This window comes from Drosophila elegans, unplaced genomic scaffold, assembly GCF_018152505.1.
Source record: "Drosophila elegans isolate 14027-0461.03 unplaced genomic scaffold, ASM1815250v1 contig_520, whole genome shotgun sequence".
NCBI classification, from domain to species: Eukaryota; Metazoa; Arthropoda; class Insecta; order Diptera; family Drosophilidae; genus Drosophila; species Drosophila elegans.
This window is the reverse complement of record NW_024545903.1, coordinates 644,577-715,263: the sequence shown is the minus strand read 5'-3', so window position 1 is coordinate 715,263 and position 70,687 is coordinate 644,577. Positions and strand designations below refer to the sequence as shown.

Genomic DNA, 70,687 nt, shown 5'->3' with positions numbered 1-70,687 from the left:
TGTTTACGTTGTATCGCCTCGAGATCAGGTTGTGCAATTTGTAAGTTTATATTATGCTGCTTCCTTTTAAGCAGGTTTATTATAGGGTTTGGTACTTAAGTGAGGACGATTTAATCTGAGGACACAGTTTTAAGATAAGTTACTAAATTGTGAGGCATGTTATATTTTCATTCTCACGAATTCTCGCACCCTAAAAGACATCTCACCTTTCCCAGACCCTTGGCAAATTGATTTCCAAAAGCCTGATTAAACTCTCATCACATTCCTTTTCTCTTTTTATGCCAGTTCATTTATTTTCAAGTTGTACAAACATTTAGCTATCGCTTCAATATTTTTTAACCAAAAAGAAATCCCTAAATTGCATAACATATCGCTTTGCAACGAGCGCCATTTATCAAATTCAAACGAAAGAGTTGGCCACCAACTGGGATGTGGGATTGCTGAGGTGGGGGATGGGGTTTGGGGTTTGGGGCATGCCACCTCCTATCGGCAGAAAAAATAAAAACAAAAAAGTGCAAGGCAAAGTGAATTCCCGGGGAGCGTTTAATCAAAATTTACCGGCGAACGCGTTCGCTGACAATGAGAAATTGCAACAAATTCGCGCTACAGCGAATCCTTCTTTCTATCTCCGTCTCTTTCTGCCTCGCTGCAGCTGTCTCTCTCTGCTTTTATGCAGCTGTCTCTTTTGCTCGCCACTGCCAAGAGCAAACAAGGCCCAAAATGGGGGACGAGAGGTGGAGAGGCGGAGTGTCGATGGCAGCGCAAACAAAGCGCCGCAGAAAGACCAAAGAAATGCAGCGATCACGTATACGCACCCCTGCCCACCGAAACTTAACTCTCCTCCATCCATCATACTCTTTTACCCTTACAGAGTGTATTATTGTATTTATAAGCAGTTTAAAAATACGTATCCAATAGGATACAAATTGCAATCTGAAAAGAAAAATATTTAATATAATTTTCTTTTTTTTATTCAGCTTAAAAATGCCCGTTTTGCAAGCCCACAAAATGTTTAAAAATTCAATTTTCTGGTAGATTGTTTAGACTAAAGCTGGTTGGACTTGTTAAACTTTTATCTTCCACATAATAAACGTAACATACTTTAAAAAATCATACCACAAAAAATTGACAAAGACCACTGAAAAACTAAACAATTTCATCTAAGAAATAAATTGTCGATCGGATCCTGCCAATGTTGCTGGATATCAAATACTAATACTAATAACAAGGAATTCGAAATGTCGGCTACCAAAGACAGTGTTCACCTTTTGGTTTCCCATCAGTATATGAAGCTCCTGCTGTTAGGATGCAACTCGATTTGCATGCCGCCGACTGGATATTGTTTTCTGGCTTTTTTCTTGGATTTGTTTCGGTTGCGGATATGAAAAATGATGCCGAAACAATTTTTACAGCCAAAAGCGCTCACAGGCCTAGCCTCGCCGCCACGTCCTCCTCGCGGATTGGGATATTCGGAGGCAGGTAGAGGCAAGTGGAGTGCCTCCCGCTCACTGCGAGCACTCGAAATTGATTGATGGGCCCGGCGATGGGAAAACTGCACCGGTGGGCGTGACGCCTCCTTTTCCCCCACCGAAAACAGGGGAGTGATCGGCGGAGTCGTGCGGCTTCTGGCCCGAAATCAATCTGGCTAAACGGTAGCAAATGGGCGGATGGAAAGCGGAAAATGGGTATGGCAGAGCGGAGGCGTTTTCGGCCTGGGATTTTGCCTTGTTATGGATGGCGATGGCAATGGACGTCCAGGGATATTGATCACTCTGACATCAGGTGGGCAGTGATCGTAGGAGGGTTTTAAGAGACAGAAGAAGGCTGCAAGCCAAGTTAAAAGGCGGTACATGTTTTTTAAAATGATCTAATTTATGCCTGGAATTTTAAGCAATTAAAATTATTTATGATGTATAAATAAAAAACAAATGTAAAAATAAATATTATGAATTAATTAATTAATACAGCTTATTAATTGCGACAATTGACGATTTTTTAAATCATTTAAATTCTTTGCCATTAATTTTCAGCGTTTTCTTTGAACTGATAAATTATAGAATATTAAAAAAAAAAATAATATTCGCAATATATATTTATTTATTCAGTAACATAAATTTTAAATCCATTTCCTACCCAGGAAATCAAATCTAAAGTGGTGATTTATTGGGAGCAATGCGAAGGGCCAACAATTTGTGTATAAAATATCAAGAAAACCAGTCATCGCCATTTAAATCGATATTCCCCAGCTCTTAACACCTTTTTTCTATTGCCATAAATTTGCAAGCTTAGCCAAATTGATCAGGCTAATGAAATGCAAGCCGCCAATTGAGATAGAAAATGCAAATCCCTGGCTCAGCAGACAAAGAGTTGCCAATCGCATGGCCACAATATACGGCCATATAGTGCTCTAGTTGGCCAAAAACAAAAAACTATTATAGACTGACTCACAGAGGAGACCAGGCCAAAATTGGAAATGTGCCAACTAAAATAAACAGTTATTGAGTTGACTGTTTGACACTTCCCGCTGCGATAGGCCAGAGAAAATGAAATGGGAAATGGATACAACACCTGGAGGCTGGCTCCACTCCACACACCCAAAACCAACTGCAGCTCTGTCTCCAGTCGCTCTATTAATTAAATTAAATTTCAATATAAATTCAAATGGGCAAAGCGTGCCCGCTTACGAGTTCTAATTGGGCGAGTGCGAGTCTATTAGGCGGGGGAAAACACGAAAAGTGGGAGAGCGGGCAGTCGGGAAAGCGGAAAAGCCCGCCCATTGTGAGCCAGTAAGTCAGGATTGGATTGTAGTCGGAGCCCGAGAATGCGAAGTTGGTTGCGGGTGGCGAGACCTAATTGTTTATTTATGGAAAGGCCCCAGTCGCTTGCCTTTCGAACTCCTTACCCACATAACTTTCGGCGGCCAGGGACCGGGACTCACATTTCATTAATCACGCAAATGCTTATCGCCTGGCCGGCAGTAGGAGCTCCTTTTTCCTCGAAGAGTCAAATCGTGGTCATAATTTGTCTGACTTGCTGGAAAAGCAACGGTGAGCAGTGTGAATGTGAAAATGCGCCTTGCATGACCAGGCCCAACCCAACTTCAAATCCGAACCGAAACCCAAGCCCAAACCCCTCATCATCATCATTCTGGATCCGCGTGCTGACCACTTCCGTGCCCCACCCCCTGCATTTTTGTGCCCACCTCTGATTATGTGATGCTTTAATTCTGGACCTGGACGGGAAAAGTGCAGCAGTACGGAAAACTAGAAGGGGAGAAGTAAGTCCACGAACGCTCTGGTGTGTGAAAATTCTGTGGGAGGCTCTGGAGTGACGAGCAAATCGTCCACAGGCTGAAAACATTCCATTTAGCTGGTTGCATGAAGGTGTCAAGAGTACACTAAAAACTAGATTTCTATTTAAATTATTTTTCGTTTCTTTATTCGGTATCCTATCATGTATGGTATTATTTATTTCATTATACTTATACTATGTCAAGAGTACACTAAAAACTAGATTTCTATTTAAATTATTTTTCGATTCTTTATTCGGTATCCTATCATGTTTGGTATTATTTATTTCATATATCCTTATACTAACAGTTAAAGTAAATCATTTCTTCTAAAGATTATTATTATATTGAAAAGAAACAAAAATAAACGAAGAAAATTTTTATTAGTGTCCTGTGTTTTTCCATTTGCACTAGAAAGTTGTCTGCTTTTTTAGAGCGAGCCCTTCGATCCTGTTTACAGTTCTTCCTGTTTTGTGTGGGCCATTACAATCACTTAACTTGATAGTGGCCCCCAGCCACACTGAACTTTGATCTCGCCCACTCTCTAAATTAAGATATTATCAGATCTGACAGTCGTAACTTATGTCATTTATGTCCGCGATATCTGCGGACCCACCCGCACTCTGCCCGTTCGCCGTTTGAATAGATGGAGATTGCCCCAGGAGCTGGAACTGGCCAATGAAAAAAGAGAGCATCCGCCAGACAACCTGGCAGACACTGGGCTCCTTTTCGGCCATATTAGCAAGGCAAATTTCCCAAAAGGCGCAGGAAAAGCTCTCGAAGGAGTGGGAACACAAGTGGGGGAGATGCGCCAACAAGTATGCAATACAATCTTGAAACTCGAATAACGGAAATAAAAATTATGAGCCTCGAATATTTTAGCGTTGGCAATTTGCATAAGAAAACCGTTACGAGAGAAAAGGAACTCCGGCTGAAGAAGTGGCCACAAGATTGGACCCGACTCGACAAAAAATTTTCCTTTTTTTCCGGGTGGTGGGAGGTGGGAGGTGGTAGGTAGGGGGTTCGGAACTTAGAGCACGTGCCTAGTAGGCCGCACCCTCGAATGGCCGTGCAGTTTATTGTTGTTTGGGCGTTGTAATTGATAAGTTAATTTACATTTTTATTGAATGGCCCAGGCAATTGTTGTGACTTGTCGTTGTGCTCTTTGTCACGAAGGTCAGGCCGCTTTGCATATTTCCACCCACACGCCCCATGTTCCCCATTTTCATGCATACCGAAATAAAAATGTTTTTTATTTCTGCCTTGGTCGTTGCTGGCTCGAGTGAGTTAATAAACGAATTTGTGGTTTATGTTCCTAGCAAGTCGGCCGTGTTTAATGCTCAATTGGGTGGAAAGTCTGGGCCAAATCCAAGAGGACCAATTGATAAATTTGCACAAACGAATAAATGTGTTGTGGTTAGTCATAAATCGAACACATCTGTTGCGAAAATCTAGAAATAAAATGAGTTAAATTAAGCGATCAACAAAACAAGGACAAGAAATGAAAAATATGTTATTCCATTTTCTTTTAATTGAGTGTTCGAGTAACCACACCATTTAGAGGTATAAAACACCTGTTTTTATCATTCCCAAAAATCAAACAAAACTCAGTCGGACATGGTTAAATTTTTAAAAGAAAGTAGGTATATAGTTTCAAATGTAAAGTGCAGAGTGCTTAAGATTGAATACTCCATAGCAGTCAAGATAACAAACTACATATCGCCGCATTTGTCAATACAATGAACTTTATCAAATGTTGTTGTCTTTTCCAATCTCTATAATGCAATATTTATATTTCAGATTTTTTCCAATTTCAATTGTTTTTAATTTAAACATACACTCTTTTACGTTCAAAAATGTTATTTCTGTTTGCAATGCTTTTCCCGTTTGATGTTTGATTGTTTCTGCGCATTTATTTTTCGGCTGGCTCGAGTGGCTCTGCAAAGAATGGAGAATGCATATCCATTTCATGTTCCATCGCCCAGTCGTGCATGAAAAGTTAACGAGAATTGATGTTCCATGTATCGCCAAGGCAAAACAAAGCATAAATTTCTCATTCGCTCGCCGACTGAAGTTGCCAGTTGCCAGTTTTACATGCAGTTGCAGCCGCAGTTGCTGCTGCTGTTGCTTTTGCTGTTGCTCCTGCGATGCTGCTACTGCCACATTGCGACGAATGCAGCTCTGTCGATATCGGACTGGAGCCAAGTACATTGTCCAAATACACACACTCGCATTCGGCGAAGGTCCCCGAAATGCCCCCCTATATGTGCCCCCCATTTGTAGTTGCTGTTTTCCCTTGGCCGACGCGACGTTGCATAAATTTCCAGCCAACGAATTCAATTTGCGTAACGCATGCGGATGGGTCCCGAAATGGAAACGGGTTGAGAATGGATGGAGATTGCTATTTGGATGGAGGGGAGTGGAAAGAAATGGTCCCCGGGCTGCTTGACCGAATTTACGCATATAAGTTTTTCTCTTTATTTCAGTTATTCTGAAGTCCGCACGGATAACTTTACACATGTAGCTGACCTTAGCTTAATTTACCTTTAGTTAGTTGCGATATGAAAAAAACTTAAGTATACAATTTCATAAAACGATGATATTTAATATATATGTATTGTCATTAACTAATTATTTTCAGAACTTATGATTAAGGCAGTGCAATACAAAATTAATAATTGTAAAAACTAACACAACAGTGATGCAAAGTTAACATTCAATTTAAAATATTAAATCTTGAAACGAAATCATTGGCGTAACTAATGAGTTAAGGGATTAGTTGATGTAAAATGTAGTTTGCCAGCTGCTTACCATCAAAATTACTTACACTAAAACTTAAGTTAATAAAGTCATAATTGAAAAATAAAATTGTTTGCCTTCACTTTAAATCTTCTTTGACTGACAATCAACTAAAATACTAAGAAGACTAATTTTTTTTTGTTAAAAAGACAGCATCTGAAGAATAAAATTAATTTGAGATTTTGATTTTTGTACTTCATTTTAATTAAGCGTAATTTCCCCCAGTGCAGGGTTACCGTATGGGACCTTGCCTTATCCTAAGCTCGTGCCTCTCGTCTCGTGCACACGTCACGCTGACAACTCTGGTCACGGGCCCAATCAGTGTCGCGTCTAATCCGGCTCCCTCCTCTGGCGAATCCCCGGCCCAAACCGAAACCCATGGCTGAATGCAAATCACCTCGTTGACTTGTGGCCACTGTGGGTGGGCAAACTGCCGCCTGGAGACTTAGACGTGTGGATCACGGGGGCCCCTGTCTCCTCTGATTTGAGTTGATGAATTGCAGTTTCGCTTGGCGACTGAAACTGCGACTGAAACTGCGACTGCAAAATGCGAAATGCGAAAAGCGAACTGCAGCCCCTTCTATTGGCAGACAAACAGAGTTTCGGCTTTAAGGAGGTGGGGATATTCGCTCAGCTGAAGATACAGGCCGCTCAGAGATAATCGCTCTTGAGCTGATTACGTGGACAATGGACAAACAGGCAAAAGCGAAAGGAGAGCTCTCCAGTCCGGCTGAGTGGGCTTGAGCCCAGACGAAAGATTCGCCGTAGGATGTGGTCACTTGCATGTGGAATTGCTGGATGGGGTGACACCGAAATGTAGTTCAAAGTGGGCTAAGCAACTTTATTCAGTGCCTCCCAAATTTAAATTGGGGTTATATACAGTTAGAATTCTTAAAACATATAATTTTTTTGTTTTGTATTTTGAAAGTGTACATATATTTAAGAATACATACATCGCTCCGATAAATATTTTCGAAGTTACACCCAAATTTAAAGAGCTTGCAAGTACAAGTACACAGTTTGTAAACTTTAAACGCGTTTTACTCAAAATGGTGTTTTCAAAGACTGTGATTAACATTACTCGAAAACGGCTAAACCAATTAAACCAATTTTAACACAAGATTCTTAAATACAAATTTTAGTAATTTATCAAAGATTTTTTTTCCAATAAATAAATTTTTTTTATAAGCAATTTAAGACCGAAATTTTGATAAAAAAAAATGTTTTGTTTAAAAAACCTCTACTTTGTTAAAAAACTTTTTTTTTTCTTATTCCTTCGATTAAAATTTTGAATGATCCAGTCCAAAGATATAGTGGTCACAAAACAATAAATTCCAGATAAATATTTTTTCCAATACAGTTAATAAAATAATGTTAAAATATAACATAAAATGTGTACAAAATATCAGATAACAAAATAAAAATTTTCGAAAATTCGCTTTTTTTCCTCCTTTTAACTGTATATATTTCTTCAATAGGGAATTTTTGTAAATATTAACATTAGACTGATTAACTATTTCTAAAGTCTTGTAATGCATTAATATTTCTAGAAACCTATAAAAAAACGGACGATATTTGACTTTGGTGATTATTTAGCTTAATTCATTATTTTTTACGAAAAAAGAAAAGAAAAACATTGTGGCCATAAGAGAGAAAGGCACTAAAGGACTTAAACTGTTGCATATGTAATGCAATTGTGTCAGTCGTACATGACCGTACATAAACCTCTAATTTCATCAGAACAAAGCCTCATTTTATGGAAAAGGACATTGCAACCTATCCCATGCATATGTGGCAAAAGCCGCCATCAATTTTTATCAAGCCGATTATATTTCTAGCCCTTCATCAATTTACACCCAATTGAACGCGATGTTTGTCCAACTCATTTGCATAATATCGCATCAACAATTTACACCGTACCATTTCGAAGCCAAAATGCAACTGTGCGGCCAAACAAAAGCTGCAAAACCCAATTAAATTCCAATCAGCTGCCTCAATTAGTTGCTATGCCCCAAATGTCAGTAGCTAACAGATCCAGAAGCGGAATGAGAATCAGTATCTGTATCTGTATATGTATCTGTGGCAGCGGCTGCGTCAATTGAGCGCTAACAAAGATAAATGGCTGAAGCCACAAAATTGATTTGGTTGACAGTTGAATTGTGGACTCCGCTATTATCCCTTCTCCTTCTCCGCGACTTTCCCCGCTTTCCCCCGCCATTTCCCCGTGGATGTCAAAGCTGGAACTGCAACAATAAGTGCAACACGATCTGCAACTGTTGCCGGTCAATGCGAATATAATCAAAAGCATATTTCCCAATCATTCATTCAACGGCGGAAAATATTTCGAAATAAAAATGGCAAATGCAAAGGGGCGGTAGTTGGGCCAAGGGCGTGGCTGCATCATTGGAATATCGAATGAAGCACTTAAATGCGTTTGAGGCCGACTGCCAGGCTTCAGTTCTGACCGGTTGCACTGTCAAATGCAATTACGCATACGCCATGGATGCCCGCTACCATCCATGAGAACAAAGAGGAAAGAGGGCGTAAAACTGGGGGAAAATCGGGGACCAAACAGGGGAAAATGGATGGAGAGGGGGAGGCGATGCTGCTACTGCCAATTGACACTTTGACGCATAAATCAACTTTATTGTTTATTGATTTTTATGTTTGCTCGGCGTGTTTTTGTGTCAGTTTATTAAATCTTTGTCTCCACAATCTGGAAACCCGTCTCCATTTATCTCCCCCTCCTCCTCCTCCTCCTCCCCCTCCTCCTCCTCCCCCTCCTCCACTCTCCATTTCAGTTTGCCGGTTATTTATTTGAATTTATGCGATTTAAATGAAATTGGTTCATTGTTTGCCCGTGTTGGGCATCAGTCAATGCAGACAATGCATCAATATATTGAGGTTCTGGACATGTTCAACAATTCATAAATCGATTAAAGATGTTTTATTATTCTGTTTTCTGCGTAGTGGAAAATAACAGCGAGAAATGTGTGCCAGGCAATAAATATGAATGGTTTTGCTCGTTATCCTAATGAAATCTCGCCCTCGGTTTTGGTTTCTGGATTAGTGGACCATTCTTCTTTGGATACCATATTCGATTTATGGCATTGACGACTGTGAAAATGATGTAGTTAAAATAATGGAAATGCAATTTTCAATGGACAGATTACTAAAGGACGATCGTAAAAGGTAAGATAGGAAAAGAAGTATTTTATTATATGAGTTAACACCCAAAATAATACAATTTCTCAGACAGAGGAACTGAGTAAGCATTGATTGCACAACAAACAGCAAAGCAATGCCCTCAATAATAGAATTTCCCAAACCGAAGAAGAGAGCATTAATTGCACAACTAACAGCAAAGCAATGCTCTCAATAAAGTTCCAACGAACTTAGCTTGCACCTTTTGGTCAGCGATCGTGGGAATGCAGAATAGCCAATTTCCAAAGTTGATCGAACTCAACTTAGTGCATACAACAAAAACTATAATTAAAATGCACTGGCCAATTACAATTAAGTTTAGCCAACGGCGACGGCGACCAAGAGCAGCAACCAATAATATGAAAGAACGTCAGCAGAAACATCAACAGCGGCAGAGACGGCGGCAGCGATGGAGCGACGCGTAGCTATAAAAACAATTGTTCAATCTAAGTAAGTTAGTTCTTAATCCAACTCAATAAAGGAAAGTTTGATTTTTTTATATAAAAATCAAAACCAATCTTTTAACTGGCGCCCGAACAGGGACCTGATTAAAACCGCGAAAGGATAACAAGTTCCGCGTCTCGCGAAGTTCAGAAAGTAAAAAATTCTGACGTTTCGTTTCAAACCTCCGCCTAATCAGTGAGAAGTAAAAAAACAAAAATCCCGAGATTCGGAAGTGCAAAAGTGCCGTTTAAAAAACGCCGCAAATTGTCACTCCTGAAAAAAACAGGACTTGTACCCGGTGGAATAATCAGGCCAAATTTTATCGCCGTGATCCCTTTAGTATCCGTTCGAAGGGAACGTGAATTAAGGTACAGAGAAGGCCCCTTAGTAAACTCACACTCAGGAGAGATCGTTGCAGAGTGAGATAAAACGGAATCTGCCGAGCCTGTCATCACGAGAGCACGCCGAGATATGTTACTACTGTAAGAATAGTTTTAAGCAATTTATTAACAAAAACAAAAAAATATTTAATCGAAAAATATTCAAAGAAGAAAAAGTTTTACCCAAATATAAAGTGTAGAAGACATATTTTAGTAAGTTAAAAAGAAAAAATCCAAAATATAGGGAAAATAAAAATTCCCACACAATAATTACAGAGGTAATAAAAAATCGCACACCCTAATTCTTAGAAGACAACTTCCGAATTCTGAATAACTAAAATTAAAAAAATTAAATTAAACTTTTCGCTGCTCATATATCCATACCCAAAATGACCGAACAAGATTTGGCAGACAGACTCGCGAATCTTACCGGACCCTCATCAGCCAGTTCCACACAAATAAACACACGAATCATGACCGAGAGGGACATTGAGGAGAAAATAAAAACAATCTTAGAGACAAATCTCAGTAGACTAGTAAAGGAAATACTTAATCCAAATAAAGATTTTTCCAAATATACAGACCAAACGATTAAAAGAGAATTAACGCACAATCTTAGTGAGTTAGATAAATTACCAGACATTGTTCGGACACTTAGAGACTTTTCAGGAAACAAAAGTGAATATTCATCATGGAGGAAAAGTGTCGAGAGGGTGTTAAAAATCTATGAAAACAGAATAGGTTCACCAAAATATTATGGAATTCTTTTAGCAATCCGTAACAAAATTACTGGTCAAGCGGACGCAGTATTAGAATCATATAATACCCCCTTAGATTGGACAGCTATTTCAAAATGCCTAACAGCGCATTTCGCCGACAAGCGCGACTTAAAGACCTTAGAATATCAACTATATGCTCTTAACCAAGGTAACAATACTATAGATGAATATTATCAGGCAGTCTATCAACAATTATCACTAATTCTGAACCAAATTGGCAGCTTAGATGCCTCACAAGAAACTATACAATCTCTGACAGCCATGTATAGGGAAAAAGCCTTAGACACTTTTGTCAGAGGACTTAATGGAAACCTGGCACAATTGCTGGCCATTAAAGAACCACATGACTTAGGACACGCTCTACATTTATGCAGTCTGCTAGAGAATCAAAATGCTAGGAATAACCAGACACCAAAAACTCCGTATTTAGGGAGGGCACCCATGCTACCACCTAAACCTCAACAACCATATCGGGTGGTAGCCGTCAAACAAAATTTCCATCCGCATCTCTACCATAACCCAAACCAATCCGGAAAACCCCTAATTACTCAAACTAACCAATTCAAATCTTATAGTCAACCTTATACAAACCAATCCGGTGTAGTAGCGTCCTATAACATACCAAAACCTCCGCCACGACCACAACCGAAACCGGTACCTATGGACGTAGATCAGTCAGTTCGATCACGTCATATAAATTATATGAACAAACCAGCAAATAATGATTATGCAGGGAAAAGACCTCTCAGCACCGCTAATGCCCCAAATAATAATAAGATGCCAAGACAGTTCCATATTCAACCAGAGACAGGAAGTAACGCGCAGCAAAATTCAGATGAAGCTTCATCAAGTTCAGAACAAGAGTATTATCAGTTGGCAGAAGAAAATAACTCTAACGAACTTCAGGAGGAATATGTATGGCAAAGCGATAACGAACAACAAGAATACATAGATATGTCAGAACTTTATTTTTATACCCTTGCAGAGGGTATTATAATTTCAGTCAGAAGTTTGCAACGCAGTGAAGGAGACGTTTCCGACCCTATAAAGTATATATATTCTTGATCAGCATCACTAGTAGAGTCGATCTAGCCATGTCCGTCTGTCCGTCTGTCCGTCCGTCTGTCCGTCTGTCCGTCCGTTTATATGCAAACTAGTCTCTCAGTTTTAAAGCTATCTGCATGAAACTTTCCCAAAAGATGTCTTTCTATTGCAGGTAGTATATAAGTCGGAACGAGCCGGATCGGACGACTATAGCATATAGCTCCCATAGGAACAATCGGAAAAATAAATGAAAAATAATTATAACTTTGCTGTTTTTTAATTTTTTGTTTAGTTCTTCGACATATAGTAATGGTTAAATATTTCCGATTTACGGTTTAAATTTCATCAAAATCGGTCGACTATAGCATATAGCTCCCATAGGAACAATCGGAAAAATAAATGAACAAAAATTATAACTTTGCTGTTTTATAATTTTTTGTTTAGTTCTTCGAGATATAGTAATGGTTAAATATTTCAGAATTATGTTTTAAATTTCATCAAAATCGGACGACTATAGTATAGAGCTCCCATAGGAACAATCGGAAAAATAAATGAAAAAAAATTATAACTTTTCTGTTTTTTAATTTTTTGTTTAGTTCTTCGACATATAGCAATGTTTAATTATTTCAGAATTAGGGTTTAAATTTGATCAAAATCGGACGTCTATAGCATTTAGCTCCCATAGAAATAATAAAAATATATAAAATAACTATCTAATAATTGAGCTGCAAATCATCATAGTTTCAATGTTTTTCAGCATATACTCAAGTAAATCATAATTTAAATGTTTTCAAAAGTGTTTAATTCATGCAATAGCAGCAAGGGTATATGAACTTCGGCTTGCCGAAGTTTGCTTTCTTTCTTGTTTAGAATAAATCGTTCCTCACTACCTTACTTTAAAGTAACCACGGGGAACGGAAAAATTCTAAAATTCTTAATCGACACGGGCTCTAATCAAAATTATATTCAAAATCAATTAGTACCAAATCCAAAGCCAAATGAGAACACTTTTTCAGTTAGTTCAGTCGGTGGTAACAATAAAATAACACAACACGCAATACTTAAGCTCGCTAATATTTCGGATACACCCATGAAATTCTTTTTACTAGACACCCTGAAAACCTTTCATGGTATCTTGGGCAATGACACAATGAAAAGACTAGGAGCAATTATAGATGTAAAAAATGATATATTAATTCTCGGAAATAAACGCAAAATTAAAATTCATCAACTAGCGACACAAGCAGTAAATACAATTGGACCGCAAGTCAGCCATATGACCGAGTCACAAAAATCAATAATAAAACTCCTCGTACAAAGCCACAAAATCCTCTTCGCAGATCCCGATTCAAAGTTAGCATACACAACTAAAGTAGTAGGTGAGATCAGAACTTCATCAGATTCTCCAGTTTACGGAAAACATTACCCATACCCAATATCACTCAATCAAGAGGTAGAAAAACAAATAACTGAGATGCTAAGAGATGGAATTATAAGACCTTCAAGATCACCATATAACGCACCAGTCTGGGTAGTTCCGAAAAAGTCCGGCCAGTCCGAAGAAAAAAGTACAGATTAGTAATTGATTATAGGAAACTTAATGAAATTACTATCTCAGATCGGTATCCCATACCCGAAATTGGAGAAATTATTGCGCAACTCGGGGACAACAAATATTTTTCGGTATTAGATCTTAAGAGCGGTTTTCATCAAATACCACTGAAAGATACAGACATAGAAAAAACAGCATTCGCGGTAAATGGCGGAAAATATGAATTTACGAGACTCCCATTCGGTTTGAAAAATTCCCCTTCCATTTTTCAAAGAGCGTTAGACGACATATTGAGAGAATACATAGGGAAAATTTGCTATGTATACGTTGATGATATTATAGTCTTTAGCAAAAACGAAGTGGAGCACGGCAAAAACTTGGAAAGAGTATTTTCAACGCTACAAAACGCAAATATGAGGGTTCAAATAGAGAAATGCCATTTTTTTAAAAACGAAGTAGACTTCTTGGGGTACACAATATCAGAAAATGGAGTAAAAACCAACATAGATAAAATAAAAGCGATTACAAAATTTCCAGTCCCAAAAACATTAAAAGATCTCCGTTCCTTTTTGGGCATGACAGGTTATTATAGGCGGTTCATAAAAGATTACGCCAAAATAGCAAAACCCCTAACCATTCTTCTAAGAGGCGAAGAAGGCCGGATATCTAAGACCAAGTCAAGCAGAACTGCTATCAACTTGAGCAAAGATGCGATTATAGCATTCGAGAAACTTAAAAATACTCTCGTCTCCAGGGAGGTTACCCTTGCCTATCCAGATTTCGGAAAAGAATTTCAATTGACTACGGACGCTTCAAGTTACGCAATAGGCGCAGTATTGGAACAAAATCATAGGCCAATAACGTTCATTTCACGCACCCTGTCAAAGACTGAAGAGAACTACGCAACTAACGAAAGAGAGATGCTCGCGATCGTTTGGGCGCTCCAAAGTTTAAGACATTATCTTTACGGGTATTCAAAAGTGGTAATATACACGGATCACCAACCCTTGAGTTTTTCGAATAGCGTAAATAACCATAACGCTAAGCTTAAACGCTGGAGAGACCTCATTGGCGAGTATAACCACGAGATCAGGTACAAGCCCGGAGTAGCTAATGTGGTAGCAGACGCGTTGTCCCGGGCCCCCGCAGAAATTAATTCAATCAGCTCCTCAGCATCAGCCAATAGCGACGAAAGCTCGTCACACAACCTCATATTTTCAGTAGAAGCTCCAATTAACGTATTTAAAAACCAATTATTATTACTGACTGCCGATACAGATTCCTATAGCTTCGAAATGCCATTCCCAACATACCACAGACACATAATTAAACAAAAATCTTACACGGAAGAAAAACTTATTGCAATTTTAACTAGTAAACTTGATCCTAAACTTATAAACGGAATCATTACATCCGAAGAGGTAATGGGAAAAATTCAAAACATTTACCCTACCTATTTTAAATCATACAAGGTAAGGTTTACTCAAAACGAAATAGACGACGTAACTTCGGAGTCCCAACAAAACGAAATAATTACCCTCGAACATAAACGAGCCCATAGAGATGCAAAAGAGAACAAATTACAAATTTTGAAGAATTATTTCTTTCCACAACTTACCAAGAAAATCCAAGCAATAGTTCAAGCCTGTCAAACTTGTAAAGAATCAAAATACGATAGACACCCCCCAAAAGGAGAAATCCAACCGACCCCTATTCCTAATTACCCAGGAGAAATAGTTCACATAGATATTTATATTACCGAAAAACATAGAGTCTTAACGGGAATTGACAAGTTTTCAAAATATGTTCAAGTAAAAATTTTAGAGTCAAGAGCATCTGAAGATATTAAAAATCCGTTGAGGGAAATGTTAATTGCTTTCGGTATGCCGAAATGGATAATAATGGACAACGAACGATCATTTGGCTCAGCAGCAATAAAGTTTATGTTAGAAGATGAACTCAAAATATCATTACACACCACCGCACCGTACGCATCGACAAGTAACGGACAAATAGAAAGGTTTCATTCAACCCTATCTGAAATCATGCGGTGTCTCAAAAAAGACAACGGGAGCATATCATTTGAAGATTTAATCTTTAAAGCAGTTCAAGAATACAATAAATCGATACATTCTGTTACAAAAGAAAGACCCATAGACATATTTTTCAGAAGCACAATCTCTAGTTCAATAGAAGACATAGAAAAGAAACGAGAAGAAATAAAAAAGAAAATTAAAAATAAACAAACAGCCGACCTCGAATACCATAATCAAGGAAAAATATTACCAAAACTTTTTAAGCCAGGCGAAACTGTACATGTAAAAATAGATAAAAGATTAGGAACTAAACTTACACCTAGATACAAAACCGAGAAAGTAGCGGAAAATAGAACGACCACCATTAAAACACAAACCGGAAAAATCATACATAAAAATAATATAAGAACATAATTTTTCAGATTATTTTTACCAACATGCTTGGGAATAACTACAGTCCTCGACTATTCCAATTCACAAATCATCTCACTCGAAACCGGATTAGCGGCTAAACAAGACGGAACATTTAAAATCATCCACATCTTTAACCTACAAAGCTATGAAGAAACTCTGGCGAAGTTAGAAGAATCATTTCATTCACTCACCCCATCTCATCCATTACACCCATATCTTTCCTATGAACTAAAACAAATCCAAACGGATTTACGCATACTCCAAACTCAAAAAAGACAAAAAAGGGCAATAGAAGCAATAGGTACTGCATGGAAATGGCTGGCGGGATCGCCAGATCACCACGACTATCAGATCTTAGAAGACAAGATAAATGAGCAGCTAGAAAACAACAATAGACAAGTAGTAATTAACAGATTAATTAATCAAAAAATAAACCAACTTACTAACGCTACTAATGCAATGTTGAAAATTACCCAGAGCTCGGAAGAAATCATAAATCAGAAAGCAAATATTTTAAAGTATAAAATTCAATTAATAAAAGAAGAAATAATTAACATAATATACGCAATTACATGGGCCAAATCTAATACAATAAATTCATTTGTACTTACAAACACAGAAACCAAAATAGTGGAAGAAATTTTTAAAAAAGAAAATAACTTATTTTTTAACATAGAAGAATTATTGGAATTTGCTCGAATCAAGTTAGCCACAAATGGCAACGACCTTATTTACATTATTAGCTTACCAACCATTGAATCAGATAATTGTAGAACTTTAAAAATTAAGGAATAAAAAAAGCCCAAATAATCAATGATATAAAATATGAAAATTTTTTAGAATGTAAGAGACAATTATTGGCAATAATTAAACCTTGTGAATCCTATAATGATAAGACAATTTGTAATTCAGAAAATTTGTTAGATTTAAGCAATGATACTTGCGTAAACGCTCTACTAAACCTTCGAGAACCAGAATGTAAGATGATCAACAATCAACATATACCGGATTTCGAAGAAATACTACCAGGCACCATCCTGCTAAACAACTTCAATGGACCAGTCTCACTAGATGAAAAACTTCTACAACTGCAAGGCTCTTTCATAATACAATATCGTAATTCGACGGTAACAATTGGTGAAACCATCTTCAAGTCAAAGGAAATCAACGTAGTCGAACCAGAACCTCCGTTATTCCAACTATTGGGCGAAAAGACTAAGTTAGAGGAAGTGCTCTCACTACAAATGGTCAAAGAACTCAACATTAACAACACAAAAGCGCTGGAAAAATTAAGAAGCAAGGCAACCATAGAATCTTCCGTTAGCTACGGATCCGCCATCATCCTACTACTACTTATAATAGGATCAATCACGGAACTCCTACGAAGACGTAGGTCAACGGAAAGGACACCAGTTTCCGTGCCAGAAACGCAAGAAAAGCCCACGCATTCCGGACCTGTACTCTACTACGTTGCGACCGAGGACAGTCGCGTTTAAGGAGGGAAGAGTTAACACCCAAAATAATACAATTTCTCAGACAGAGGAAATGAGTAAGCATTGATTGCACAACAAACAGCAAAGCAATGCCCTCAATAATAGAATTTCCCAAACCGAAGAAGAGAGCATTAATTGCACAACTAACAGCAAAGCAATGCTCTCAATAAAGTTCCAACGAACTTAGCTTGCACCTTTTGGTCAGCGATCGTGGGAATGCAGAATAGCCAATTTCCAAAGTTGATCGAACTCAACTTAGTGCATACAACAAAAACTATAATTAAAATGCACTGGCCAATTACAATTAAGTTTAGCCAACGGCGACGGCGACCAAGAGCAGCAACCAATAATATGAAAGAACGTCAGCAGAAACATCAACAGCGGCAGAGACGGCGGCAGCGATGGAGCGACGCGTAGCTATAAAAACAATTGTTCAATCTAAGTAAGTTAGTTCTTAATCCAACTCAATAAAGGAAAGTTTGATTTTTATACCCTTGCAGAGGGTATTATAATTTCAGTCAGAAGTTTGCAACGCAGTGAAGGAGACGTTTCCGACCCTATAAAGTATATATATTCTTGATCAGCATCACTAGTAGAGTCGATCTAGCCATGTCCGTCTGTCCGTCTGTCCGTCCGTCTGTCCGTCTGTCCGTCCGTTTATATGCAAACTAGTCTCTCAGTTTTAAAGCTATCTGCATGAAACTTTCCCAAAAGATGTCTTTCTATTGCAGGTAGTATATAAGTCGGAACGAGCCGGATCGGACGACTATAGCATATAGCTCCCATAGGAACAATCGGAAAAATAAATGAAAAATAATTATAACTTTGCTGTTTTTTAATTTTTTGTTTAGTTCTTCGACATATAGTAATGGTTAAATATTTCCGATTTACGGTTTAAATTTCATCAAAATCGGTCGACTATAGCATATAGCTCCCATAGGAACAATCGGAAAAATAAATGAACAAAAATTATAACTTTGCTGTTTTATAATTTTTTGTTTAGTTCTTCGAGATATAGTAATGGTTAAATATTTCAGAATTATGTTTTAAATTTCATCAAAATCGGACGACTATAGTATAGAGCTCCCATAGGAACAATCGGAAAAATAAATGAAAAACAAGAAAGAAAGCAAACTTCGGCAAGCCGAAGTTTATATACCCTTGCAGCTATTGCAAGAATTAAACATTTTTGAAAACATTAAAATTATAATTTACTTGCGTATAAGTTTAAAAACATTGAAGCTATGATGATTTGCAGCTCAATTATTTGATAGTTATTTTATATATTTTTATTGTTCCTATGGGAGCTATATGATATAGTCGTCCGACTTTGATGAAACTTAAACCGTAAATTGGAAATATTTAACCATTACTCAATGTCGAAGAACTAAACATAAAATTAAAAAACAGAAAAGTTATAATTTTTTTCATTTATTTCTCCGATTGTTCCTATGGGAGCTATATGATATAGTCGTCCGACTTTGATGAAATTTAAACCGTAAATCGAAAATATTTAACCATTACTAAATGTCGAAGAACTAAACAAAAAATTAAAAAACAGAAAAGTTATAATTTTTTTCAATTATTTTTCCGATTGTTCCTATGGGAGCTATATGCTATAGTCGTCCGATTTTGATGAAATTTAAACCGTAATTCTGAAATATTTAACCATTGCTATATGTCGAAGAACTAAACAAAAAATTAAAAAACAGCAAAGCTATAATTTTTTTTCATTTATTTTTCGGATTGTTCCTATGGGAGCTATATGCTATAGTCGTCCGATTTTGATGAAATTTAAACCGTAATTCTGAAATATTTAACCATTGCTTTATGTCGAAGAACTAAACAAAAAATTAAAAAACAACAAAGCTATAATTTTTTTTCATTTATTTTTCCGATTGTTCCTATGGGAGCTATATGCTATAGTCGTCCGATCCGGCCCGTTCCGACTTATATACTACCTGCAATAGAAAGACAACTTTTGGGAAAGTTTCATGCAGATAGCTTTAAAACTGAGAGACTAGTTTGCATATAAACGGACGGACAGACGGACAGACGGACGGACAGACGGACGGACAGACGGACAGACGGACATGGCTAGATCGACTCGCCTAGTGATGCTGATCAAGAATATATATACTTTATAGGGTCGGAGATGTCTCCTTCACTGCGTTGCAAACTTCTGACTGAAATTATAATACCCTCTGCAAGGGTATAAAAATTATAACTTTTCTGTTTTTTAATTTTTTGTTTAGTTCTTCGACATATAGCAATGTTTAATTATTTCAGAATTAGGGTTTAAATTTGATCAAAATCGGACGTCTATAGCATTTAGCTCCCATAGAAATAATAAAAATATATAAAATAACTATCTAATAATTGAGCTGCAAATCATCATAGTTTCAATGTTTTTCAGCATATACTCAAGTAAATCATAATTTAAATGTTTTCAAAAGTGTTTAATTCATGCAATAGCAGCAAGGGTATATGAACTTCGGCTTGCCGAAGTTTGCTTTCTTTCTTGTTTTATATAAAAATCATAACCAATCTTTTAACTTATGCAACTTAATGCTTACAAAACAAACATTTAATCATCCAACGTCAGTGTTTTGGTTAATTCCAAGCTCCAAAAATTTCGTTATGATAAACTTTCTTCATCTACTGCCCTTCGACTGATGAAAATCTTTCAGTTATTCAATCAAAGCTCAACTGAAACGAATTCATGACCCCGGCCGAAAAGTCAACCGGAAAAGCTTTTGAAATATAATGCGAATTCCGCAGAAACTTTTGCGCAACGCAACTGTCAATGCCCAAAAGTTTGTCCTGTCGAGGAACAGATATGGCGGATATAGTTGGGGGCTGGGGCAGAGTACGGGGTATCCACAGACCTAGACTCGACTGCCGAACAAATTAAAATTTAAATGAGCTGCCGGCGGTGCCGCTTCCCACTCACTCCGCTCCTGCTGTTACTGCGAGTCCTTTGGCATACCCATCTCTGCATATTGACACGTGACAAAGCTGAGATGCCAATAAAATACGAACAAAAAAAAAATAGTCTTTTGCCCTCGGCAATAGAATCGAATGACCTCCCCATACCAAACCCCACTGTGAGCCACCACCCATCGATTTCCTAAAATGAAGGCGTAAAATGTTCGAAACAATTTCAATAACCGTTTCCGGGCTGGAGTTGGAGGCCAAATGCTGCTGGGGGAAAAGCTAATAGAAGAAGCTGCTGGAGCTGTCTGATGAGTGCTGAGTGAAATACTGAATTTAATTGAAAAAACGACTGGCGATGAAATCGATTTTGTTTTGTTTTGTTTCTGTTTGAATATTGGTCCCCGCTCAAGTTTTATTTGTAAACAGCCTGGGTAATTGAAAATGCCGCAGGTCAAAATAATTAATTGTGTTTTTCTATATATATCAAGGGAACGAACTGATGGCCAAGGATAAAGTTTTCAATTGAGAAACTATCACGAAATCCCGACTTTTCCAGTCACAACTCTGGCATCCTGAACCGAAGGATGGGGGCATTCTGGGAAATCTGTTGTGCTAATATGACACAGCAACGCAGCTTTTCCGGACCCGGAAAACCTATCCTCTCACTGGTTTTCACCTGAGCCCGTGGTTCCGCTCGCATGTTTTGGTTTTAATCTGCGACAGAGCATTAACTTTCCAACGCACACGGGCACAGCACCTAAATTGCTTCACTTCGGAGCTTCAGATGGCCCGAGGTCAGGACGATGATGTTGCAACCGGGACACTTTTCCGCCCCTATTTAATCCCCCCCGCATTTTGACCCAGCTGACAGGGGCTTAGGGTCCGTTTGCCGGGCGACATTTTATGAGCATTTTCTGGATTGAAACGAGCTGGCCAACATGCTGGACATGTCAGCGAGCCATATTGAGGCTGGACGCTGAGCTACTTAGGGTAGATGTATAACGCCATTCGGTGACGGTGCACAAAGTCCTGGGCAGGGAGTATCCACAGCTAGATTGGAAACAGAAATGGCATTTAAGGCATCTGTGCAAAGGGAATGCTGAAATTCCTACTCACAAGTGGAAACAACTCCATTAAATATTCTAAGTCTAAAATAGTAATTTTAGGTCGAGTTTTCTAAACAATGTAACTTACTTAAATACAAATTTGTAAGACCCTTAATGTATTTATTAAATAAAATTGTTTATTATGCACGTTACTCGAAGAGTAAAAAAGAATAATCGTTTTCTCAAAGAGATAAAAAGGTAGTGGCAATCGCATCTTCAACATAAAACATTTCTAATATGAAAATTAGTAAATAATATTTTTTCAAGAAAACAGTATACAACTATAGTTAGATTCTTTTTATTACATTTCGTGTTATTTGAGATCTTGATCTCAGATCTTGAGCCAGCACAAAACACACCATTATAACAAAACCAGGTCACAAAAAATATTAAAAAAAAAATATTGATCCAAACTTTAACGTTCAGAAGTAAATAATAAGAGCAGTGGTAAATATTTCAACAAATTCATTCAAAACAAATATTTTAAAGAAATAGAAATAGATTACCTAACTCTCCAATATTGTTTGCAAATTACATTTAAAATTATTTCAAAACGTAAAATTTTCTGAAATAAAGATGGTAAATTTTAGTTGAATCTAAAACAAACCCCAATTTAAGCACCAACCAGACAGCTTCAAATAAATGCTTTCAATGTTGTGAAATTGACTTTCGAGTTCATTAATTTTACACTCGTTTAACTATCTGACCAGCACGGGCACCTCAACGAAACAATTTAAAAGTCATCGTCGTCAGCGTTTGCAGAAACTCCTGCAACAATTCTTCCTGTTTTTCTCCTGTCAGTATCTCCATTTATTTTGTTGCACATTAGCTGCAGATAGAGAGGTGCAGACCAGTAGAAGAATTGGCCAAGAAGCCAGACACATGTGGCCCCATCTGTGGTCAAAATGTTCAAATTAAGAGCTCTTCTCAGCTATATAGCTTTATACCTTTATATTTTTGGTATTTCCTTCAAACCGTAAGCTTGTTCTTGCTGCAAATTGGACAATCAAAAAGTTTGGCAAACAGGTAAATTAAAGTGAGAGGCAAAAATGTTGGGCTTTAAAAAGATAATGTTTAGGTTGACTTAAGGGTGCGTGAATGAATGGAAAGACTTGGCACAACTTAAGAAGTCAAATACTTATTTTAAAGTTATTATTACTATTATATTACTTTAATTGAGGAAAAAGATACAAAAAACATCTGTTTTTACTTAGATATATGAATATCTAATGGAAGCACTCACCTGTGCCAGATGAAGTAGGGCCAAAAATGGCAAAAAGAAATCACCATTAGAGCTGTAAGTTTTTCCGCGCTGATTTCACATTCTGTTTTTGCCAAAGTTGGGCAATTAGATGAACGCGCCAAATGGCCTCTGTAACTCAGTTGAGCTCAGCTTGACTGGAAAGGCGCTAAAAAACACATTAAAATTAATTATGGGAAACACTCGACGCCATTTGCCAGATTCGCTGAAGAGTGGGTGCTGTGGCCATCATATTTTTTTAACTCACTTTTTTGCAGGCGCGCTTTTTGGCAACTAAAACGAAGTGAATCCATATGTGCAGGGTGAATTTTTGTTGCCCGGCTTTTCTCACCATTCTATTCCGCAACCCCCTCTCGCTCCCCCTTTCCCACTTCAAAGTTAATTATGTTGACATAGTCAGTTTCCGTAATTTCTTTCTTTCTCCAACCCTTTTATTAAAATGAGGGGCGGCATTTTCCGTGTGCTCGCCTGCAGTTTTTTGCACTTCTGCGACAACCACGCCCACGGCCCCCCGTCCCAGCAGTTATTAAGAATTCATGCCACACCCAAAGTTCCACAAAGACGCCCACGGGTGGGTGGAGAGTGGTTCCCTGGACGGGGGCATGGGCATCCAGATCGGACGGCTGCCAAGTTACTCAAATTAATTAAGTTTCGCCTTTGCCAACATCGAGCATACGCCCCATTGCGCGACCGCCCACAATCATTCCTACCTAGGAACCCCCGAAACCCTTCCCCCTCCCACTCCCCTTCCCCTCTCCCAGATCCTCTGCGCTGCAGGGTCTGCGGAGCTTTTAAATTTTTCAAGTGACATTTGCCAGACATTCTCCTCCATGTCTCATATTTTCTAACCGCAATCGGCTTCAGCTCCAGCAGCGCCCCCTGCCGGCCACTTTGTGAATGTTTGTGTGTGTGTGTGGGGGTGTGTGTTTGTGGGGGGGAGGGGGTAACCTTTTTAAAATTTAAAATTAATTGCTTTGGCGCAATTTTAATTATTAAAAAACTATTGATGGCACGGAGGTTGCCGTTAGGAAAAAATACATGACTAAAAAACCAAACAGCGGACCAACTTTTCCACTTGGGACCACCCCCCCAGAAAAGTTGTGACTTTAAAAAGCTTTTTCGTAGTTAGAGAAGTTGATGGATCGATGCAGTGATACAGTCGAACTTGCAGTCACAAAGTTAGCATCTGATATAATTATTTTCTGGCAGGTAACAGAAACTTGTGGGGATGTCGATAACTAACTTGTTTGTTCTTAATTAAAATGGTTTTATTAAACGTGTTTTAATATGAAAAAATGATTTGTGAATAATACCAATATGATTAAACAGCCGCAGACATACTATTTTAAGTAAAACAAATTCATATTACTACCACAAATGGTAATTGCACTTCACTTAAAACTTATGATTTTCATTGAGTTTTAATTAATTAAACAACAATTAAATAAATCTAGGTTTTATTACACAGCCTTATATGATAACAAAATATAAGTAAGTATATAATTGCAAATATAGTTTTAAAAGAAAAAACTATTTTTAATTGAACCTTCAAATTGTACAAAAATTAAGTTTAAATAAACTTTAATTAAAATTAATTAAGTTCATCTTTGGGAATAATGTTCACTTAGAAAATATTAATGCTCCTTTACAAATGACTGACAATTGAGAAAGAAAGACATGCTTTATTATATTTGATGATTAAATATTTTTACAAATTTTCCAGCTGCATTGGACTTATTGAGGTCCGACTGCCCCATCTCATCGATAAGTCGCTGATGGCTTTGTTGTGTTCCGCAGCAGGCACGTTTCGCTGGCCTGGGCCGGCAATTAGGCACGAATAAAATAAAATGAGTGCTCACTGCACTGACAACATTTACCCAAATTAGCCGCTAAACACAGAAATAAAAAGCCAACATCAAGTCGGTTAATTGGGCAGCATCCATGTGGCCGGGGTGAAATAAAAGGAAAAGCCGGCCAGCCAGTAGAGCCAAGCCATATTAGTGCCCGCGATGATGATGGCGGCAATTATGCATGGGCTATTCGGTTTGGAGAGGGAGGGGGAGGGTTTTTCTACTGGTCGGGGGGGCTTTTCTTTTGGGTGGTGCTGGCGTTGCCAAAAGTGCTTTTGTGGGTGTTGCTGTGTGTTTGGCGTGTTCCGTGTGTGTGCGTGGCTCCACTTGGTCAACTGCACGTGCGGCTATCGCGAAAGCCATACAACGTTGGGCAGCTGCAAAATTCAATTTGGCTATGCGCAAAAAATTAGCAACAATTTCCTAAAAATACAGTGCGAGAGGCCTTCAACCCACCTCCCACCAAAAAAAAACACCCCTTCCCCCACAACCACCCCAATGGCTACAACAACAAAGAAAAGCGTCAACAGGCACGCAATATAATTGAGTGGATGCCAAAGTGTGGGTGATTCGGCCGGTGTGGGTGTGGGTGGGACAGAGACGGGGAAGGGGCAGGAGAGAGATAGCAAAAGAGTGTGTGACGGCACGCGCTGTTGAAAATGCGAAAATGGGCTTAGTTCAGTCGCCTGTATTTTCCTATGCCTCAAAATGCACCATCGACGACTGAGGAAATTTAATGATCAAGTTGGCATCGAGGGCCTGAAGTTTTAATACCCTTGCAAAGGATACTCTGATTTTGATCAGAAGAAAGTTACGCAGTGAGTGATTATTATGGTTTTGATCAGAAGAAAGTTACGCGGTGAGTGAGACATTTTCGACCCTATAAGGTATATATATATACTTTTTTGTAATAACAATGTTCATTGCTAACCTTTGCAGGATCAGTTTAATAGTCTGTTAATAATTTATTTTTATTTTTACGCATTCTCAAGGTACAAAGTCACTTGGGGTTTTTTTTATGTGTTCAATTATTTAATATTTAAAAAAAAAAGAGAAGTGATATAAAATTGCAAGCAGTAAATTATTTTTTTTAATAGATATTAACAAAAGATTCAAAATTTCTCAGTTTCTCATCCAACATTAGTCGAGTTTAAAATGACTTATAGGACGTTTAACAATATATTTATGAAATCAGAAATGGTATTGTTTAGAAAAGTTTATTGTTTTTCTTTTGTTATCTAATGCTCGATAATTGCCAATCAAATTTTTAACAAACCTTTGTTAAAGTTCTCTACCGTCCTTGATAGAGATCTTTTGGATTGACGGACTATGAGAAAGACATTACTATAAGATTGGTTGTTATCAGCAAGGCTGGCCATTATCAATCGGTCGGTATGAACTTCCAATCGGGTTTGGTAAAATTCTCAATAGGTTGACATGATTGTGTCAAAGGTCTATTGGGATCATACACGCAATATATCGAAGCTGCGCATACACATTGGCTTCCAAAAATGCATGTTCCGTTGCAACTTAGGCAATGACCAGAACACCTTTTTAAGCATTCGGAATCAGATTTATATGTAAAAGACGTTGGATGGTTTTTGGGATCGCAGGGAGTTAAGGCCAGAGCTATTTTATGCCCCAAGAATATAGGGTTCCAGCCAGATGGAACTATGTTTGCATAAAGCACCGTCAGAAATGGAGGTAGCGCATATGCGGATGCGCTTATGGCCAAAAAGCTCACACAAGCGAGTACTACGAAAAAAATAAAAAAAAAATAATAATTATATGAAAAATGTTTTGTTTTACAAATCTTACGCTTCATTGTTCTGTATAGCCAATTTTTTTTATATATGATCGTGTTTGCAACTATATTTAATGTTTTCTTTACATCGCAGAAGGTTGCCAATAGAAAATAAATTAGTTAAAGAATGGTGCTAATTCAGCACTTGAATTTTCGTTTAAATCAGAGGCATTATGCCATTCTCACTCGTTGAAAGCGAAGCAATTGAATACACGATGGTTGCTTGAGTACTGATATCATTGACACACTGGTCGGCCTTTTATACAAGATTTGAGAGTCAAGGGTGGTTCCAGGCGATTAAGACGCTTGGGGGATTCCAGTTTCTTTGATAAAAGTGAAATTGAATTTTTCTTCACGAAATTGGTTAAAGTCATAAGGTCTACGTGTTATCGCTGAGATATTTTTACTCTGGTGTTCCACACCACTATATATAGTTACATGAATTTTAAACAATTGGGTAAGACATATTTCTCAATAAGATAAATATTTAATTAATACCGCGAAAGTATCAAAATAAAACTTTTGTGGTTTAATGCTTGTTGTCTGTTTAAGACTCTTCGGTATAGAAAAGAAACTAAAAAGTATAGGGGTTATATTATTAAGTGATGAATGAATAATTATGCTTTAATACTTTCTTACTAAAACTAAACTTTCAGTTTTTTTTGAGTGCAGCTAAATTCAAACCGAATTCGAATTGACATTCGGTTGAAAGAGATTTCTGTTGCACCCTAGATAAAAACTGAGTGTTTGGAACCCTCAAACATTGAAACTCAGCAGATAAGTTAAAACGGAAATGCTCACACAAAACTATCTTACATGTTATAATTTAAGTTTTTGTGTATGCTTTCTTTTTCTTTCCGCCCTATTCTCTCTTTATAAATAGCAAGAACGACCGCTTTAATATAGTTCCCCGACTACAAAACACCTTTTATTTAAATCTTTTAGCCTTTCAATATATTAACCCCAAAAATAAATTGTAAACTCAATTTAAATAAATGTTTTAAAAATAACTATTTTATTAACCTAATCGCGCTATCCGCAAAATAAGTCTTGCACATACGATATGGGCAAATTATATGCAATAACCACAAAATTTTTGTAATCTTTATATATCTAGTAACGTATTTAGCTACACTTTTTCAGACCAAAAACATTTATATATCAAAATGCTTTTGATTTGTTAGTCTAAAAGTGGGCGTGGGAAATTGGCTCATCATCACTCATACTTTGAAATCGCCTTTATTTTAGGGTGAATTTTTTTTAGCTTATTTCGTGCTAAAAAAGCTTCAATTTGTTTTAGAATTCGCTTGTGACATTTTATTAAAACAAATAATTATTTTCAGGAAATATTTTCTTGGATGTGCCTTTAGTTATTTTTTATTTTTATTACATCAAACATAACATTTTTTTAGTACCAAAAACGACTCAAATATAATATGCCCTTTTATTGTGCGAGTAATGGGTACAAAAATCTACCGGAAGAACTCAATTAAGAGAGGCAAATGACAAGCTAAACAGGCGTTTAACTCACGCATATAAACGCAAAAATGTAATACTTACATTTGTATCAAAACAAATATTTCACTTTTTAATAATATTTAATTGTAGATTTCTCTGGTTCCCAAGGACTTATTTTTGCGGTGTTCACAAATCATGAAAACTAAGAAAACGAAATAAATGGACAGCTATTTATCATTCAGCAGTCACTTTAATTCGATTTGACAGTGGCCAAAGCATATTCTTTCCATTTTACATTCAAATGCTTAGCAATTTAAGAGATTGAGTTTAATATTATGTTTGATCAACGAAACATTAGGGCATTTTTATGGTCGCTTTTGTTCGTTTGTTGTAAATGAATTTTGTCCGATCAATGGTATTTCCTTAGCTGGCCAATTTCAATTTTTGTTTTGCCTTTGTTTTCAACGTTGCAGCCGTTTTTGTTGCGGCCGTTGCAATTTCGAGCATTTGTTAACGAATTTGTTTGCTTGTTGAACAATTTGAGCGTTCCGCTCTTTTCGCATCGCCCATTGTTTGTTTTCCCGGCATTGTTGCAAATGACGTGGCAGCTGTAGACCGCTCTGTTTCGCTCTGACACGCACTTAACCCGCTGCCCACCGACCTCCGCCCCACTGGGATTGCCTACGTGCCGCGTTTAAAAAACAATCAATTTTAATTTCAATTTAAATTAGTTGCTGCAATTCGCCATTAAATTATTTTTGCTCATTTTTGCCACTGCTCTTTTGCCGGCGACTGTAATGCAATTTAGCGATTGTTGCCTGCACTCTATTGTTTAATTTCATTTATTACTAAATTCCGGCCAAACGGCTGGGCAAAGGCAATAAATTTCACTTTAAAATGTTGTTAGAAACAGTGAGTGACGAAATTGTAATTAAGGGTAGTCAAAATGGTCCATTGCCGCTTTTAACTGTTTCTCTGCTTTAATTATTTTTCCAAATTATTTTTAAAATTAAAAATTAAATATGAAACAGCAGTTATTTCCCTAATAACCTTACACTTTTGAAACGCAGTGTTTTGTTTGCATCTACAATTGGATTTAATTTCAATTCCAAATATTGCTCACCTCCTAACTTTTTACACATCTCATTTGCGAATTACTAAACATAAGCATATTAAAACTGCAAAAATCGCCAACATTTGTGTATTAATAATTGGAATGTGGCAAATGTATGTGTCTCTTTTTTGTATTGTTTCAATTTAATTTCGGATTAAAAAGTTAAAAGCACGACATCAAGAGCAACATCTCTCGCATTTTCGGCACTAAAATGCAACTTTTTGTTAGTTTTACCAGAACCCAAACAGGTTTTGCCCCGAATATATAATTTAGTTCTGATGCGAGTCGGGATCAAGTGTTGAGCTTAACCCGCAACCTAAATCAATCCGTCGGATACGCACACGCACTGGGGGATTTCGGGATACAAAACTGTATCTGTATCTGCCGCTGGCGCTAAACTACTTAACAGCAAATTTTGCGTAATTTACGTCCTGACCAAGGAACAGATGGCATTCCAAACGAAGTTTGTGTATCCGTATCCGAGGAGCACATTCGACAGGCAACTGTGGCTGCAGCCGCAAACATGTGTTCCTTTAAGCAAGAAACAGACGACTTTCGGGGGGCGGATTCGGATACGGGGATAAATTATTGGGTGCGCCGTCTGGACTCCACCTCCTGGCCAAAGAATCTGAGTATCTTTGTATCTGCTCATCCGCACATCCGCACACACGTCCTCGTCCACATTTGCGTATCTGCGGTTGCGTGGTCTTAGCCTGTACCGAATCAAAGCATTTAATGGCGCTTTTAATCTTGTTAATCGCCCCTTTCTGGCCCGACTGAGATTTTCAGATAGTTTCGACCGCTTGTTTATGTGGATCTGCTGCCGGGGGCGTGGTGGGCGTGGCACACGAAAATTGCCATGGAGCGGATACGTAGTTAAGTTGTGATAAGCCCCAAAGGCTTTACCGCACAGCTGACCAACCAGGCAAAGAAACCAACGAAATTGTTGCATACTTGCGGGAGTCTTTAAACAAAGTAAGGGATCTGGACGAAAATAAAGAACTTTAAACAAAGTAATGGATCTGGACGAAAATGAAGAACTTTATCTGGGCGAACGCTCTGGGAATAAAACGAAATCATCTTATCCACTTTAGCGTCCGTCAAGGACAATTTTGACATGTTCAAATCCTTTTTGCAAAGTCCCTCTTCGAGTTCCTCCAGTCTCGCACAATGAATATTATTTCTTTATGCAAATATCCTCTGGAGCTGCCACTTGTTGGGTTCCATCTTCCCGGTCTCCACTTTCGCCCATTTGCGTGATATTTTGTTGAGCAAGACAAATGATTTCCATTTAATTTATTTTCAGTGCTCCGCTCGTTGTGCTTGGCTCGTGGCGGCAAAAGGATTTAGCTGAATAAATTATAGGTTGAAATTGTTACATCCTAGATGGGTAAAAGGGGGAAGGATAGCCGAAGACAAGTGCAAATAAAATAAGGGCAAGCGCACCAGGCGCTGACAAATGCTGGCCAAAAAGGGGAAGCTCTCTGTGCAGCCAGCGATACGCTAAAAATGAATTTATCGCTGCTCTATGGCTGCTCTTGAAAAGTCCCAAGGATCCAGTTACTTTGTTTCCACTCAGAGGAAAATGATTCAGTTTTCTATACACACAAAGTATTACGATGATAATACATAGAGATATTTTGTTGATACACAAAGAAAACTTAGCTTTTATATTTAATGCTTTAATGCTGAAAAAACTTACCCTGTTTTAAAATAGCTTAATTAGTAAAATAAAACATTTAACAAAGTATAAGTGAAAACTAAATGGATAAAGAGTTTTACTTATCAAACTTCGTATTTTTATCTATTTTTAAGACAAACCTTTCGTGGTGCCATTCCAATTTATTCTTCTCTCCGCAATTACCTTATTTTTTTCAAAAGAACCTTTGAGCTGGCCAGTCCCCTTGGCTGCATTAATTAGCCGGAGAAGAGAACTTGGTCCGAATCAGGTATTTGGGGGCTTAAGTCAACATTGCCAGCTGGTCAACTGGAATCCTTCCCTCCAGACACACGTGTGATTCCATCTGCTCCCTCCCACCAGCTCCTCCGTCCCTACTTGTGTGTTTTTGTGTGTGGGGGCAGCGCTCAGTGAAATTTCACACTTTGTCGCTTTGCATATGGGCACGTAAGTGGCAGTTGGCTGCGGGACGAGGGAAGGGGGAGGGGAGGCCAATGGAGCTGCAAGCGATTACAAACGCGCCGACTTGTAAATGGCGGCCAAAGCGGAGCTGCTGCGACTTTGGCTCTGGATTTCGCTTTTGGTTCTGGCCCCGTTCCTGCTGGCATCGCGTGCCGTTTTCGCGATAATGAAATCGAAAGGCAATGCGCACACAGCCAGCTATAAGCTATAAGCTACAAGCCGTGAGCTTCGAGCTCGCAAACCGTTGCCAACTGGCAGCGATTAAACTGTGGGCTGTTCCCAAAAACGAATTCTCAGAAACCTTACTCAACAAAAGCCTTTTTAATAGCAGGGTAAAATGTTCTTGCTTTTAGCTTCATTTAAATATGTTCAAAATGGGACAATCACTCACTAGCCGCCTTATTATTTAGCTATGAAATGTGTAATTTCTTAGGAAAAAATGGAAAGTTAAGCTTTAGACTTGGGATACTTAATCTAGTTAAACTTTATTTTTAGGATATTATAGCGTTTTAAAGTTACATATGACTTATGATTGCAATATATAAAGATAAGGTTCTATGTGGAACATTATTAAAGCTAAACCAACAAAAAGCTTGAGGTAAACCAATTTGAAAAACAGAAAATATCAAGTTAAAGTCTCAAAAATTTAAAAAAATTATAAAATTTTTTACATAGATTACGTGGTATTAACATATAGAAGTATATGTTTACATAACATACTTTCTCCGGGAAATTAGTTTTGTTTCCTTTTTTTTGTATCCAAATCTAGAATAATGCTGGAGTTATGCTCATAAAATTGTAATTGCATTGAAGATATAGCAATATTTATCCGAAACTCTTTGACCCAATAAAAAACAAACGAGAACAAAGTTAGGTAACGTAACATAGTGTATTATAATGTTGCATTTTGGCGACCTATCCACTTATTCAAGGGTATCAAAGTAACAAACTTAAATAATCATTTGCCCAATAAGCACAATATTTCAAAGGCTAAATTTTTAAATGTTTCCTTTATAATTTTTAGTTTAAATAAAAACACCGCCTTGAGCCCTCTAACATTACCTTTTAATTCTGTAACATATTTGGTCAGGAAGTTGTTACAAATATATAAAACTTTCTGTTGGCTAGACTAAGTCAGTCAAACTTAATCTCAATTCATTTTCATTAAAAGATAATTTAATTCTCTTGCAATAATGAATAAGTTGAGGTATACATCCAAAAACAATCTGCATGAATATTGAATGACAATTGGACTGGAACTTATTTCTCTTTCATTTTCAAAGGAAATTTTTTAAATGAAATCGATATCCAGGCCACCACAATGCAGAAATCACTGTGGCAATCGGTCCTCTCCACCGGGCGACTAATCAAGTGCGAATGCGAATCCTTCGGCCGCCTGGAATGCTTTCGATTCCTTTGGCGTGCTGCCTGTGCCCGCTGTTCAGAAGGATGAGGACTAGGAGATCTGGGCGAGGTGGAGCTAGCGATGCGTGTAACTTTTTCAATTAATTTGGCTAAGCTTGAGAGAAGTTCTGAGTTGAGCTTGGCTGAGATGTGGAGACGTGGAGACGTGAAGCCGTGGCCATGGAGCCCCGCTTCTCCGCAGCCGCCGAACTCCGGCTGAAACTGTTTACGGCTGAGTTATTTCAAAAATGTTTTGCATATCAGATTGAGTCTCTGGATCGTGGCTTGGTGGCTTGGGGCGGCACTTAAACGCCTTCGTTTTAATTTAATAAGAGCTTGCCAGGCGAGCAGATTCTGATTCAACTGGTAACTGGTAGCTGCTAGCTGTTCTGCATCCCAAATGAATGCTGGGGAAAAGACTCCGCGAAAATGCACTGCATCCACCTTCGCCTGCGCCTTCAACTAAAACTCCCAGTCGGACTTCGCTGCATGTCAAATTTGAATTTAGCTGCATTTTTACAACTGTTGCAAAGTCTCTTTTAGTTTTCTGTTTGCAGTTTTGCAGTTTGCAGCTCGCTGCTCGCTGCTCTACACTCCACTTCGCTCCGGATCTGGATTTGGATTTGGAATCTGCCGGTGGCGGTAGTGGAAATCGCATGTGAGCCAAGTCAGACAGTTGGCAATTTGCATAAATTTAGATTAGTGACATCTGACGTGAGTCTCTGATATGCAGAGCTAAGTCGGCGAGCAGGAAAGCGGCATTAAGTGCGGGAATCGCAAATGCAGATGGTAATGGAGATGGGGATTGGCATGGGTATGGGGATGGGGATGGGGATGCAGGCAGAGTCCGAGACGGTTGGCGGTGGAGACGATTGCCACCTCCTAATTCTCCGACCAGATAAGCCCCGACTTCTGTTCTCCGTTCTCCGCTCTGAAGTGAAACTGCCAGCGACAATGGAATATGATTTATGGAGCGCACTCGAGATGGGGCAAGTAATCAGAATCAGAATCAGAATCGGGCCGGGAGGCTGCGTGAAATTCAACAGCTCAAGTGGAAAATTAATCGCATGCAAGCTCATTAAGAGCATTAGTTGACTGTTTGTTAATTGTCGCCAAAACGGGAAGCAGGATAACAGTAGGAGGCAGGAAACGAACTCAAGCAGCATACGAAATTGGCTGCAATATTTCAATCAAACTTAAGTCGACAGAAAGCTTATCAAATGACGATCACAATTTATGAAAATTGCAAGCAAAAGAGCCGCTGGTTTTGTGTGTAGGTGTCAACTTAGATAACAACAAATTTGAGATGCATTTCAATATTTCCCTGATAATTTTAATTTAAGTTTTTCTGTTTTTTAGAGTGTGCGGATCCCAGGATTGGGAATATTGTGATATACATTGTATAAAAGTTTTAAATTACACGTTAACTATGTATAAATCATTCAAATTAATAAGGCTTAAAAAAAACAATTTATTTTAAATCTTAAAAATGTACTTACAATTTTTCATTCTATTATAATTCCATTTCATTTAAAGATATAATAAACGTGTTGAATGGCCACTTAACAAATCAAAAAAAAAGAAAAATGTTTACCTCTCTTATTATTATTAGTATTATTATTATTATTATTATTTTGCTGATATCTGTATATTTTAAAAATACATTTTTGAAATATATTATCCTAGAAGGTAGTCAACTCACAATTGACTTCCAGAAACTCGATCTAGAAAAAAACTCGATTATATATTGTGTGTACATTAGATATCTGTCTGTTCTTTAAGGTTTTTTCTTGCTTAGCCAAATAATTAATAATTTAATAATTATCCCTGTTTATCACATCCATTTCACAACTGGAAACTACAAAACAATCTTCAAAATAATAATATATTCTGAGCAAGGTATTAAAAAAAAACTGAAATCAATAAACAAATAAATTTTGTTTAAAGTTAAAGAGTGAGTACCAAAAAAATGAATAGTAAACTTTTTATGCTTGGAATACAAGTTAAATAAAAGGTTGTGATGGTTTAAGGGTTGCGTGGATTTTGTGGGCCAGACTAAAGCTGCTCATTGGAATGAAAACGGTAGAAACCGAAACAATTCCCCAGCCAATATGCGAACGAGAATTCCAATAAAATGAACAGCAAACCAAACAGTGGCCCCCTTTTTTCGCCCATGGACGTGCAATCCCTGCGAACGTGCAAATATTTTAGCTAAAATGGCGAGTAGAGTGCGAGTTACTTTTATCTGCTTTGGCGTAAAAATACGCATCGGCATTCGTGTGTGTGTGTGTGTGTGTGTGTGTGATGGTACCAACAGCCTTGATATACAAATCTACCATCCACCACCTCAGAAGTGCCACGCCCTCGGCCCCAACGCACACACACATACACGTTCATGCAAGGGCGCTGTTTTTCAGTCAACATAATTTAACTACTTTTATGGGCAAAAGTAATACGCTGCTAGTCCCGCCCCACTGAAATTCCGCCTCCAACTCCACGTGTTTCAGGTTTAAATTTGAGCATTTTCTTTCATCTCACGCGTCTTGGGTGCAAAATTCACAATGTATTTTACACACCATGTGTTTGCGAGTGTTTGAGCCACCCACACCCACCGCCCCTCTGAACCCTCTTCGCCAGAGTTTATTGGCTTCGCAGTATACTTTGAAATTTACTGAGTGAGTTTCTCTTGTAATGCCTTGCTATATTGAAATTAATTACAAACAAAGGATGCTCCTCGGAGCCTGAAGGAAACAGCATACCGTGCCCTGTCTCACCCACCCACTTTTCCGCCCCCTCTTCCGCCCCCTTTTCCACCCAGCAGCCGCGATGAAACGAATGTTTTGCCGGCGGGCTCTAATTTCTGATGTTTGTCTCGCATCAAATAAATTGCGGCAAATATAAGACTATTAAAAATAAGATACATTTTTGGGGCAGGAGGCAAAAGAAACTATTTAAATTGCATTTTTTTGCAATTTCACGCTTAACTCAATTTGGTTATAATTGTTATTTTGATAATTGGTAATTGTTGTTTCTGTGCACTTTCCACAAATTAAGTTCAAACAAAAATTGGAAAAAACTAAATGCAAGGCTTAACAAAAAGCCGATAATTAAATTCCCAAATGCACAACGACCCAATTCAGAAAAATCTTATTTACACTTAATAATTTTTATATTTACCACTCGGCTTGGAAAAAATAACAAAAACATGGGAGAAATTAATGCCTAATGAAAAAGCTATTGTTTATCGTTATTTTTTTGAAATAATTAATAAACAAAAAATATAAGATAAAGTAATAAGTTGTGGTTAACTTTACTTAATCCCAAAGAAATGGTGTTACATGCTAACAATTTAATTGAAAATGTTTGCCATTGAGCCATGTCTTAATTTTATCAAAATATTATTGACTTTCTGCTTGTTTTTCTTTGTGCATCCTAAAAATCAATTATAGGTCATTGATTCCAATTGAACAGAACAGATAAAACCAAACTCATACTAATTAAATAATGCTTTGCTGAACCCCAGGCAAAGGGAATCTATTCGATTGTGTAAATATTTTGGCAAGAAATACGAAAGCTACGTTCTGAAAAGGAAGAAATTTTCCCGTTTTGCCTGGTATAATTGCATAAGCACAAGAGAAATGCATTTGTTTGCCCAACTTTGATGAAGTTCAACAAAAGCAGGTTGGCTGGCAACCAAGGAGGAAGTGTCTTGAACTCGCTCAAGGCCGCTGATAAAAGTCAACACAAAATGTTGAGAGTCAACAGATGAAGTTGGGCATATGTATGTTTATACCAGAAGAGAAGAAAAACAATATTCACATATTTGCACATTACAAATATAAGAGAAACGCCTCGCAACAAGACAATTAAAAGAGCTTCAAATTGAAGGGGATTTTTTAGGCCGAAGTTCCTTCATATTCTCGAGACTTTCAAGACATGCTGCGCACATTTAGCCAAATTTGATTTGGCCCAGACAGACTGAACGAAATGGTTTTATCCCAGGGATTTCTCTTTCAGCTTCTTTTGTTCGGCAGATGATGTCTAGCCTGGTGCTAATGAAATTTGCGCCGTTTATGGCGCTGAAAATTGTCCTGCCAGAGGAATTGCAAATTTAATATTGGGTTGGGCACTTGGCAGAACAGGCTTTAACTGAAACACAACGTTCGATTCTATTTCAAGTCGTAGCTGTGAGCAAGAAGCTGAAAGACGTTTTTAAAATGTAACAGAATTAACCTTTTCTATTTAAATAAAAAAAAATTAATTGTGTTTATTTTGACGGAAGAAAAAAAACCATCGAAAATGTACATACAGTATGAATATAAAAAACCATCAATAAATTTTTGCACTATTTTTTTTATTGTTTCAGTCGAAAGCGAACTGCAAACATGTTTAATTTATTTATTATTTAAATGACCCGAAATTTAATTTTTTTAAAACTTAAAAAAAGTACTCAGGGAAAATTCCTACGTTCAGAAATTGAGAATTTAAATTACCATGATTTGAAAAAGTTAGTTATGTGCTCAAAAAATAAATAATTAATTTTAGTTTTTATTTGTTCTTAAAAAATGTTTACTCAAACTGCGAATTCTTGATCTTGGATTTTTTATGAGTACGTCTAACTCTCAGATTGAGTGCAATGTACTTGATTAATTTTCTCTGTCTACGTTATTTATTTTTACGGTAAACAAAATCCTGCAAACCCTTTTAATGTATTTTCAATCTGGACACAAAGTGCCATACAATTTTGAATTGTTTTTTAAATTTAATGAGAACAATAGCTTTTATTAGACTTATTATTGAATTAAAAATCCCTCAAGTACTCAAACAAAATAATCAGAATACTCATTGTCCCAGTAATTAACGAAAAATTGCACATTTTGGTATACAAAACAAGGTAGTAAAGTTTTTAGTTTTTTTTTTTTTTTGATTTTTGGTCGAAAGCAATTAAGAATCAAGTTTAGTTGTCAAAAGAGAGCTTAAATTTAGTTAAAACATTAAATAACTTAAAGGCCCTGAGGTATGCAGCTTCGACCGAATTACTTAATAATGTCTAAGATATCAGATCACTATTTCGATGTTAAAGCACTTTTCTGCAGCAACGATAACTCACGCTGCCACCTCTGAGTCAACTGCGGTGAGACGAAAGTGCGGTCGAAATTAAAAAGGAGTTTAACCAAATTGCTATTGAAGCCCCGCCAAGCGAATTGGGGCAAAATCAGGCGAGGGTGAAGGCCATGAAGCGGAGCATTTGCGTGGCTTTTGCTTCTGCGGTTTATTTGGGCAAAGTGCCAGTTCACAGCAGGCCAAACCAAACAGTTGCTACTCATTCGGTCGGCCAAAGGGCCGAAATGCAGTTGAGAATTGGGGGTGATTCAGAGCGGGCAAGGATGCTGTCTGCTCAGTCGGGCGACAGTTTAATTGGGTTACCAACGTCAACGGCCTGTCCACTGCTGGATCATTGGCGCTGACATGGGCCGTCCATCCTCCCAACACTTGCACTCTTCCTGCTTTTGCTTTTGCCACCCAAAGCCGTACCCCATCGATTTTCCTTTGCCACACTCGCTTTGGATTATTTCGTAATTAAACGCAAATGCAGAAACTCGCTTTTTCCCGCTTTTCCCACAGTTTATTATACCCCTTATGCCTAATAGAAAGGGGTATACTGAAAACCACTCTATACAAATGTTTTAAGTCCTAAAAACCACATTTTGATAACCGAGTTTTTAAGATTGTTACCGTATTTGTTTATTCTCAAAAGCGTGTATGATTTATTTAAGTACTCAACAAGTTGGTTAACTTTATTGCTAATATAGGGTACTTAGAAGTCGGGAACGCGTATTTTTATTTTTTGGTATTTCATCAGGTGCTGAAATAAAGCCTCCTTTTTTGCGCCGCATTTTGATATTCCTTTTTTTTGGCCATCATCGATTGTTGCTCTTGTGGCTCGCTGTTTTTGTGGTTCTACTCGCTTGCTAAGGAATTAAATGGTTGATTTCACCTGTTCCGCTCTCTTTGAAGCTTTGATCTCATTAATGCTAATGAAATTGTGGGTGGTGTCTCCACAAAAGCGGGTATTTTATTTCATGCTTTAGTTGGGTTGAAAACTAAAGTATAAATTAACTTCTGGTTTAAGTCTAAAAGAAATTATTTACAATTGCATGTCTAAAATGCAATTACTTACATATGTGTTTACAAATTTATAAAGATAAAACAATTAACAAAAAGAAACTAGCTTTAATAACCCACAGCGTACATAACCTTGCAGTCAATAATAGGAAAAATTAAATTAAATATTTACACAACAGATTTCTTGACATTGATATAGAAGCATTAAAATTATTATTAAAAGTATACAAATTTATAAAGAGAAACTGCTTTAAAATTATACAAATTTATAAAGAGAAACTTACTATATAAGTTACGTTTGAAACTTTTAAACAAAATATAAAAATAATTTCTGAAAATGGTAAGTCATTTATTTATATTTTTCCTCGTCATAATCATTGTGTTATTTGATATTTCATTTAAAGTCCTCATATACACACGAATAGTTAAGCTCTTGTTTGTCGGCCAAATTTTCCGAAAGTTTTCAATGCGCGGATGGAAGGGTTAACACCCATCAGCCCACCGGCAAGCTGCTTATGTTGTTTGCATTTTGTTAAACAAAAAATTAAATAACAGTTCGCGCAAACACCTCCCCCGCACACACGCTCGTCCCGAGGGGCGTTAAGTGCTATTATTTGTTATTTGGTAAATGCAACAAATGCTCCACCCATTTACCGGGACCCGCAGAACCGCGATGGCACCAGCAAGAACAGCAACAAATTGCTATATCTGCCAGGACACGGGAACGAGGACATGGGACCTGCATCCTGCAGGCGTGGCATCATAATTAATTCAAATTTGAATTTCCTTTTGGCGCAATGCACGCGCCATTTTACATAGACGGTGTGGGGCAAATGGCAGAGGGCTGAGGGCAAAGGGCAACAAAATGGCGGGCTGGTGTAGGTGTGTGGGTGGCTCTGCCACGCCCACATGTGTGGCATGTTACCGCATCGGGGATCCAGCATAATAAACTGTTTAAATATTTAGCCGAAACGAGTTTTTAATACTGGCTGGCGCTTTTAGCAGCTGCCAGCGGTCAGTGAGTGGGGTTAAGGGTTGGGGTTGGAGGTCAAAGGTTGCCCAAAAAGCTGAGCAAGAATAGGGAGAAAAAGTGAGAAACAAGGGCAGCTTCCGCCATGTGGCAGCTTTTCAGACCCCAAGTCCCGTATAATTACAGATTTTCACAAAAAATACATCCACAAGAAACCCAAGAAGGCACAGAAGTGGGCAGGATGGGGTTAAAACAATTATTAATTTATAATTACCAAAAAAAAATATATATATACACAAGAAACCCAAGACAGGCCCAAAAGTACAACAATTATTAATTTTTAATTACTAAAAATATGGTGGCTCCCTTTTTTTGAGGTTATAAGTTGTGAGGTTTGAAACAAAGCTTTTAAATTATGCATATTTAAAAGGGTTTGAACCAGATTTACCAAATAAAAACGTCTATTTTATTATAACGTGAAATATTGAAATTAGTTTATTATTCACAGCTTCTCGATACCTATTTTTATTAACTATGTATTTTCTGCGACACATTAAGTATATAAGATTTCTTCATTCATATTTCATGAACCTAGTACAAACCTTTTAAAAGCCATCAGAATTAAATTCAAAGTTAACAAACTTCTGTAACAAACATTCATTGCCATTAAATTTGCATTTGAGTTCTTCTAATATTAGAATTTCCTGCTGTCTGCCCTTAAAAGCCATCAAATAATATTCAGCAGAAACTAATTTGCTGTTCTTGAACAAAAAGACCTTCTCTCGGAAATTTCGTGTGCACTTTCCGATTGCCGAAGCAGAAAAACCGAGAACTAAACCCAAACCAAAGTAGGAGTCACACAATCGAGAAACTCAAGAAAATTCACACTGGAAAATGCGGCATTTGTTTCCTTGCGCAATTAATTCGGTGTGTGTGTGTGTGTGTGTGTTTTATGGATCGAGGGGAGTAGTTTATTAGAAGGGGTTGTAGGGGGCACAGCTGCCTGTCATTTGGCTGAGTGCCGGCATGCGATCTCCTCCAGCTCGTGGATGAGGTGCGAAATGTGGCACGCATCGCATTTCAGCCAGAAACCTGTCTAATGCATTTTTCGTTGCTTATTTATGACCTGCGCAGACGAACAGCTGCCTCGATGCTCTGACCCTGCGGCCACCATTTCGCTAATAAATTGAAAATTGCATTTGCATATTACAAAAATAGCCTCCAGCTTTGTCGTAACTAATTTCTATACAACAGCCATGACGAAGTGTAAAGATAGAAAGTCTATTAAATGGCTTTTGTTTGAACATATATTATTATAGTTAGGTTGATACACTCAACATTTTTAATATAAATATACTTAAACTTAATCGATTTACAATTAATTGTTGTTTGGATATTGTTTGACAAGTTGTAAAAACATGATTATTAACATGGTTGAATACACTCAGTTTTAAAAATTGGTAATGGAATAAGCACGAATAATCTACAACTCAATCGAATTATGCACAATTATAAATTATACAAGTTATATAATATTAATAATAAAATCATATTAACTCATTAAAAGGATATATTGCAGACAGCAATATTTGCTTAAAAACCCAATTTTCATAAAATAATCCTTAAAGTTAAAAGGTATAATTATCTACCCGACAATAATTACATCTAAAAATATTTAAAAACAAATATTTTTGATTCGACGAAATTACAATTTTAAGCTTAACGAAAACTTCACCTCTCTCATTCGTTTAAACATAATCAAGGGCTAAAAAACATTTAAAATTAGATCTCTGACCTCTTTTTCTTTTTTTTAAAAGGATGATTTCCCTGCATCACCGCCCAAAGAATTGCTCCGGCAACCACCAATCATTCAAGTCCATCAGCCAGCCAGCCAGTCAGTCAGTCAGCATTCCATCAGGATGCATCTCCGGGCGCCTAGCTTTCCAACTGGGCCACCGGGAGGAGATTTAAGCTAAAAATGGTCTTGGTAAGCGCAAAACGCAGTTTGCCGGAAAATGACGTGTGCCTCTCGTCTGACAGGCATTGTAGTTGTAGTTGCTGTTTTTGGTTTCGCGGCGGTGCAGTTGGTGGTGCAAGGACCCTCGACTGCGCCACCAGTGGCACTCAAACTGACAGCCGGCAAAACCCTAATTGAAATAGAGCTGAGCAATGAGTTTTCAGGCGGCGTTCAGCTGGCCCGTCAGCTCAGGCGTAATTAGAAAATGAAAATGGAAATATTTGCGTGTGAAAGCCGCAGACGGCAGATAAATGAATTTTGTTCGAGGCGAAGCTGAAATTGCACGCGAATAAGTTGAATGTGCCATGTTTGTGGGTTCATGTGACTCACCTAATGAATCCTTTTGCAAGCTACATGGTCAGGTGGTTTGTAGCCTCCTTGAGAAACTGTAAGCTGGACTCATTGTCCCTGACAACATCCTCGAATATTTCCCATTGCAGTGCTCTCGATGATCCCTTCCTATTTTTTGGAAAGCACTTGATCAACTGACGACCTTCTTCCAATTGTGTAAACGAACTGGGGTACTCAATGATGACGATTGTGCCCATAAACAAAGCCTTTTCGACAATGCGCTGCAAATAGCGATGGCAAAACCATTTCTAAAAAGGGAGCATAAATAAATACTCAGTTATACTTCATAGTTTAAATAACTCACCGGATCAGAGTCTTTCTTGACATGCAAGTCGTTCATAAAGCTGGCAGTCACATATTGCATTGTTATAAACTGGGATAGCTATTTAATTAAACAAGGAAATGACTGTTAATATTTATGGTAACTACTTCTAATTAATTAATAAATAGTTTATCTAGTTTTAGTGTCATCCTTTACTAACCGTTTCCAAATGACTGATGACCAGAACCGACTGATTGACGTTGGTGGCCAGGGCCAATTGAAATGCCACCATTAGAATGTCCTTAATATTGTGATCGGTGTGGTCCCAGTAAATGTTGCTAGTATCGCCTGTGGCGCGAATGGATGTTCGCACTTTGGTCAAATCGAAGTCTTCGAGCGTCTATACAAATACTACAAAGTTTAGTGACTGTCGACGATTTTTGTAGGCCTCAGACAATATATGCTCACCGAAGGCCGTAGTTGCTCGATATTATTGAGGCGTGGAACCAAAAACCAAACGGTGTACTCGTAAAATGTAATGTACTCGAATATACGACACACTTGGTCAAAAACCTGAAGCACAAACTTCCGCTCCGACAGTCGCACTGCCTCATTGACGTGCACACAGGTTTTGGCCAATTTGCTGAAAAAATCCTGTGGTTCCATTGCCCGGCGGTAAAAAAGTTTTGCGAAAGTCTTAAATGGGTTTTCGGGGTCTCTGAAAGCAAAAATTAAAAGTTACTAGATACATATAAAAGTTGTTTACGTATCAAATCTGATATTGATTTTCTTCGCTACATTGTGCAGAACGTTTTCCTGGCTTTCGATAAATAAATCCAAAAATCTATTGGCTCATCCGAACCAAATTATGGTTCTAGCTCGGATTTTTCAAATTAGGAAATTTATATGCTCTTGAACAATTTTATAAGACGACTATATTTAACAGTTTTTATTCGAATATGTTTATTCACGATTTTCCAATTAATTGTGCGGTCCTGCGTTCTGTTACAAAAGTAATCGGTTTTATAAGTTTCAAATCGTACAAATTTCTATAATTAGAAAAAATTCATTGTTGTTGGTTTTCTTATTAATTTTCAAATTTGGTAGATGTATAATGGTACTACGAATTTTATAATTTTATAACCGTATTTCCTAAATTGTAAAAAAAAATACTACCTACTTATTTTTTCTTAAAATATATTTTCGATTGTTCTATGGCATCTATTAGATACCCTTGTACTACTTGTAATGGAATGGAAAAGCTTAATAACTAAGGGAATACATAGGATACAGACGGGCGATCCGCCTAGAGATGCTGATTAAGAATATATATATTTATATAAATACTTTAAGAGTCGTTGCAAATTTATGGTGGAATTTATGAAAAGTATGATGGCGTGGTAACTTAAAAGCAAAGTTGACAAGTATTTGGTGTTGTTTGAAAAGTCTATATTAATAGTATGGATTGGGAATAGGTGAACCTACTTGTAGCTGCTAAAGGCATCGCCATCGTCATCGCTTAGGATAACCTTCAGCCAATTGCCAGCGCATTTCTGGTGGAGATCCCACAAAAAGTTATGCGAGTACTGGGGACGGACAAAGAACATTGCGTGGAACTCGGGGACGGTGAGGATTTGTGGTTGGTCCCCGTTGATCCTGTAGGAGACCGAGCCGAGCAAAGTGAGGACATCGAAGCGACGCTCGACGGTCACCTGGATCGTTTGCTGTTGGAGGAGCCTCAGGGAGGCCTCTCTCTTGCGCTGCATCCGCGCCGTAAGTCGCCGCTCAGCCTGTCTCGAGGTGCAGGGCGTCTCGTCCAGGTCGCTTTGCACATCGTCGACCTGTTCCGATGGGGCCATCTCGAAGGTCATGGAGACGCTTCCTCTTCCGACTTGCAGCTGGGGAACCTTCGACACACTCTCGCCATCCGGATAAGTCAGGCTACTGAGCAGCAGAATGGCCTGGGCCACGGGTGTTACTGCCGACAGATCGTTGGGTAGATCTGTGTCCAAATCATAGATGATTACGTGCACATTGTCGGCCCTCGAGAATTCCACATGTAACTTGTCGCAACCCAAGCAATCGTTTATGTCCAGCTGGTCAAGAAGATCCAATTAATTATGTGTCCTAATTATACACTTCTGTAGCTCACGGAAATAATGTGTAATTTGTGGTTTTTGTTTATTGCAGTTCCCTTTGACATGGTTAAAATTACTTATTTTAAACGGATCACAACTTTGTCTACTAAACTTTCTTCCGATCAAGCGTCTTTTAGTGTTGGATAACGCCTCAATATGCGGCGATCTTAAGCTATCGATAGTTGAGGGTGTAGATGACTTGACAAATATCGATGGCTGATCTTATCGGTTTGACAAGTAAAATCCTATTCAGACAGGCGACTTTTCTGATTTAGCTACCGAATTCCGCTTCAGCGGATTTTTACTTGGAAATTTTGGTATTTTTCGAACATTTAATTGTGTGATCTCTTCTTCTTTTAAGGTTTGTTTACTTCTGGCAGGACGATCAGTTGTCTTTACATCAGCGGATTCCTGTGTGAATGGGTCGCTTTAACTGTTTCGCTGCAACGCTTTTAAGCGACTGTGTGCAGACGCTATAAGTGTTGGAAAATGTTTGCCAGAACTCAAAACGTTAGTTTCAAATTTTGTTCCAATGATTTTATTTTTTTACTTTTTATAAACAAACAGTAAAATTAAAAGAACAAGGAAAAAGTTATACACACTATTAAATTTGAAGTAAATAAATAAATTTCCTTTTTACTGGTTGTTCACGCTGTTACCCATTTTACACTTTTACTCTAAGTTTAAACAGCATAAGTGAAGTTAAAAAAACAAATGCATTTAATAGCCTCCTCAAGGATTTTATAGGATTTCAACTGGCTTGGCTTGGGGACTACCAATGTGAGTCCTGACCAAAGCTTACCGTCCCAGCCATTTTTGTTGGCTCTTTTGTTTCAGCCTAACGTAAATTTATGAATCAACAAGGAATCAGCATTATTATGAGCCATGGGAAGTGAGCCATTAAATTGGCTTGGCCAGGCCAGCAGACTAGGTGCATAAAATTAGGATTAACGGCTTTCTAAGTGCCATCAAATTCCCCGACACCCGAAATTCCCAAATGCACGCACAGAGCAACAATTAGTCCGAAACTCTGCATTAAATGCGAGCTGCCCTTGGAAACTTTTTAAAAAGCGTATTTTGTTTTAACACAAAAAATGTATTAAAACAAAAGCGAGAAAGACAAAACCAAAATTGTGATTTTCTTTTAATTTTTATGACACTGTCGGCAGAGTTTTCTCAGGCGATTTTACGACTCCAAAAGAAAACGAGAGGTGGAGAAAGGGAGAACATTTCCTTATCGCCGCTTTTGATGATGCCCACGGAAATCATTTATATTTCTGGGCTCCTCTTACCATTTTCGTCCAATTTTATGCTTCTTTGCATTTTTAATGATGATTGCCATTTCTGTTTTCTTTTCCCTGCGATTTATGACCTCTGCGGACCACACGTCACGCATTTAATTGCGATTTAATAGCCCAAATGATCGCCAAAACTTTTGTGCGAACTTGGCATTCAACTATTCTGATATGTGTGGTCGCTCTGAAAAGTAGGAGGGCGGTGAGGATTCCCTGCCAGCTCGTAAAGCCAGCGAAATTATGGCAATTTAACGGACGACGCCGATCCACCCGAATGGCCTGCAATTAGATGCCAGCCTTGGGCCATGTAATTCCTGGCTGTGACTTTGGCTGTGGCTTTGATTTTGGTTTTGGTTTCTCCAGAGCCAAAGTTCCAGTCCAGTCCAGTAGTCGTTGGGGCTTTATCGCAAACATAAATTTCCTCAGATAAAAGCGCGAAAAAAGCGCTGCTCATGTCGTGGCCCCATGTCCACACAGCATTCTTTGGCGGCGGGGAATCCCCATCCTATCCCCCCATTGCCAATGTCCAGAAATTATAGCAATTTGCTTGTCAAATTGTTGCCGACTTGGGCAATAAATCGTTGGCTTTATGGGCCGCACTGCGTCGCCAGGTGATCGCGATAGAGTTGTTTTAGAAATAAATTCGCCAAAAAGACTCTGGCCGGCGATCCTCTTGGCCGCCTCGATCTCTTTAGTGGTTCGTAAACTTGTAAAATGTGCAATTTTGTCGGCCGGCTTTTACTTAAGTCGATCGTTTTTTGTTGCCTTATTTCGCTAATTTAATAGAGCTCTGCCATCAGTCGAGCCAATTGAATAGTTGGCGGAGTTGCTTGGGGATCCAGATTGATTTGGACCGATTGAAATATTTTTATGGTGATTTACGTGGCTGTGGGTGGTAATTCGTTATGTTTATGAGAGTAATGATGATAGGTTGGACTTATAGACTTAATGTAATGGGGAATTTAACAAAAAAAAAACTTTAAGGACACCCAGAGTAAAACCATGGTATGTACAAATATAGTCACTTGGAAATAAATATTTTCGGTAATGATTAAGTCTCGAGGGGTGTTATGTTTAAATCAAAGTGAGTTACTTTTCCATTTTTAATTTTAAGTATGGACAAATTTAGTTTACAATTAAATAAAAATTTAAATCTACCATTTTCCTATTAGATATAAATTAACTATATTAATAATTATTGTACATTATAATATTGTTAGTTTATTTTAAGTATGTTTATATTTTGAATAACAATGTTACATTCAAATATTTTAATGTTTTATTTTACTATGGAGTTTTTCTCTGTTCAATTTGGACTATAAATTATTTTATTAAACTATAAGTATAAATAAAAAAATGTATTTTGTTTATTTCTTAGTGATTTAACTTTATTACTCACAAACTCCAACAATTCTACCATATAATATATTGGGTTCATTATTTTGTTGCTTTTCTTGCCTCTTGTTGAGAGACCAAGCTAAATATGTTATTTCCCACGAAATTCTTTTCTAATTTCATCAAAAAATGTAACCATTTGCATTCAACATCCAAACATCCCCCCTCTGCCCCATCTGTGCATTCTATTCCCAATCCAAATTCTGGCCATGCCTCGCATCTGCAATTACGGACATTTTCATTGTATCGCCGCTTGGGGCACCGCTTGCACCTGCTGCTCCTGAGGCCAATGTTCGTATTTTTACAGGGTAAACCTATGCGATCAAGGAGTTGGCATCACTCTGACAATAAAATTTCAAAGGCATTATTTCGGGAAAAATAGGCTCTAATTGATCTCATAACATTTTTGAACTTTCTTCATTTAACAGCATTAAATTAATTTTTCTTTTAAATGTTGGACATCTGACATACATTTAAAAGATAAATTTATTTAATGTTTTTCAATAAAAAAATGTCGTATCTTTTTTAAATCATTAAATTCTAAAAACATTGAATTTAATGCTTTAAAAAAATAAATACTTGTTAGTTAATATGTATCAATTTCGAAGAAGCGAATTCTTAAGGCAGTTAATTTTATATGTATATCTTTATGTTTTCAATAACTTACAAATGTTTGTTTTTTCCATCTAAAGAACTGGATCGCATCTCACCCATATTTAACTTAGTACTGAGTGTTCTTGTAGTCTGTATATTCCAGTATGTTAGTTCAATTCTGTTGTTGTTGTGTCATTCCAGAAGCTTGAAGTTGCCGTAGCTCTCGTAATTCGAAATGTTTACGGTACATTTAATTTCATTTGGATTATTACAATATGCTTTAGGAGGCAACAATTTCGACAGTTTGCTGGGGAACACCGTTGCCTTCCCGTTCCCCACTCCATTTCACTCCATGCTCCATTTGCCAGGCCGAACAATGAGCCATGAAGGGGGATTAAAGGGGCAGATATACTATACCACCATATTCCCAACTCAAACCCAAATCCACCCGATTTTTGGGCAGGTGTAGCGATGGCAAGCGGACATATTTCATTGTTGTTGCCAAAGTGTAATTGCGAATTCCAGACAAATGTGAAATTTGAATTTACAAGTTAAACTTTTCTTGTGAAATCATTTGCCTGCGCTGCTGCTTCTGGAGGGTAACTCTCGTCAGGGCTGCTGTTGTGGCTGCTGGCTTCTGGCTGCTGGCTGCTCCTTTTGTGGCATTTTATTTGCCCGTGCGAGCAAAGTGTGCAGTTGGCAATTCTCGACTTAGTTCATTTGTTCCATTTCAACGCTTGCCTGCCGAAGGAGTCCTGCGGGAGGAGGATGCCGCTCCATCTTTTCGGGTTCCGCATAAACAAATGTACTCATGTCGCAGCTCCTTTCTCCATTTTGTGCTCCCATTTCCCTCTTTACTCGTTTCTTACACTTCGATTGTGCCCTTTTCGTTGCCATATTTCCGGCTTGTAGTACTGCTTCCTGGCACATTTCAAAGGTATATTGTCTCTGCAGAGTGCCAACTGAAAGGTCATGACTATTATGACTATTTTCACTATTCGGGGATATTTTTTTTTTTAAATTTTGAACATTTATACAATTTATAATAATTTTTTTAGTAAATTGCAATCTATTATAATCGTAATTAAATTGTATTTTAGTCATTTTGGAAACCAAAAATAAGTAATACAAAATATTATCAATTTGAAACTCAGTAGTATGTTACATATTACAAAATAGCTTAATAGTTAACAATAGAAGTGTAAAAAATGTCTGTGGTAGGGAAAATAATTGTTTTTATTCGTTTGTTGAAAGCTGAAATAATATTTTCGGTGGAAAATCTGAAACCAACAAATTTTGTTTTCTAATCTAAGAAATACCACTGTCGCCAACTTAACTCTTAAAAGAGGTATTTTAGAGACACATTCCACTATCGCAGTTTTCATGAGTTTTGTGCTTTGAAGGACGGTATGCGGATTCCGTGGAGCAGGCTTAGGCTGAGATCCTGGAGTGCCTTTTCTCAACGTGCCACAAAACTCCGCCACATATGGAGTGTCCTCCAAGGGCGAGGATATGGGAAATTCGTTGGCTCTGTGGCTCTGGGGCTCCGTTTGCCATTCTTGTTTGGCTTTTGTACATTTGCCGGGCTTTTTGTTAGCTGCAAGATTGGGTGTTGTTAGATGGGTTCTGGCCAGGCTATTGTGCTCGATCGTTGTGCCGAAAAAGTTGCATTTCACGTCTTGTTGAGTTCGGACTTTCTCCTTACAGCTCTCCCGCTGACTTGGCTTCTTCATATTTTGTACCCACCAAAGTGGTGCGTTCCGGTTTGCCGCATAAAACACACTGCCACGCCCCCGGGCCACTCCGCCTACACACACACACTCGCACACGCACACTCGCACACACAAATACAATTAGAGACTTGGTTTGTTGGTTCAACTTGTTTGCTTACATTCAACTTTATTTCACTTCTGCTGCGATGGTTTCTTTCAGCCACTATCCCTCAACCCGTTCAGTTGGCAGTGTGTAAAGTTTCTGGCCAACTTGGGCTCCTCGCAGTCGCACCATTGTGTTTTCCTGGGGGCGGAAAGTGGAAGGCGGAAAAGTGGCAGCGCTGGGATGTCGGAAGCGCCTTAACTTAATTCTGCTGGATTTCTATGCATCCTCGAACGAACGAACGAACGAGCGTTGGCATTCTGTGTTTGCTTAAATGTTGTATAATTCACTGATTTCTCTGTGGTTTTGTTGCCATTGTTGGATTTTTGTTGATGCTCCTGGGTGCGCCTTTGTGTGTGTGTGTATGTGTGTAGCAATGTTTGTGATTACATTACGTATACGTACGTATGCGCAATGTTTGGGCACTTGATCATTTAGCGAGCTGCTGGAACTTTGTGGTAAGTCCTTAAGAAATAGAATAATTGGAGAGATTACAAATGAAAGGCAGATAAGAGGAAAAACATAAATTGGGCAACTTAATGCAAGGTAAAGCGTAAAAGCGTGTTTTTAAAACTATTTAAAGCACATTTTACCAAATTACTTTTAATAATACGGTATTTCTTTTCGAATCTTCATTTCATGCAAAATGGTCTCAGAAAAATGTCTAAAAATATATTTGAATTCAGCACAGTTTTGATCATAAGAATTGGCGTTGGGCTAGTTTTATCTTATTTTCAACTATTGTTTTTACATATTTTACCGCGTTATTTTCAATACTATACACATTTATTTGTAACTTAATTTAAATGGCCTTGCAAAAATACATAAAATATACTTTGAAAGTGATGAGTCTTCGCTATTTATTTGCTTAAATAGTTTACTATCCAGTAATTAGAAAACCATTAAAGTTTTTTAATAGTTTATTTTTAATAGTTTTTTAATTATTCGTTAAACCTTACACAATGAAATTAAGAAGCAATTGATTACCAATTTTAGAAGAAATTTTCGATTTAGTACCATTACAATCAATTTATTTCTTAATATGTCTATAACATTTTGCCATATAGATTATAACAAAGTACCACTTTGTTTGACGTTAACTATTTTGCCTTATTTTTTGAGTCTCTTGCATTCTGGCGACTTGGTTCAGCCTACTTTCTTCCGATAGATTGCAATAAAATAAGCCAAAATACGTTGCCCAAGCCAATACCAATCCCAATTTCAGTCGATTCCCTCATGGAAAACGTAAGGCAACGAACATGGACTGAACGTTGTAAATTGTTGTCCGAAAATTTATTGGCAGCACTTATCAGATTCACTCATAAATCTGCAAAAAGCCCGTCTCCAAAGCCGTGCTCGCCGTCTCTTTCGCTCCCCTGCGATGCGTGGGCGCCTTCTGTGTGTGTGTGGGTGAGGGTATCTGTGTGAGGGGCAGGGTATCTGTGTGTGGGTGGGTGGCATGTGCGAGACATTTATTTGCATGCCTCGCCCGACTTTGGCCCGCTTTCAGTGCTCCATTTCGGTCGCACAATCCACAAATTAACATGACATTTTTACAAGCCCAAACATGTGTACACATGGGCCCGAAAGTGAACCGAACCACTCGAAATTAATAGCCAGCAAAGCAGCATCGGGCGCATAAAGCCGCTCATTGGATGTGGCTGTGGCCCAAATGGACAGCCGGACCTTCGCCCGGACATTTATGGACGTGGCCGAAAAAGTCAAACATTTGAACAGCCGACGGAGCTGGGCGGGCGGATCGAACAGGTTGCCGTTTTATGCATCCATAAATTTAATTACTCAAAGCTTTACTCCAAAATGTGCAAAACAAAAAGCCATTAGCTCAGGTGGAAAATACACTCTAGATGAACTTTCATAACTCGAACTTCCACGAATCGCACACTGTTTTTAAAGCTACACTTTCGCTTCAATTTAAAATAATACATTTTTCTTAAACAAAAGTAAATGAAAATATGTTTATTCGGTGTATAGGGTTACTGATGAATAATCTGTAATGATATACTAGCTAGATATTTTTCAATAAAATGATTATGTACCTAACACAATTGATTAAATACAACAATATTAAAAAATTAATTAATATACTAAAAATATAAATATTAATGTCATTGAGCAAGATTTTCTCTTAGTCACCAATATTTAATTAAATAAAACATTTTTATAAACAACAATACATTTAAATGAGACTTTGGGTTCAAGTATTGCTCCTGTACCTCTCTCTTTCACCCGCTCTATACCGCTCTTTTTCGCCCCACTTGAATGGTCGATAATCTGGGCCAAGTGATGTGCATAACCAGTCAAGCTGCAGGTTTTCCATTGACAGGAGACGAGTCCATAAGCGACAGCCACATCGAGAGGAGGTAAAATCATGACAAAACATTTGGCCAACGAGTTTTCATTTTCTTTGTGTTGTGCTCCTTTTTGCGTCATTTTTTGGTTCCGCCTGAATGAGAATGACGAGAGGACGTCGACGATGATGAAGTTATCAGGCAAAAACAAGCCAAAAGTTGGCACAGTTTCAAAAAGTTAGCCCACATAGAATGTTGGGAAGAGAGGGATTGGGGCTGGCGAGCAATCAAAAAAGAAAACTGCAAATTCTAGAACAAGGCACACGAACTTTGCCCGCTGAGCTGCAGCGAGCGAAAGAGACGGCCTGAGCCCGGGGAGAGTGAGACGGCCAGGCCGGATGGAAAGAGTAGGCTAAACGGGCACCGAGGACATCAAGGATTTCCGTCCAAGTGCGAATGGCTCTCTTGGATCTCCGTCAATAGCGGAGGAATGGGCACATGGACAGGAGCCACAGGAACTGAAGGCAAAAACAACAGCGACACCAGCAATAACAACAACGACGACAGCAGTTGACAAATGCAACAAACGACAAGTTAAAATTCATGTTCATTGTAGTTCCCACAAGTTTGCCTTTGCTGGGGTTAAAACACAACATTTCTCGGCATCAAACCAACAAGCTGGGAATGTAAATGGCAACTGACAAACAGCAGTTTAAGTATTTTAAAACGATTTTCGGTGCACTGACTTGAGTAAGGTAAGGATAAATAGACAAAATCAAACATTTTTTACATTTAAGATGAACTTTGGGAAAATAAAATATACAATTTTAAAATCACTTCAATTTTAATATCCCAATGTTATACTAAATTTACTAAATTACTAAATTATTTGAGACCAATTTTGTTATTCGAACGAATGGAATTTTCCCTAAAGGTGATAAGTCCCAAACACACACACAGAGTCCAACACCTACGTTCTAGCATGTCTCAGGGCGACGTGAAAGACTTGTTAAGGGTTTTCCGATTTCTGGGCGTTAGAGTGGGCGTGGCTCCGTTTTAAAATAAACTTGCCAAATCCCAAATCTCTAGCTTTTGTAGTTTCCGAGATCTCGACGTTCATACAGGCAGACAGATCGACTCGGCTATTGATCCTGATCAAGAATATATACATATATATATATTTTACATGGTCGGAAACGCTTCCTTCTACCCTTTTACTCTACGTGTTAAGGGGATAAAATCTTACGCTAGCAAATTGCCAAGTATTTTAATTTAGCAAAATTCAAGATAAAACAATACTGTTGGCAGCTGCCACTTCACTTCACTCACAGATCCGAAACAAAACATTGGCGCAATATACACACATATAGCATAAAGTGGTCAGAATATTTTACCTACTGATATCTGCAGATGAAAGTGTTTCTGCCGCCTCACCTGACTGACTAACTGACTGACTTTCGTTCCGCTCCACTTTAGACAATAATATGACGTATGTTGGACCCAACATGAAGTTAGCCCGCAAAATAATAAAAAGGCTATAATAAATTTCTGTTTTGCAAAATATTGCCAGGAATTCGGGAATGGATTGTATGGCAGTCGGAGCATTTCAAGCGGAAAGTGCACATTTTGCAGAAAGTGCTACCCCCGGGGGAACTGGGATGAGATGGAGTATAAAAGGAATTAGGAATGCAATTTGAGGTTATGTTAGCAATGTGCAACCGGGCTAACTGTACCAACACAAACGTGGCTATACACTTGGAAAAATGGGAAGCGAAAATTTCAATAGGAAAGTCCTTGAATAAATATTTAAATTTTGGACTCGGATATCTTTAGATAAAATGCAAGGCATAGTTATGTTTTACGGTTTTCAGATAAAATTTAAGCATTGTCTTTATATATTCGACTTACAAATGAATTTTAATAATTGAATAAAAATCATTTGAAAAAAAGGAAATCACTTCCAAAACAATTTTTGTTTTGCCAAAGGGTAGAGCTACACCTCACCACATCAATTTGAACAATTAAAAAATATTTAAAAATTTTTTTTGTAATGTCACATTTTATTAGAATTTAAATAGGTGGTTTTAAAGTATTTTTCTGATTTTGGACTACATTCAACAAATGGTTTCAATTCGAATTTACAATTATATAGGTATTAAAATTTGTTTTGAGTATATGGCACCACCAACTCATTCTGACCACATCTGTATGCGCATTTGTTTAGATGAGAGACGGTATGTGTGTGTGTGTGTCAGTTAGACAAACAGACAGTTGGACTGACACTTGGACAGATGTTGGGATACGTTCAGAGCCTGGAACTTGGACTGCAGCTACGGTCTGGCAGCTGGACCTACAAGTCCTCCTGCGACCCCCAAAACCCCTTCCCAGATATTAATAGACGAAATTTGAGTATTGCTTCCGTCATGAATAAAATTTTGCATCCAGAGGGCAGCTATGTAGGGCATAGGGAACTATGTAGGGCTCCCCGAAAAACTTTTGACAATCCTCCCCTGGCTCCGCTCACACTCTGGAAAACTTCCCATCCAGAGTTGGTCCGTAAGCATTGTTCTGGGCTGCAGTTTCCTTGCCTAGAACTTTTCAAATTGTCCATTCAACGTCCATTCAGCTGTCTGTTTCTGTGGCTTCGTTTTCTGTTTTTTTATTTTGACTTTTCTTTTAATTTTAATGATGCCTTCTGAAAAATGTAAAATGCTTGCGTTGGCGGCGAGCTAAAAACATTTTGGGTATGTGCATTTTATGGGCGCATTGGGATCTGTTCTCCAAGGGCAATGTTTTGATAGGAACGAAAAGTAATAAAAACCAAGCCCACATCTTTGCTAAAATTGCAGTCTAAATTAAACATCCGACTTAATCAATCACAAACAAAATTCGATTTAGCCGCAAAGGTTACATTTAAAAGTTCTCCCCATCAAACGAAAATTCTAGCACTACAAACTGCAGAAATTGAAAGAAACGCAGCGAAACGAACTGAGCCGAAACCACAGAGCGAAATGCGGTAACACGCAAAACTTTGCTGAATCAACTACTAAAAGATTTATGGTATCAAAATAGTGCCACATAAAATATTCACACCTTGGCCCGGCTGCCAGAATCTAACGACTCCAGAGGGCCGGCGAAAGGGGTTTACGGGAAGAGGGTTGGCCAACTGATGCCTTTGGCCCGATAAAGCCATTGTTTATACTCCGCACAGCGACTGGGTTGTGGATTGCATTTTGGCCATAAGTTGGCAACATTTTTTATGCGTTCATCATGCGGTCAGCATAAATTTTTCATCGCCATCGCCGCTTTTCCTTCGCTCAATTTGCCCCCTACACGTTGCCAATTTTGAAGTCTGAGGGGCCATAAATCAGGGCGTTTAAAGTCGCCAGATGAAAAACTAGGACTGAGCAATTTCTTTTCGGCCAAAACATATAAAAACCATTTATTCCACACCAATATGTTTGTGACCTTAATACGTGTTCTTGTGTGCTTTTTAGTGTCTGTTGTAAGTGTTTGCTTGCGTAGGGGAAGTCTGAAAACAAGGCGAGTGTGATTAGAGAGACACCAATCATGCAAAAGTACTAAAATCAACCAATGATGGGCTCAAGGTAGTTGTCAACGCCAATGGGGGGCCTTACTCGCCAATTTTCCTGTAAATACATAGAAGTGGATGATTAGTTTTTAAAATATATACTTTATATCACTAAGTATTTTTTGTGCTTTTAGAATGTAATAATTAGAAGGGAAAGTTTATCGTTTCTTTTATGCAAGAAGAACGGACGCTCTCTTAAGCGGACAACATAAATTTTAAAACTTTTAAAATTAATGTTTCTTGGACGGACAAGCGCTAATGGTTACATGTATTTTTTTCTCTTATGCAGACTCACCACAATTGAACGAATGATTACTCTTGCCGCACTTGGGAGATTCGTGCATGGATGGTGTGCTGGAGAATACAAGTTAGAAAGGATTGCTGGTGAGGATGGAATTAGGCTGCTGAAACCCCCAGACGAGATCTACTTACTTCAGTCCGTTGCGAACATCCCGGTACATGCTTGATGGCGGCACTTCGTACGAGGCTTTGGTGCGACTGCCCTGCTGGTGGTGCTGATGGTGGTGCTGGGGCTGCTGCTGTTGGTACTGCTGATGCTGCTGCTGCTGCTGGTGGTACTGCGGCTGGTGGTTCTGCATGGGCTGGCTATACTGCCACACGTTGCCGTTGTTCATCATCTGGCTGGAGTTGGGACCAGAGTTCCAGCTACCAGGATGAGAGGGCGACGAGGGGCAGGACCCAACCATTCCACCACTGGCTCCGCCCGTCAGACGACCCTGGTGCATTGGGGTGGCAGACCCAGACTGGTTGTACTGCTGGAGGGGCTGCATCTGACCCATCGAGGTGGTCATGGACTGCAGGTCGGGAATCACCGCATTGATTCCGGGGGCGTCGATGGCGCCCATGGGATTCCCCATCATGGGCATCATGGTCATGCTGTTCAGCGGCGTCACCGCACCGATTGGCAGTTGGCTGGTCATCGTGGACATGGGGGTCATCGCGTTGCCCGAGGGCATCATGGCCAGCGGCATACTCTGCATGGGGTACGAAGACATCGGTGGAGCAGCCGGCATGGGCATTTGCATCTGCAGGTTCATCTGGGGAGGATTTAGTGGCTGCATCGACATGGACTGGCCTTGTCCCTGGCCGGGACTCATGCTCAACGGATACTGGGGCACGCTCTTCATCTAGAAACGGGGAATACATTAGTAATTCAGGACCTTTAGGAAGATTTCATCATGCTCACTTTGGAATCGGCGTACATGCCGTAATCAGCTTCGTAGGGCACTGAGCAAAAATTCATTTTCGAATTGAGGAAAATTAGTGGGTTTCCAAAAGAATTATACAAAATTTGCAACTACAAATTTTTTACTACAAAATTTTTACAAATTTTTGATTTTATTACTTTTATCAAATAGATCTGAGCCTGACGATGAACTAAATACGAATGAAGGTAGAGATTGGAAAACTACCCATACTTGTGACATGGGCGAGAAAAACCTACTGGGATCTCTTATGCGATGAATATCAAATGTGAAGTGTTTTTAAGCTTTAATCTAAATGGCCCTGGAAATTTAAGTCATTTAGGTTGTACAAAATTTGTTGTTACCATATCGAGTTAATGGGACCAAAAAGCCGCAAGGGCAAGAAAAAAGAGAGAAGTCGCAAAAATGGCCATCTTCCGAAGAACGCAAAATCGAAACATTACAAGAAGTACCACAAGAAGTACCACAAGAAGTACCACGCCCGTCCATCGAAGATTTTCCACGACAACTGCTGCATGTACAAGGTTCGTCAGCGACCCTTGCGATTGAACCAGGTCGATTTTGGCACCCAGTGCTCCACTCGCACGATAGCCTTTTCCGACTCTGTGCCACTCCTGCAACACCCTATCCGGAGTAGGGTGGTCCATCTGCCGGAAACCGTGGTCATGCATATGCGGAATATTGAGGAAGCCCATCGAGTGGCGGGAAGCTTCAGAAACACCCTTATTCGAGCCCTTGTCCCAGTTCCGGATATCGAAGAAGGGGACAGTATGCACCAAGTGGATCTGAGACCACGACATGTCGAGCGAAGGGACCGAAAAAGGCCGTCTTGTAGCGAAATGGACTTGGAGAACTTCTTTCAGAGAGGATAGAAAATTGAATGTCCCAGGATAAAATACAATTCCAATAAATATATCAGTTTTTTCGTTAGACTTATTTGCAAAATTGTCAAAAAAAAAAAAATTAGTAAGTTAACAAACACAAAGATATTCAGTTGGAAAGAATAATATTCCTTCGACATTATACAAGTAAAATAGATTTATAGTACAACATTTCAGTCCCAACTTCGACATTTCTATTTCCTACAGTTTAACTTCACTTCATTTGCAGCTGTTCCTTCCTCGAACCACAGTACCCAGGGGAATAAAGACTATTTTAGTACCTTTAACTAGTTGCTTCGCCCCCCAGGGGCATTTCGTGATCATCCATAAGGCCACGCCCCTCCGCCAGTCTCCTCCCGCCATTGTCCACCCACCCGGGCTGTCCAGGACAATTAATTTTGCTCCCGGCTTGTCAGCTTATTGTTTATCTACATAAATACGGGACACGAAGAACGGCTGCCCTGAGCTGTCGTGTCATTTATCCTGCTGCTCCGACCCGTTCCGACCGACTTTCGATATCCTTTCGGCCGCGGTGCAGTTGCCACACCATTTATGCCATTAAGTCATTAGCTTTGTTTAACAAATAACAAACTGTCAATGAGTGATTAACGATGTTTTTCGCATGAACTGCAATTAGCCGCCGCCCGAGTTGTTCCCTCTGACAAATGGGTGTGATTTCGCTCCCAGCGGTGTTTCCCTCGATCCGAGGTGCACTGGGTGGATTGATGGCTGGTGGGATGATGGGATAAGGACGGGGCGACTGGGTGACAAGCACTCGTTATTGATGCGCCCCCAAGTTGCCGTCACTTGGCAATTATTGTGTATTGTGCTCCAAGTCAACGGCGTTTGCCATAGTCATAGACATAGTCATGGAGTAGTCACACTCATCGCAGCCATCATTGGATGGCAGTGGTGGCACAGCTTGTAGCCAACGCTATAATAACTGTTTTTAAATGTAAAGGATGAGAAGCAAGTACTAGCAAATTGGCAAATATCTGACCAAAAATATAAACCTCTTTTTGGAATACGAGTTAGTTTTCCATAAAATAAGTTACCTTACTTATTTAGGGTCCATGAAAAAAATCAAGATTTTAGTTGGCCTTTAATAAATAAACCTATTAAAGGATTGGCTATTTAGTTGCTTTGATATTTTTATACCCTTGCAGAGGGTATTATAATTTCAGTCAGAAGTTTGCAACGCAGTGAAGGAGACATCTCCGACCCTATAAAGTATATATATTCTTGATCAGCATCACTAGGCGAGTCGATCTAGCCATGTCCGTCTGTCCGTCCGTCTGTCCGTCTGTCCGTCTGTCCGTCTGTCCGTCTGTCCGTCTGTCCGTCCGTTTATATGCAAACTAGTCTCTCAGTTTTAAAGCTATCTGCATGAAACTTTCCCAAAAGTTGTCTTTCTATTGCAGGTAGTATATAAGTCGGAACGAGCCGGATCGGACGACTATAGCATATAGCTCCCATAGGAACAATCGGAAAAATAAAGGAAAAAAATTATAACTTTGCTGTTTTTTAATTTTTTGTTTAGTTCTTCGACATTTAGTAATGGTTAAATATTTCCGATTTACGGTTTAAATTTCATCAAAATCGGACGACTATAGCATATAGCTCCCATAGGAACAATCGGAAAAATAAATGAAAAAAAATTATAACTTTTCTGTTTTTTAATGTTTTGTTTAGTTCTTCGACATTTAGTAATGGTTAAATATTTTCGATTTACGGTTTAAATTTCATCAAAGTCGGACGACTATATCATATAGCTCCCATAGGAACAATCGGAGAAATAAATGAAAAAAAATTATAACTTTTCTGTTTTTTAATTTTTTGTTTAGTTCTTCGACATATGGCAATGTTTAATTATTTCAGAATTATGGTTTAAATTTTATCAAAATCGGACGTCTATATCATATAGCTCCCATAGAACTAATAAAAATATATAAAATAACTATCTAATAATTGAGCTGCAAATCATCATAGCTTCACTGTTTTTCAGTATATACTGAAGTAAATCATAATTTAAATGTTTTCAAAAGTATTTAATTCATGCAATAGCTGCAAGGGTATATGAACTTCGGCTTGCCGAAGTTTGCTTTCTTTCTTGTCTAATATCATTTTTTAAAGCCCGTTTCGTTTAAAGTTTTGTGTTTTACGTTGATCCATACAAGTTCAAGCCAATAAATACATATGAATTATACTGTAAGACATTGACTAGAAATTTATTTAGATAAAATATCTTGTTAAAATATTGGGTAAGCCAGTTCCCTTCGATACAGCTTTAGCTGCTCTTCTACATTTATTTTAGAATTGATAGTTGCCAACTCTGATGGTAAGTGGGAGCGAAAGGCGCAGCAAGAGCAACGCAATTATACCTGTTGACAAGTGTAATGTCAGCCAACCGCGACTGCCATTCTCATTGGCATCTCCGCGCAGCTCCGTTTGAAACCATCCTGCTGTTTCTGCTGTCGACGTGACGCTCTTCATCACTCACTCGCTGGCTGCTTACACGCTCCCCAGTTACCAGTTGCCAGTTACCCCAGTTACCCCAGTTACCCGGCCCACTCCACTTGGCCACTCAGCTCGACGGGAGGACTACGGCTGGCGCCCCGGCTCATTCCAATCCGTGCGCTTATTTCCATATCCAGGAGCGAAGCAGGACTGTTACAAAGGGGCCCCACATTTTAATTATTCAAATAAATATTGTTATTTAAAATATAAGATTAAAATGCACCGGATTGTCAATGAAATTAAACTGTTTTTTGTAGATACTTAAACTATTATGTATCTAGTACTTGGTAATCCTAATTGTGTGCATATCAAGTACTAAAACTAATTATTCGATGTTGAAAATCGTCTATTTAATCACAAAGTTAATGCGTTAAACTATTTAGATTAAATTAAAACTTAAAACTTCTTTTCTGACTATAGTTTGTTTATACCCCAAGCCATACTCGTTTGGAACTATGGATTTCTTTTTCATTATTTAGCTAATTATTTATTTATGGCTTTTAGCCTCCTGATTTATAAATAGCTCGTTCTCCATGTATACATAAATCCATGTTTATTTGCATGCCAAAAATATTTCACACTGAAAATTGAAATATGCTTGTGATTTTATATTTACACTACTATAAACAATTAGTGCATGCCAGGTATTTAGTACCTGGCTTTCGCATCATGTAGATGTAGATGTAGAGATTCCCAGGTAATAAAAAATCATTGAACCGCTCCTGTTGGGAAATATTTACACTGTAATTATTATGCAAAATGCAATTGACTCCATTATTTACGATATTGTTAAACTTCGTGAGCAGAGTGCTAAGTAGGGTGAACCACATTGGACGGCGACAGCGAAACTTTCAATATATGTATATTGCTAATTCCATATTTCCATGTATATTTGTAATCAGCCAGCACAACATAAATGAGTTTGTGTGCGGTCGCTAATTGGCTTTGCCAGAGAGTTAATTACGGCGAAATTTGAAAATATCAAAATTGGACTTGTCAAAATCATTTTGACATTTCCCTTCCGATGCCCCGCCACTCCCCGTTTGCCCATTATTTGGAGGAAATTAGTTTTACAAACTTTAGCGCTTTTGCATTTCGCACTGTTTTGGTTTCAGTTGACTTTTAACTAAAAGTTGGCATTCTATTGTTGGCTTCGACACTCATTATGTGGCATTATTCTGACTATTAGCACTCGAATATCAAACATAAATGTGGAAATGCCATTCATCAAGTGGAGTGTTGATGTCCATTTGCATTACTGGCAAACATTTGCAGGGCCTAATTAAGTGCCATGAATCCGTGTTAATGAGTGCGCATTGAGTTCAAAAAATGGCGTTAAAATTGCAAACAAAAATAATTGTGAAATTCGCATTTCAGTTAACATTCGTGAAATGTGATTTGTGAAAATTGATTTGATTTTTGCTGGTGTCAGGTTGAAAAGAAAATTAAAATGGTGTTGTTGGTTTTGGAATGAGGTGATAGTTCTGTGATGAAAAATTAATTAAAAAGCATACAACTTTGTGCAACATACTGTCGTTAAACAAGCTGCCGGGCAATTTACATTAAAACAAGAAAGAAAGCAAACTTCGGCAAGCCGAAGTTCATATACCCTTGCAGCTATTGCATGAATTAAATACTTTTGAAAACATTTAAATTATGATTTACTTCAGTATATACTGAAAAACAGTGAAGCTATGATGATTTGCAGCTCAATTATTAGATAGTTATTTTATATATTTTTATTAGTTCTATGGGAGCTATATGATATAGACGTCCGATTTTGATAAAATTTAAACCATAATTCTGAAATAATTAAACATTGCCATATGTCGAAGAACTAAACAAAAAATTAAAAAACAGAAAAGTTATAATTTTTTTCATTTATTTCTCCGATTGTTCCTATGGGAGCTATATGATATAGTCGTCCGACTTTGATGAAATTTAAACCGTAAATCGAAAATATTTAACCATTACTAAATGTCGAAGAACTAAACAAAACATTAAAAAACAGAAAAGTTATAATTTTTTTTCATTTATTTTTCCGATTGTTCCTATGGGAGCTATATGCTATAGTCGTCCGATTTTGATGAAATTTAAACCGTAAATCGGAAATATTTAACCATTACTAAATGTCGAAGAACTAAACAAAAAATTAAAAAACAGCAAAGTTATAATTTTTTTTCCTTTATTTTTCCGATTGTTCCTATGGGAGCTATATGCTATAGTCGTCCGATCCGGCTCGTTCCGACTTATATACTACCTGCAATAGAAAGACAACTTTTGGGAAAGTTTCATGCAGATAGCTTTAAAACTGAGAGACTAGTTTGCATATAAACGGACGGACAGACGGACAGACGGACAGACGGACAGACGGACAGACGGACAGACGGACAGACGGACGGACAGACGGACATGGCTAGATCGACTCGCCTAGTGATGCTGATCAAGAATATATATACTTTATAGGGTCGGAGATGTCTCCTTCACTGCGTTGCAAACTTCTGACTGAAATTATAATACCCTCTGCAAGGGTATAAAAAATGCTTTTGGTTTATTACAGGGAAACTGCATGAAATTGAGCAGGACTTCTTGTGTAGATGCCAGGATAAACTTTGCCAGTGTTCCTCATTACTCATTAGACTTGCACGCCGGGCTAAGGTCTTTGATTTAACACCTAAAAAGGAGCTGAGATGGAGCAACAAAGGCCTCATTAATTAGGAATGTTAAGATGATGAAAACTAATCTGCTAAAAGCACACTCTCGCTGCATCCTACCAACTACATCCCGACCCATCCTCACACCTTCTGAATCCTTTAGGTGAGTCATTTGTCTGCCAGGATCAAGGGAAGTCAGGTTGCAGGGAGTGGCTTTGGAGGCGTCATTGTTTGGCACCGGTTCACATGCGCTTAATGCACTTGGAAGCCGGGGCTTCACCTTCGACAATGTTGCTGGATAAGCACAGACGGCAAAACACTGGCAACAAACTAACCGAGCTCCAAGGAAAGGACTCTGCGGATGCGAAGGATAGACCATGAGGCAAGGACGTCAAGCTGAAATCTGTGCAAATCACAAAATTGGAAAAATCGAGGCGAAACGAGGGGAAATCATCGGAGGGAAAGGAGAAGGGTAAGAGGAAGGGGAGAGGGGTGGAGGCACAGCAAACTAAATGCCAAGCGAAGTAGAAGCCGGAATCAGAATCGAGTCCTCCATTAGAGTTGGCCATAAAATAAGCAACTTGTATCGGTAGCTGCAGCTCCGCCAGTGGCCTCCGCTGTACCCACTCATTTTGCACACGGAGAAATAGTTGTCCTCAAGTTGAAAACAAAAATGGTAAAATTCTAAGTTCAAAAGTATTTATGGACTGGACTGCTATTTACTGCGCTGAAATTACTAAATCCAATGCTAACCAATAAATGGTAAAATTGTTTACTCTGCTCGCTTTTAGCTTCTAGGTTGGCTAAGCTTTGCGACAGATGGCATCACCTTAACTTCTTGTTTTATAGGAGAAATACTTATTTTGAAGTTTGTTTTGTTTCTCGTTTCTTTATTAAAAAATATATAGGTGGACCATATCTGAACGATTGTAAGACAAAAAATGTTCTTTTAGTTTTTAAAATTAAGACAAAGTTAAAAAAAAATTTTAAAGGCACAATGGAAAAAGTTGTATCTATTGCACGGGATCAATTCTTTTTTTTTTTAAAAGTGTTTATAGTAATTTTTTTCAGAAAAAAATATTTATTCGTAAGCGAAACAAAATTATCACATATCACAAAAACATAATGATTATTATTTAGTACATTATTTTTTTCCACTAATAATTATCAACTAACTTCCGACAAGATTTGGGATTTCTCTCAGTGCACTCGTAAGCTCATGATGCCCCAATGCATGACGCTTGGCTGAGTGCAAATTCAATTAACTTGTTACAACACAAGCTCAGGATCAGCATTGGCATCAGCATCTGCCCAGACGGGATTGGGATTTGTATCTGTATCTGGGCCTGCAGTGCTGCACTAAAACTGAGACCGGAAGAGCGTTTCCAAGGCTGGGCCATCATTTCTTGGCCCGTCCTCCGCCGACTTTTGTTTATTCTATTTCGAATTTTAATTCCAATCAAATTGGTTTTTGCGGTGCGCGCTCACACAAACAGTTATTTGATTTAGACCCCCTTGGCAAATGCATTTTTCCAGATTCAATTAATAAAAGATTTCGGAGGCAAACATGCATAACCAAGTGACATTTACATTGGCATAGATAGACGGGTGCAAATAGAAGAATGTGCAAGGAACTTAACGAGCTAAAGTCATTTCAGTCCACATGAATTTCTGAGCAACTCAAATTGAAATTAATAATCAAATGTACATTGCTCAGTGGACTTGCAAGAAAGCAATGCAAACAGATCTAGAGAAAACATAATCAAAAAACAGGAAGAAAAGCAATAGCCCCGAATATTAGATACCCGTTACTGTGCTTACTAATTTCAAAATAACCTGCTGGAAAATTTAATATAGTACTTATAGCTTCTAAAGTAATGGAGCGATTTGAAAAATGTTTGTAGAAGTCGATAGATATTTACCGAGTTGACAATTACATAATAAATGCTGCCGTACTTTCGCGATTGGTGGGCATAAGAGTGGGCGTGGCCCCATTTGGGGCATAACTAAATTCCGAATCTCAAATCTTTGGCTTTTATCCTTTTCAACGAATACAGTATACCCTTTTACTCTACGATTGACGTGTAAAAGAAAATGTTTGCTTTTAAAATTAAGAATCAGAAAACTTGTAGGTTGCTTTGTGTCAAAGAAGATTTACGGATTTTAGGTTAGACATACGAAAACCATGCACTTCAATTCATTTATAAAATTTGTTTTTTTCGGTTGCAGTTTACACTTTTGATACAGTTTGTCAACTAAGCAACATTGAAAATGTTTTTAATTTTTATAAGGGCAACTGTAAGGATAAATTCCAGTTTAAGCCTGATTGTCCTAACTCAGATGTTGCTTTAAATGAGAATTCCCTCTTACCCGTTCACCCGCCAAACTGACAACAGCCGAGGGCAAAGTATTCATGTTGGCCCCTTTTTTCTGCCATTTTCGACAGTGCCTTAAAAATATATCCCCATCGCAACGCTCCATAATTTATGGCCAGTCCCAGTGCCTGTTTCCATTATGAATTCATTAGCACCTGAGGGCTACGCAAAAGAACACAGAGACCGAAAAAAGGGGAATTTAAAACAGAAGTGAGTTGACGTTTCCACCAAAAAAAAAAGGTCTCTAAAGAGCCAAGCTTTGCGGGGTGTTCAGTCGATGCCAATAGGTTAAAAATGAAGGCCAAAAGGTTGAAACAGGGCTGCTGAACTTTCGGCACTTTGAAGTGGCTTAAGCAGAGGATTCTCTTCGCTCAGATCATACATTTGCATATCACGAATTGTTATACTAAACCAACAGTGTGCGCTGAATTTCGGGGCCTGAGATTGATTTTCCCGGACAGCATCACAAATGATGTGATCCGAGTGGGACGTGCTCCGCCGTTTTGGCCACAAAATCGATGGTGCTGGCCAGTCTGGCAAACCAATGCACGTTCGCCAGCTGCAGTCCCGACTGGCTGGCTGCATTGGCAATTAGATGGCAGAGTGGTTCTCCCTCCACTCCACTCGTCTCTCAAGGATTCGCCGAGATTTTGCGGCGCTAAACAGCTAAATGGCCGTGACAGCTGCAATCGAAGTGAGCCAGCTAGCAATTTATTTTTCTGTTAGCCAAATCTTGCGACATTTTATGACGTCTGCTCCTTTGGACCGGCAGTCCATGTGGCCTCTTGTCTCATCCTTGGCCAGTGTCACCTTCCAGGCGTCGCCAACAAATCAACGTCACGTCCGCCAATTCGAGGCGTCCATAAGAAATGTCTCCGTGTCTGGATTCCCATTCTGCCATTCTGCCATTCTCGATTTCTGTGTCCGCACGAGTTGAGCAATAGTTTTGCTGACTACTGCAGAAGTAGCCAATCCCAATCTACCCTTTTTTCCGGCTTCTGGGCGGACATGTGTGCTCAGGTTCGTCTACGTGCCCCGATCTGCTTACAAGTTCACAGTGGCAGACCTTTCTCCGTGGGCAAGGTCATCGGGGGTCAGTTGGATGGGTGGTGGGGCCGCTACATTGCTAGTGTATTTGTCGCAGTTGACAAATTGATATGAATTGGCCAGGAAATCTGTTGCAGATACAATCCACGAGCAATGAAATGTAACTCGATTTTAGCGAGTTAGGTAAATTAATAATTTATTTACCTTTACATTTTTATGAATTTGCAATATTACATTTTTATTGCTAGAAAAAGTTTATTAACCAGCAAATTTGATTATGCAGGTAATAAAGAAAATAAATTAAAAAGTAAAATCACTTATTGCTGAGTGAGTGTGACAAAATAGTTGGAAAATAATAAAATGTCCAATCAATTCAGGAATTCATATCTCGTGCTGTTAATAGTCTCGTAACCTTTCGATTCAATTGCCCTTCGCGTTGTGTGATTAAAGTTTTACCTTTCAGCACTTAAAATGTCAAAAGTTCACTGCATTTCCGTCTGAACTGCAACGATTGGAAATGTTTTATCTTTCAATGATTCTCGTATCGATTGTCGGCACACAGAAATCAGCCATTCAATAAGTCAGAGTTCGGCGTTTGTCATGAATCAGTCCTTCTGCTGTCTTAACCCCCTGTCGCCCACTCTTTTTCCCTTTGCCCGACTGCTAATGTCGTTGCACATTTTAGTCCACGTGACCATCGTGTGTATCCACCGCTGAGTTGGATGTCCGGGCTGCTCCTCCACCTTTGATTTGTTGCAGGACCCCCCTTTCGACCCTTCGCCACCCATGTGTGGCTGTTGCTGAGTGTTCGTTGGTTTGTTTCACTTCAATCAGTTGTCGGTTGACTGCTTTCGTTAAGTGCCATCTTTGCATGTGGCCGGGGGTCCCTTTCGCCCCTCAACATGCCCGTCACATGGGTATAGCACGCAATGCCGAACGCCCCCTTTACAGCCGCCCCTGGCCCCCAGCCACATTGCAAATTATTTGGGTCTGTCACAGCCGTGATTTGGACTTTTGATTACTTGATTACGTTTGCAATGCGTTTCCTCTCACTGTGGCACTGGGCACTGGACGTTGGTCACTTGCTGGATCTTTTCGTTGCCATCTGGACGAGTGTTGGACTTGTCGTCTCCGACCCCCCTTCATTTTACACACTGTAAAAAACGCCGACGAAGATGAAATTTTTATTTCAGCCAGATACAGATTTTAAGATCTATCTTTAGCTAGAAAATATGATTATGATTACTACAAGTTTTGTATCAAAAAAGTTTATCATAGATTTTGTGAATACTCAAATATGTCCTACATTCAATATAATAATTTTATAATAATGCGAAGTCAGTCAGGCGACGAATTAAGTACTCATTGTTGAATAACTTTATTCTAGAAACTTTTATCTGGAAATATTAGGATAGTATGGGCATCCTAAGTATATTTATTTTAAAATATGTTGCACCCTGTAAACTTAAGTTTTTTTAAGTCTTACTTTCAAATTGTTTATTTTGAATAAATGCAGTTCGTTTAGCTACTGAAATAATAGGTTATATACCCCTTTTATTTCATCCCACTAAGTTTCAGTAGCGCAATATAAACGATTCAAATGAACTGCATATATTCAAAATAAACCCTTTTAGTTCAACCCACTTATTTTCTCTGAGTGCACCAATGGAACCGACAAACGCCATCATCGGATGCGGGCTGCCTCTCGTCAATGATTTAAATGGAGGTCAAGTGAAGCTCTCTTGATTGACGCAGCACATTGAAGGTTTCCCTCTGCCCCCCTCCAGTTTGCCCATCCCCTCTGCACATCCGAGCCAATCTTTTAGCCAAAATGTAATTTGCACATTGATTACATGAAGAGAAAATGAGTTACGCTGCAATTTAGTGCCGCAAATGAAGTGAAACCGATCGGCAATTTGTTGATAGTTTTGTCTCCAGCTGCGTCCCAGAACACAATTGTGTGGGATAGCTGCTCGGATGACTCATGTGTTTGAGCAAGTCATATCCAAGTTGATTGACCAAGTCTAAGTTGCAAGATGGGGAGAAATAGGTTTAAAGTGAGGCGAGATAGACATGGAGCTTTAATACGTATTACAAGTTTAAATTTCAAATCACAGATATAGTTTGAAAGCTTGAAAGTAAGACATGTTAAACAAGTGTATACGAATAGGGATATAATAGGGATGGAAATTATTTTCAATGTAATGCTTTCAATTGTCTCGATCTAATATAATAAATTAAATACTCTAGGTCTTTAAAAATACGGGTTAATTTTAATATTTTTTGGATCAAGTTAAGAATATTCCAGAATCATATGATTTTAATCCTTTTTATGTTTGATTCAATCCCATTATTCTTTTAATTTCGAATAACTTTTTAAGGTTGTCTAAAGTTACTTTTTATTTAGCAATAAGGCTGGCCAAGGTTTTCTGTCTATACTTATGTATAATTTAATCTAGTTTAATAATAGATGCATATATTATTTAACTCTGTTTAAGGTCCCCTTAAATTTCCGCACATACAGACTATCAAAGCTATACTCTTCAAGTTCACCTGACCTATGCCACCATTAACCCATTCACGTGCACTATGCGAAATGTTTACCCTCGACAAGCGTGGCCAAAAGATCCTGCCAACAGACAGTTTTCTTCGCCGGCTCCGCCACGTTTGGCTTTAACCAACAGAAAGCCGCTTAATTGCCGGCCATTTGACCGGCGGCGATGTTTACTCCTCCCCGGCCCATTATCGTGTATAAATCAGTCAACACCCAGTCGCTCAATTTTCAACACTTGACTATTAAAAACTTTGGCGAATTTATTTAAGGAGAGTGCGAAACGGGGGCATCGGGAGGTGGTCGCCCGGAGGCGCCAGTCGGGAGACCGAAGTTCGCGGAGTGGAGTTAATTGCTCGCTTCCATGTTGTTTATTCTTGGTATTTTAAAGAAAATAATTCATAAATTAATTTGGACATGAGGGAAATATGAGCGAAAATACCAGAAATATTCGTTGAGTGCGCGCGGTGCAGAGAAACGTTTTATGAAAAATCACCTCATAAATTTGCAGCTACGTGAACGGCAGCAATTATGATGGGTGGTTTTTGGCTGGTGGTTGGAATGACGGCAAGGGAGGAGCTTACGTGACCAAGTCGAAGAATCAACATCAACATCCACTTCCACATCCACATCCACTTTTATTTACTCAACAATTTGGCAACCTTTTTGTTAACAACTTATCAAAAATTATGTCAAAATTGCAGCGCCAAAGGGTTGCCTGGTTGGCTGGTTGCCTGGCTGCATGGGTTAAGGTTAACCCACTGCGTCCTGGCCGTTGCCGCTGATTGGCATTCAAGCACTTCATTACAGCAATTGCCCCATTGAAGCCCAGCTCCCAGTGCGAGGAATTGAAATTTCACGCAAGTTGAGCACACAAGAAGGAGCTGGCAATAAGTGGGGGTTAAAAAGGGAAGAGGGCGAATGCATTGATGGGTTAACGGGGGCGCACCGGCAAAAGGGGGAGTGGCAGAAAAAGGGAGTGCAACACATGCAAAGCAATTTAAATGTCGGCCATCGCCTGAGTACTCCCTTGAGTTTGCACAGGGAAAAAAAACATATTAATTGGTCTTTCATTTTTATGGTCGGTATGCTTAAAGCCATTGTATTGTCGACAACCAACAGGGATTCAATTTAAAATTTTACAAAAACTTTGAGGCATTCTTAAAACTTGTAACGTTGGACCCTTCCAAGTTAGTCTTCATGTAGTTAATTTTGATTGATTTTGTATTCTAGTTTTTAACAAATGCTGAACTTAAGTAAAAAGTTCAGAAAATTAAATAATCCAATATTTTTAGATATTAAAGCTAGACGGTATTACTTTAACAAATACAGAACAAATTTTACCAATTGGCCGTATTATTTTAGATCCTTAAAGTAAAGTTCATAAAGTAACCCTTTTGGGTCATCTTCCATATTCGATATATTAGCTATATTTATTTGAAATTTTTATTTTGGGGAAACAAACCAGCTAACAGCTGTTGAACAAAAAAATTAACAGTTGAAAGTTCTTACCACAAAAAATAACAATAACGACGAATACAAATGGATACGAATACAATTAGATACATACAGATTGTTTATTTTACTTTAAGAAAACATGTTATGATTTCTGAAAAATGTGATTTTGAATATGGGTAAAACAAAAATTGTTTTTATTTTTGTAGTCGTATGCCAATTGATTGTCATTAATATGTTTTATTTTTGTGTATGCATGAGAATTTATTTCAGTGCTTGGCCATTGGACATGCTCCCGTTTTTGCATTGTTGACCGCTGAGTGATGCAGGTTGCCGTTCCCTCTTCCTGCCCCTTTCCCTTTCCCTTTTCTCACCGCCCATCCGCTTTTCAGCTTGTTTGGGCTCCTCGCGTTTTTCGCGCCGCGCAAGCCGATAATTTATTAAAGGCGATTATTATGGCCTGGTTCGAACGAGTTTGCACTCGTCTGGGAACTGAGAATGGAAATGGGACTGGGAATGGGAATGGGACCTGCTTGTTGTGGTAATTTA

General features: G+C 38.4%; 4 protein-coding genes across 5 annotated transcripts; 1 reads left to right on the top strand and 3 right to left on the bottom strand.

Moving 5' to 3' along the window:
- Window positions 1-25,533: 25,533 nt before the first annotated feature.
- LOC108137767 lies at window positions 25,534-26,611 on the bottom strand. The gene is made up of 2 exons (XM_017259673.2): window positions 26,407-26,611; window positions 25,534-26,343 (listed from the first exon to the last, which is right to left on the bottom strand). The coding sequence occupies exons 1-2, from the start codon at window positions 26,411-26,413 to the stop codon at window positions 25,970-25,972; spliced, it is 381 nt and encodes a 126-aa protein (XP_017115162.1). The 5' UTR covers window positions 26,414-26,611; the 3' UTR covers window positions 25,534-25,969.
- A 15,172-nt stretch (window positions 26,612-41,783) lies between these two features.
- On the bottom strand, window positions 41,784-45,186 carry LOC108141632 (protein ORD). Its single transcript, XM_041709881.1, has 7 exons — window positions 45,175-45,186; window positions 43,720-44,330; window positions 42,703-42,952; window positions 42,455-42,634; window positions 42,277-42,354; window positions 41,952-42,220; window positions 41,784-41,894 (listed from the first exon to the last, which is right to left on the bottom strand). The coding sequence occupies exons 1-6, from the start codon at window positions 45,184-45,186 to the stop codon at window positions 41,972-41,974; spliced, it is 1,380 nt and encodes a 459-aa protein (XP_041565815.1). The 3' UTR covers window positions 41,784-41,894; window positions 41,952-41,971.
- Window positions 45,187-55,251: 10,065 nt separating this feature from the next.
- On the bottom strand, window positions 55,252-56,814 carry LOC108141704 (ell-associated factor Eaf). Of its 2 annotated transcripts, XM_017265188.2 has the most exons (4): window positions 56,640-56,814; window positions 55,865-56,580; window positions 55,728-55,786; window positions 55,252-55,490 (listed from the first exon to the last, which is right to left on the bottom strand). In XM_017265188.2, the coding sequence occupies exons 1-4, from the start codon at window positions 56,694-56,696 to the stop codon at window positions 55,456-55,458; spliced, it is 867 nt and encodes a 288-aa protein (XP_017120677.1). In that variant the 5' UTR covers window positions 56,697-56,814; the 3' UTR covers window positions 55,252-55,455. The 2 variants fall into 2 exon arrangements, with proteins under 2 accessions (XP_017120677.1, XP_041565871.1); XM_041709937.1 differs by lacking the exon at window positions 55,252-55,490 and having other exon boundaries at window positions 55,728-55,813.
- A 119-nt stretch (window positions 56,815-56,933) lies between these two features.
- Window positions 56,934-57,696, top strand: LOC108141705. Its single transcript, XM_017265189.2, has one exon. It carries the CDS (start codon window positions 57,015-57,017, stop codon window positions 57,528-57,530), a length of 516 nt encoding a protein of 171 aa, XP_017120678.1. The 5' UTR covers window positions 56,934-57,014; the 3' UTR covers window positions 57,531-57,696.
- Window positions 57,697-70,687: the final 12,991 nt, after the last annotated feature.

Bases quoted from the DNA above. Each gene is read 5' to 3' on its own strand.
- LOC108141632 (XM_041709881.1), bottom strand. The intron at 42,953-43,719 runs GTAGGTTCACCT...TTTTGCTTTCAG, and splicing joins GATGCCTTTAGCAGCTACAA to AGACCCCGAAAACCCATTTA. The intron at 42,221-42,276 runs GTGAGTTATTTA...CTCCCTTTTTAG, and splicing joins TCAAGAAAGACTCTGATCCG to AAATGGTTTTGCCATCGCTA.
- LOC108141704 (XM_017265188.2), bottom strand. From the start codon at position 56,696: ATGAATTTTTGCTCAGTGCCCTACGAAGCTGATTACGGCATGTACGCC. The intron at 56,581-56,639 runs GTGAGCATGATG...CCCCGTTTCTAG, and splicing joins GCATGTACGCCGATTCCAAA to ATGAAGAGCGTGCCCCAGTA. The intron at 55,491-55,727 runs GTGAGTCTGCAT...ATGTATTTACAG, and splicing joins TAATCATTCGTTCAATTGTG to GAAAATTGGCGAGTAAGGCC.
- LOC108141705 (XM_017265189.2), top strand. From the start codon at position 57,015: ATGGGACCAAAAAGCCGCAAGGGCAAGAAAAAAGAGAGAAGTCGCAAA.